Genomic DNA, 72,089 nt, shown 5'->3' with positions numbered 1-72,089 from the left:
TAGTAGAAATCCTTGGTTAACAGAAGATAAATTTAATTGATGAAAGGAGAAAATATAAAAATGCAGTAAATGAGGCAGGCAAAAAGGAATGCAAACGTCTCAAAAATGAGATCGACAGGAAGTGCAAAATGGCTAAGCAGGGGTTGAGGAAATTTGTGGTGTGGTCTTATGGGACCAAAGTACTGAGGTCATCGGTCCCTAAGCTTACACACTACTTAATCTAACTTAAACTAACTTACGCTAAGTACGACACACACACCCATGCCCGAGGGAGGAGTCGAACCTCCGACGAGGGGAGCCGCGCGGACCGTGACAAGGCGCCCGAGACCGCGCGGCTATCCCCCGCGGCTAAGGACGTGGAGGCTTATCTCACTAGGGGTAAGATAGATACTGCCTACAGGAAAATTAAAGAGATCTTTGGAGGAAAGAGAAACACTTGTATGAATATCAAGACCTCAGATGGAAACCCAGTTCTAAGAAAAGAAGGGAAAGCAGGAAGGTGGAAGGAGTATATAGAGGGTCTATACAAGCGCGATGCGCTTGAAGACAATATGGATGTAGACAAATGGAAGAGGATGTAGATGAAGATGAAATAAGAGATATGATACTGCGTGAAGAGTTTGACAGAACACTGAAAGACCTAAGTCGAAACAAGGCCCCGGGAGTCGACAACATTCCATTAGAACTACTTATAGCCTTGGGAGAGCCAGCCCTGACAAAACTCTGCCATCTGCTGAGCAAGATGTATGAGGCATGCGAAATACCCTCAAACTTCAAGAAGAATATAATAATTCCAGTCCCAAAGAAAGATGGTGTTGACAAATGTGAAAATTGCCGAACTATCAGTTTAATAAGTCACGGCTGCAAAATACTATCACGAGCTCTTTACAGACGAATGGAAAATCCGGTAGAAGCCGACTTCGTGGAAGATTAATTAGTATTTCCTAGAAATGTTGGAACACGTGAGGCAATACTGACCCTACCACTAATCTTAGAAGATAGATTAAGGAAAGGCAAACGTACGTTTCTAGTATTTGTAGACTTAGAGAAAGCTTTTGATAATGTTGACTGGAATACTCTCTTTTAAATTCTGAAGGTGGCAGGGGTAAAATACAGGGAGCGAAAGGCTATTTAAAATTTGTACAGAAACCAGATGGCAGTTGTAAGTGTCGAGGGGCATGAAAGGGAAGCAGTGGTTGGGAAGGGAATGAGACAGGTTTGTAGCCTACCCCCGATGTTATTCAATTTGTATATTGAGCAGGATTTAAAATCCATGGAGAAGAAATAAAAACTTTAAGGTTCGCCGAGGACATTGTAATTCTGTCAGAGACAGCGAAGGACCTGGAAGAGCAGTAGAAAGAAATGGACAGTGTCTTGAAAGGAGGATATAAGATGAACATCAACAAAATCAAAACGAGGATAATGGAATGTAGTCGAATTAAATCGGGTGATGCTGAGGGAATTAGATTAGGAAATGAGGCACTTAAAGTAGTAAATGAATTTTGCTATATGGGGAGCAAAATAACTGATGATGATCGAAGTAGAGAGGATATAAAATGTAGACTAGCAATGGCAGGGAAAGCGTTTCTGGAGAAGTGGAGTTTGTTAATATCGAGTATAGATTTAAATATCAGGAAGTCGTTTCTGAAAGTGAGTGTATGGAGTGTAGGGGTGTATTGAAGTGAAATACGGACGACAAATAGCTTAGACAAGAAGACAATACAACCTTTCTAAATGTAGTCATACAGAAGAATGCTGAAGATTAGATGGGTAGGTCGCATAGCTAATGGGAAGGTATTGGATAGAATTGGGGAGAAGAGAAATTGGACTAGAAGAAATGGTTCAAATGGCTCTGAGCACTATGGGAATAACTTCTAAGGCCGTCAGTCCCCTAGAACTTAGAACTACTTGAACCTAACTAACCTAAGGACATCACACACATCCATGCCCGAGGCAGGATTCGAACCTGCGACCGTAGCGGTCTCGCGGTTCCAGACTGTAGCGCCTCTAACCGCTTGGCTACCCCGGCCGGCTGACTAGAAGAAGTGATCGGTTAGTAGGACATGTTCTGAGGCATCAAGGGATCACCAATTTCGTACTGGAGGGCAGCGTGTCGGGTAAAAATCGTAGAGGGAGACCAAGAGATACACTATGCAGATTCAGAAGGATGTAGGTTGCAGTATGTACTGAGAGATGAAGAAGCTTGCACAAGATAGAGTAGCATGGAGAGCTGCATCAAACCAGTCTCTGGATTGAAGACCACAACAACAACAACCAAAGTGAATGCCACACCTGCTATGTCTGCATTTGTGGCCATTTTCACTACTGCCAAAATACTCATGAACACCAACAGCGGTGGTTAACGCTGAAACAACCGACTTTCGGATATATCGGTCATTCCATTTTAACCCGTGTATTGAAACCGGTCGAAGTTACCGGTTCCTGAAATAAAAGTTTTTCTGTTCTTTATTCTTGTTGTATCCTGTTCTTAACGGAGAAATCGAAGAAAGATTCAAAAATGTTGTCTCTGTTTGTTTCAAGGTGCATAGAATCAAAATATTAAATTAAATAGAATAAAAATAAACATGTGTTTGTCCCCATTCTCTGGTTTTCTCGAAGAGTGATAAGTGATTGCAAACTATAAAAAAAAAAAAACACAGTGTTCTCCTCTTGCTTCAAATTTTTTGGAAACTCTGCTCAAAAATCATGTTGTAATATTACCAATATTTGGATATTACGAATAGATGGTGCATAGGGTAAAACCTGAGGCTGAAGGGCACTGTTTTTTGTAATAATTTGTCCGTTTCGAAGGGCTGCGAGCACATAAGAACATGTTATGTAGACAGAGGCAGCAGATCTGCTACTTTCTGCTTTTAATGTGTACTACGAACTGTTTGTTGTTAAGTTTTTAATTTATTGCGGTTACCGTAATTTCCCTCCTCTTTCATTGTTTCATAGGAATCTTTCGAAGCAAATGAAGCATTGTACTTCATTGCCAGGTGACGACAGCGAGAAAATACTGCATAGGCCGGGTGGGAACAATTCCTGCACACTGCACGTGCACGCGTGCCTGAAGCCACCACACATGGCAATAAGGAGAATATGGTCTCAGCAAGCTGTACCAATTCTTATGCGATGCGTTCGTTGCTCGTTTCTGCTGGCATTGCTATTACAATAGCATTGATCGCTTTCCCCATATCCTTTAAAAACGTAATATTTCAAAGCTATGCAAATGTTACGAATAAAAACCGCCCCTTTTTAGAAAAGATTTTTTTTAAAAAACGAGGTTTTAGCATTGCTATTATATCTAACTGAGATTTTGATTTTCTAGTGGGTTATTAGTACAAAGTAAAAACGCCTATCGTAACCGAGACCAAACAAATAACGAAAAATACCGGTTATTCAGAACTAAAATACCGCTGGTTAAACGGACATACTTTGTTTGTACGTGTACTGCCTTGTCTCACCAATCAGAACGGCGAATTTTACAGATGTTTTCCCGTTTACGGAGACCTCTATAGTCCCAGGACAGGAGACATATAGCTGCAAACAAACAACAAATTAATTCAAAATGGTTCAAATGGCTCTGAGCACTATGGGACTTAACTTCTGAGGACATCAGTACCCCAAGAACTTAGAACTACTTAAACTTAAGTACGCTAAGGACGTCACACACAACCATGCCCGAGGCAGGATTCGAACCTGCGACCGTAACGGTCGCGCGGTTCCAGACTTTAGCGCCTAGAACCGCTCGGCCACTCCAGCCGGTAACAAATTAATTATGCAACTTTATTTTTATGACTATTCCTCGTACTTATTAGGCATCTTGTTTGTCTTTTCGGAATCAGAATTTATAAACACAGTTTCTTGGTAGCTTCTGAAGGCTTGTTTTTATCTCCTTCTTTGAGCTCTGCAGGGTGGACAGCTCAGATGGAACAAGTACGGCCTGCGAAATTCTAGGTTCCGAGTTCGAGTCACGGACAGACGCACAGTTTAAATAAACCAGGTGGATTCAGCACGACAGAAAACTGAAGGGACCGGCCAGTGTGGCCGAGCGGTTCTAGGCGCTACAGTCTGGAACCGCGCGACCGCTACGATCGTGGGTTCGAGTCCTGCCTCGGGCATGGGTGTGTGTGATGTCCTCAGGTTGGTTAGGTTTAAGTAGTTCTAAGTTCTAGGAGACTGATGACCTCAGAACTGAAGTCCCATAGTGCTCAGAGCCATTGGAACCAAAATTTGAGTGTACAAGGAAATAACAGGACTAGTAGAAACTGAAATTGGTACTTGTTTCTCTGAAGAGCTAAATGCCACATGAAATAGAGAGCACCTGTCAGCAGCCGCCGAGACAGCTACACCTGCCTCCTGTTCGCTAAGAGGACGGCCAACAAGCAGCTGTTTATGGAGAGGCGACCGTGGAGACGGCCCCACACCTCCAAGTGAGATCAGCCGGCAGCGCGCGACGTGACGGAGCGCCAGCCAGCTAGGGCCACACCCTGGCGGCAGCTGTGCCGGCAGCTGGCGGCTGGCAGCAGGTACAGGTGTCTGTCGCACCTGCTGCTGCCGTTGCTGCTGCCGCGCGGCACGTGCAGACCGGCCCGGACCGCGCTCTGCACTGCCAAACCACTCGGCGAGCTTCGGCCGCGGCAGAGCCGATTAATGGCCGCCATAAACGTGACTGCTTTATGGAACCAAGAAACCGGCAGCGGCCCAGCGCGCTGCCCGCGCGATCGCAAGTCGCTTCATTAACATCCGCTAGCCCTCCGCGTGCACCTTGCTTTTTTTGCGTCCCCCCTCGCTTGCACACCCGCCGCCGTTTTCGCAACTTACGAGTACTCGCGAGCCAATGCTTCCACCCGGGCACAGCGCACAGAGACAGGGAGGGAAAGAGGGAGGGAGTGAGCTGCGAGGAAGGAGGAGAGAAAGAGAGTATGTTGACACTCGGCACGTGGCTTTATGGGCGTTATAAATTGTCGAAAATTTAATTTAATTGAAATAAAGCCATCAGCGATATATATCTCTCTCTGCGAGCGAGCGCGAGCGCTCGCGGGCGCTGGCAGTATTTTCGGGAGTATCGTTAATAATACCCGGTCGACAATAAGTCGCTGCGGCGGTCGGTAGCGCAAAGTAATTTGGTGGGCGGCCATTGCGTCGTTTTTGCGCGGCGCGGCACAGCGGTAAGGTGATTTGTTAGCTCCGTGGCCGCCGAACAGGAAAGGGTCCATCTGTCTGCAGCTGCGAGTAACTACACGAGTTGCTCCCGCGAGGGCTGATCTGTAGCCGCTTTACTAAAAGATCAACAGTGGCTAGTGTAATGTGAACAACGAGGGATGATAGTTAAACTGGTTACAATTAGCAGAATTTGGAAATGTCACTCGTGTAACTCGTAACTGTTCAGATGTGCGTGTGAATTCCGAAGGGACCAAACTGCTGAGGTCATAGGTCGTCAGACTAACTTATGCTAAGAACAACAACACACACACACACCTATGCCCCAGGGAGGCTTCAAACCTCCGGCGGGAGCGGCCGCGCAGTCCGTGACATGGTGCCTCAAACCACGCGGATACTCGCGCGGCTAACTCGTAATTGGCACAAATGGCTCTGAGCGCCATGGAACTTAACATCTGAGGTCATCAGTCCCCTAGAACTTAGAACTACTTAAACCTAACTAACGTAAGGACATCACCCACATCCATGCCCGAGGCAGGATTCGAACCTGCGACCGTAGCAGCCGCGCGGTTCCGGACTGAAGCGCCTAGAACCGCTCGGCCACCGCGTCCGGCAGCTCGTAATTAATTCTGACCCCGGATACATATCCATTAATCAGTAACTAAGTATAAGACTCCTTAGAAATTTCCTCTTCTCAGATTTCTCGAGCATCTTGTCAAATTCTATACTCGATGAACTCAGTTGTCTACCCAGTCGTTTCCTATGCAAGGCTGCTTCCGCACTTATATCAACATGTCCAAACCTCCTTCCACCTCCACGCGGTACATATTTTATCCACCATCCATATCTGCTCTGACACTTGACCATCCTACCAGCTGTAGTCCTACTCACCATACCTTCTCTGTGGATCATGGTTGCAACACCTCCCGCAGCCTCCAAACCTCCTCTCTCCGGCCACCCTCTACATACAATTCCTCCTAGACTAACACTATCCGCTCACACAGACATAGCAGCCAATTTATCTGTTTATTTTCTTTCTTTTTTTCATTTCAATCATCCCTCCATCCAACCTGCCTTCCAAACTCAGTATCCCCTGGGAGCTGCCTCGAGGGTCTCGCCCAACGTGCTACTATCACCATCTCGATCGCCATCACGATCACCACAACTACTACCCATACCAACGTCATCCGTATTTTATGAAAAATCATCACTACGAATCATTTTATTGTATTTTATATCTGTTAGTTAAACCTTTGAAATCTGTGCGTACATCCAATGTCGGTTGACTGTGGAGCAACAACATTCTTCATCTACATCTAGATCTACATGACTACTCTGCAATTCACAGTTGAGTGCCTGGCAGTGTGTTTATCCAACCACCTTTGAGCTACTTCTTCAGCGCGCGAAAAATCGAACACTTAAATTTTTTTATCCGTGCGAGCTCTGATTTCTCTTATATTATTACAACGATCGTTCCTCCCTACGTAGGTAGGCGCCAACAAAATTTTTTCACACTCTGTGGAGAAAGTTGGTGATTCAGATTTCATGAGACGGTCCTGCAGCAGCGAAAAAGCTTTGTTTTAATGACTGCCACACCAATTCGCATATCATGTCTGTGGTATTCTCTCCTTTATTTCGCGATAATACAAAACGATCTGCCCTACTTAAAACTCTTACGAGGTCCGCCATCAATCCTATCTGACGTGAATCTCACACCGCACAGCAATACTCCAGAAGAGAATGATCAAGCGTAGTGTAAATAGTCTCTTCAGTAGACCTTTTACATTTTCGTTCTGCCACTAAATCGCAGTCTTTGGTCTGCTTTCCCGGCAATATTCTCTATGTGTTCATTCCAATTTAATTTATTCGTAATTCTAGTCTCTAAGTATTTACTTGAGTTTACAGCCTTTAGATTTGTAAGATTTATGGTGAAACTGAAATCTAGCGGGTTCCTTTTAATGTTCATGTGGCTGACTTCACATTTCTCATGATTTAGAATCAATTGCCACCTTTCGTACCATCATATATCTCGTCTAAATATTCTGCAATTCATTTTGATCATCTGATTACATGACAGCATCATCTGCAAACAACCTAAGAAGGCTACTCACATTGCCTCCTAAATCGTTTATGTAGATCAGGAACACCAGACGTAGTATAATACTTTCTTTGGGAACGCCAGATGTTACTTCTGTTTTACTCGATGACTTTTATTCAGTTATTACGAACTGTGACCTTTCTAACAGGAAATCACGAATCCAGTCACATAATTAAGACAATACCCCATAGACACGCAACTTAATTAGAAGTCGCTTATGAGGAACGTTGTTAAAAGCTTTCTAGAAATCTAAAAATATGGAATCAATTTCACGTCCCCTGTCGACAGCACTCGTTACTTCGGAGAATTGACAAGAACGATATTTTCTGAATCCGTATTGGCTAAATGTCAATAAATTGTTTTCTTCGAGGTGATTGATAATGTTCGAGCACAGTACATGTTCCAGAATCCTACTGCTAATCGACATTGCTGCTGCTAACCAGACCCCCCCCCCCATGTCGGAAAGGGTTGGAAGTGGGGGTGGGGAGCGAAATGTTCAGGAAAGAAAAAAGGAAAAAAATGAACATAAGCCATAGACAAGACGGACAGGAATAGACTAGAAACTCTTCAATTGCAAATTCTGAACAACGACATACCAACATTGCTTGGTTATCCACCACATGTGCTATCAATCCCTCCAAGCCACGTAAGGGGTTGAGATGCTAAGCTTCTTGGACTCATGGTCCAAGTGAAGTTCGCAATTGTTAGATTATTCTTTGCCATCTGGATTGTGTCCATGGCAAAATCATCCAAAATCCGTTGCCTGTAGGACATTGGGGTTGAGTAGGTTCTTATGTTTAGCATAACGTAATTCAAGTGCGTTTAAAATGAGGTCAAAGAATTAATAAATTTGACTGTACGACCACATTGCAGGCCCCTTGACTGCAGAATGCTGCAGATCTTTGTGCCTCAATATGTTCAGTTATTCGGTTGGGAAAGATGGACAACCGTTGTATTCTGTAGTGAGATAAGTTGTTTTAACTGGTCCTTACTATGCACAATATTGGCAACAGTATGGACATCTGAGCTTAGGCCACAAATGTTATAATCGTGGACAAATTGGGGACCTTGTTGATCAAGTTAGTACCTCAACGTCACGGTGACTGTTCAGACAGGCATGTTTGTGAAAGAGCATTGTTCTGTTTAAAGATGGAGTCAGCATACTGTCTCATGAGAGGTAACACATGTTCTATGTGAAGTACGGCCGTGTCGTCACAGTCCCTTGAATCGCTACCAAAGAAGGTGACCTGAAGGCATACCGATGGCTCCCCTGTTCCCCTGCCCCTGATGTAAAAGGTACCACCGGCGAGATTCCGCAAAAGAAAGGAAAGAGAGAGAGAGAGAGGGAGAGAGAGAGAGAGAGAGAGAGAGAGAGAGAGAGACAGTAAGTGTTCTCTCCCCTCGATACCGACACGCTCGTCGACAGTGGTATTCCGAAGCAGTGAGATTAATCGCCAAAAATGATGTGACACCTTTCAATAGTCCATTCTCTATTCATGTGGGATACGTAACTATCTACTATAAATGCAGCAGAGTCAACTGCCGCCATCTTGTCAGACGTCAACTCTGTAACTGAGATTCTGGTAGTTCTATTTATAGTGCAAGATTCCACAGGGGGCAAGTGCATTACTTTTACCAGGGTGGGGGTCGCAGTTGAAAGGAACATTGTGTGCACCCCAAATAAGCTTAGTAGAGCTAATGTTTGCAATAGACATAAAAGATTTCTCAGATATGCTCTTCAGCACTGTTATGCGGCTGTGCACAACAGAGTATCGTCGTTGGACGATCGTAGGTAATTTCTGAATAACTTGGACAAAATTACAATTGATGCATAGAATAGGCAGCTCTCTCTAAATGTAGGTAAGATAATGCCTATAATCAAGAGAAAATACCATATACTATCTGGGGAATATCTCGAGTACGTCACCTCCTGGAAGTATTCGGGAGTAATGACAAGAACGGATGCGAAAGGGGGTGATCGCGTAAAATCAGTATTAGGTTAGGAGAATGATTAGCTGTAAGTGTTCTAGAAAGGTTAGGTGCATTTGTAAAGGAAAGTGGATACAGAACGCTAGAGCCAACGTGTTTAGTATAGTTCAAATGGTTCAAGTGGCTCTGAGCACTATGGGACTTAACTGCTGTGGTCATCAGTCCCCTATGACTTAGAACTACTTAAACCTAAGTAACCTAAGGACATCACACACATCCATGCCCGAGGCAGGATTCGAACCTGCGACCGTAGCGGTCACGCGGCTCCAGACTGTAGCGCCTAGAATCGCTCGGCCACCGCGCCCAGCGTGTAAATTTAGATATACGTTGCAGTTGATAATGGAAGCAAGACGAAAGAAAAATCAAGACACGTTCATAGGATTAGTCGACCTGGAAAAATCGTCCGACAATGTTCAATGGTGCAAGATGTTCGAAATTCTGAGAAAAATAGGGTTAAGCTACAGGGAGAGACGGGTAATATACAATATGTACAAGAGCCACGAGGGAATAACAACAGTGGATGACCAAGATCGGAGTGCTCGGATTAAAAGGGGTGTAATAAATGGATGTAGTCTTTCGTCCCTACTGTTCAATCCGTACACCGAAGAAGCCATGATCGAAATAAAAGGAAGGTTCAGGAGTGGAATTAACATTCAAGGTAACAAGATATCAACGATATGACTCGCTGATGACATTCTGAGTGAAATGGAAGAAGAATTACACGATTTGCTGAACGGAGTATGGATTGAGAATAAATCGAAGAAAGATGAAAGTAATGAAAAGTAGGGGAAATGAGAACATCAGGATTGATGGTCACGAAGTAGATGAAATTAAGTAATTTACTACGTAGTCAGCAAAATAACCAATGACGGACGGAGCAAGGACATCAAAAGCACACTAGCACTGGCAAAAAGGGCATTCCTGGCCAGGCGAAGTCTACTAGTATCAAAAATATACCTTAATTTGAGGAAGAAGTTTCTGAAAATGTAAGTTTGGAGCATAGCATTTTATGGTAGTGAAATATGGAGTTTGAGAAAAACGGAACACGAGAATCGAAGCATTTGAGGTGTGGTGCTACAGACGAATGTTGAACATTAGGTACGGAAATAGGAGCTTCTGCGCAGAATTGGGGAGGAAAGGAATGTGTGGAAAGCACTGACAGGGAGAGGGGACATCTGTTAAGACATCAGAAAATGACTTCCACGGTACTAGAGGAAGCTGTAGGTGGTTAAAACTGTAGGGGAAGACAGAGATTGGAATTAATCCAGCAAATAATTGAGGACGTAGGTTGGAAGTTCTACTGTGGGATAAAGAGGCTGGCACAGGAGAGAAATTACTGTAGGGCCGCATCAAACCAGTCAGAAGATTGATGACTAAAAAATAATAATAATTCGTGTGGTGAGACTTGGTCGACCAGGGCTTTGAGGACTAGGGTTTTTTCTCTCTCGAGCTTCCGTTCAGTGCAACTCTGATATAACCACTGCCATATCAGAATGCTCCACACGCTTGTATATTGCATGATTCGACGGAATCGTAATTCTTTTGCAAACAGATATCATTATTTAATCTCCCTGAACTGAAAGAAATGTCATCACAATGGAAAGGGTGGAAATTATCGCAGAGCTGTGAGAAACGGCTGTCATCGGGAACACTGCGTGCGCAGTTTTCATGTCGAATGGTGGGAAGTAGACGGTTTGAATGGAGACGTTCCTAGCCTTTGGCGTTGTAATAATTGTTCTTATCACACCGCGATTATGTAGAAGGAGCAGTGAATGTTAAAACTCAAAGCTGATCTGCAAGTAGCTCATGCAGAATTACACTGAAACGTCAAAGAAACTGATATAGGCATGCGTATTCAAATACATAGATCTGTAAACAGGCAGAATATGGCGCTGCGGCCTGCTCCGCCTATGTAACACAACAAGTGTCTGGCGCAGTTTTTTAGATCGGTTACTGCTGCCTCGATGACAGGTTATCAAGATTTAAGTGAGTTTGAACGTGGTGCTACAGTCGGCGCACGAGCGATGGGACACAGCATTTCCCGTACGACCATTTCACGAGTGTATCGTGAATATCAGGAATTCGGTAAAACAACAGATCTCCGACATCGCTGCGGCCGGAAAAAGATCCTGCAAGAACGGGACCAACGACGATTGAAGAGAATCAACCCTTCCGCAAATTGCTGCAGATTTCAGTCCTGGGCCATCAACAAGTGTCAGCACGCGAGCCATATCACGAAACATCATCGATATAGGCTTTCGGAGACGAAGGCCCACTCGTGTACCCTTGGTGACTGCACGACACAAAGCCTTACGCCTCGCCTGGGCCCGTCAACATCGACATTGGATTGTTGATGATTAGAAACATGTTGCCCCGTCGGACGAGTCTCGTTTCAAATTCTATCGAGCGGATGGACGTGTAAGGATATTGAGACAACCTTAAGAATTCATGAACCCTACATGTCAGCAGGGGAATATTGAAGGAGGTGGAGGTTCGGTAATGGTTTGGGCAAGTGCTCTTGGAATCTTATGGGAACCCTGATGCGTCTAGATACGAATCTAATACGTAACACGTACGTAAGCATTCTGTCTGATCACCTGAGCCGGCCGGGATGGCCGAGCGGTTCTAGGCGCTACAGTCCGGAACCGCGCGTCCGCTACGGTCGCAGGTTCGAATCCTGCCTCGTGCATGGATGTGTGTGATGTCCTTAGGTTAGTTAGGTTTAAGTAGTTCTAAGTTCTCGGGGACTGATGACCTCAGAAGTTAAGTCCCATAGCGCTCAGAGCCATTTGAACCATTTTTTTATCACCTGTCTGTGCGTTCCGACGGAGGTGGACAATTCCAGCAAGACAATGCGACACCCCACACGTCCAGAACTGCTACAGAGTGATTCCAGGAGCACTTTTAGGAGTTTAAACACCTCCGCTGGCGACCAGACTCCCCAGAAATGAAAGTTATTGAGCATGTCTGGGATGCCTTGCAACGTGCTGTTCAAAAGAGATCTCCACCCCCTTGTACTCTTACGAATTTATGGACAGCCCCCTGTCAGTTCCCTCCAACGCTACTTCAGATATTAGTCGAGCCCATGCCACGTCGTGTTGCAGCACTTCTGCGTGTTAGCGGGGGATCTATACGATGTTAGGCGGGTGTACCAGTTTCTTTGGCTCCTCAGTGTAGGACAGATAAGAGCTGCACTTGACAGCAATACGCTTAGGAATTGGTAAGACGACTGGATTGTGGTCGAACCTGCCAAATCAGGCAATACGTTTAAGAGAGACCGGAATGCTGCTAAGTGTCCAACTGCTTCGCCGCTTTGATGATTATGAAGAAACATCTTGCAGATAACTCAAGCAGTACAGGAACAACGGTAGGGGAGACTAGTCGGAGGTTTGCTACAACAGAAGTCCAGTGGTTACTTTGCTCTACCCGTAAGTCAACCCACTCTTCCTTTCCCGTGATGGTCTGCAATCGCGAACGAGAGGGCTGTTGATGGCGACTGTGTCGCGGGGCTATCGGCCGCCCTTGGTGTTGTGCGCCGGCGACCAGTCGTCGCGAAGTGGCGCCTCGAATAACAATCGCCGCCCGTTTGGAGGTTGGCGGCGACGCGTGGCCGGCGCATGCGCAATGAGCCCAGCCAAGGCTGACACGAGGACCTGCGGTCACTTCCTACTGGTTTTTGGCGCCTCTGTACTGCAGTGGGCGGTGTGACGACGGAGCTACAATCCACTGCCAGATTTCACCAATTCACTCTAGGGCAGTAATTTGGGGAAGGAAACGACATTAGTTAGGGTACAAAGCTTGGGCTGGAGAAAAAAGTTTTGGTTGTTCGTAGAATCAATTAACATAGCTGATCTACATTCGGTTGATGCTTATTTTTTAGAATTTCGTGTTCTGGTTTCTACCCTTTTCTTTTCAGATCAATTTTGAGACCTATTTAATTGAAACTGAAGACGAGGAACCCATGCCGAGGAGCTGCGTGTTGTCACTACTTCTTTATTACTGCTTATGCGTATGCTCGTCTGCTATCGTACTGCAGCATGAAATTTTCATTGTGCAAAGGAGTGTGCCCTCATATGAAAACTTCCTGGCAGATTAAAACTGTGGGTGGAACGACTCTCGAATTCGGGACCGGCGCCTTTCGCCGGCAAATGCTCTACCAACTGAGCTACCCAAGCACGAATCACGACCCAGCCTCATAGCTTTACTTCCACCAGTACCTCATCTCCTACTTTCCAAGTTCCACAGAAGCTTTCCTGCGAAACTTGCAGAACTAGCACTCCTGGAAGAAAGGATATTGCGGTCACGTGGCTTGTCTCCAGAATGAAATTTTCACTCTGTAGTTGAGTGTGCGCTGATATGGAACTTCCTGGCAGATTAAAACTGTGTGATGGAGACTCGAAGTAGGGACTTTGGCCTTTTGCAGCGAGTTCTCTACTGACTGAGCTACCCAAGCACGACTCATGACCCTATCTCACAGCTGTACTTCCGTCAGTACATCTCCTGCCTTTCAGGCTTCACAGAAGTTCTCATGCGGAAGCTGCGGGTCTAGCATTCCTGGAAGAAAGGATACAGCAGTGACAGAGATTAGCCACAGCCTGGTATATTTTTCCAGAATGAAATTTTTACTCTGCAACCGACTGATGTTTTCATTTCAGTCATGATTGTGGACAAGTTGAAGAAGTCAAGCACAGATTTGCGTTTCTTAAATAAGGTTCCTCTTTTACTAAACAAACGCTGTTTTTATCATTGGAAATTATGAACCAATGGCACTCTAACATAAAGGTCAGCATGGAGTTTGGGGGGGGGGGGGGGGGAGAGGGTCAGCACAAATTTCCTGGACATTAGGTTAAAGACAGAAGACAGTAACCATAAATTTAAAATTTACCGAAAAGATTCCTTCACTGGCACTTTCATCTCGGCTTCCTCCATACGCCCTACAACCTACAAACATGCAGCATTCCATCACATGACCTACCTTTCCCTTTCTATCCCTATGTCCTAAGAAGACTTTGACCAGGAACTTAACACAGTAAAAACAATAACCATAAATAATGAATTTGACCCCAACACCATTGATATAATTTTGGGTAAAAAGATGAAGAAGCAAGCCAGATCTTTACCGTCGCCAATGAAAAATACAGACAAACAGGAAAAGAAATAGTGCAGATTACCTTTCATAGGGAAAACATCAAATAATATAAGTAATACCTTGAAGACAAAGGGTTTGTTTGTGTTTTTCGATATCCGTACGACAATAGGTAGTTTCTTGTTCAATGCAAAAGACAAGCAACCAGCTATCACAAAAAGTGAAGTTTATAAAATCACATGCCGTGAGTGTCAATCTTGCTACATTTGATAGACGGGAGGTCAATCTGTATCAGGCTTAAAGAACAACACAAAAGATGGTGATTGAAAAAGCCTCATTCAGCTTTTGCAGAACATTGCCTGAACAACAACCACAAATACACAATAGATGTATACGTCCTACACACAGAGGAAAACGGGACAAAACTCAACAAATTAGAAATTTTAGAAATTAAAAAACAGATTTGTATAATCCGACGCTTATTATTAAACGAGCAAAATCAATTCAATTATTCACCTCTTTTAGATGATATCACAACCCCAGGATAGAAGAAAAACTTTGTGCCCCAGTCCACCACAGTTAAAAATATCTTGGCTGACGCCTGACTCTAGTCCGGTCATTGTAGTGTAATTGGTGAATGTGTAATAATGTATGTAATTTGTTAAAAAATGGTCATTGACGAATTTGTACATTAAGCTATGGATCGATACCTTAAGGAGTTGAGATGATTATCTTTGCCTTGTCATCATGTTCATCAGTGCATTATCATCTTTGGGAATCAGTAATGTACTTGAAAATGGGCTTATGACCCGAAACCTATGTCGTGAAATAACATTAATGAGGGTATTTGAACCAAAACTAGTAATTCCGTTTCCTGTTCCATTCGCAAGTAGAGCGATGCAAAAGTGATTTCCCGTCTGCTACTGTATGGGCCTTCATCGTTTGTATTTCGTCTTTCGGTTCTTCCGAAGATGAACGTTGAAATAAAATCGTCCTGCTGTCTTTGCAAATGCTAGTTCTCTGAAATTCCTCAACACTGCTTCGCAAAAAGATCGTTTTAATCCCTCAGAGGAATCACATTTAAGCTCTCGGAGTATATCCATAATTCCTCTGTACAGACGTAATGGACCAGCAATAAATCCAGCAGGTCGCCTGTGAATGGCGAATGTTTTCTGTCTTCCTTTAATCCGATCTGATAGGGATTCAAGCACTCGAGCAGTACTGAAGATCTGGTTGCAAAAGCGTTCTGTACGTGGACTCTATACGCGGCGTTTAAAACAAATTGTCACATATAGACTGTTAGTAAAAACAAGAAAAAACTTCCTAGAATGTATCAAAAGGCAATACCTATTCTGCTATTGGCCATTGAAGATCCGTATTTGAAATTTTATTTACAGATGGAGCAGAATTCATAAGAGGTCATAGTAATTTACCACAATATGCACGATTGGTCATATACGAATCCTGGAACATTTATGGAGGTGAGGCATCAGAACCGCTTCAGTTTCTGCCTAGAATTGTCGGTGACAGTGTAATTGGCCCATACACTTCACCAAACAGATTAACGGGGGCTGTGTATCATCGATTTCTGCACGATGAATCACCAGCGGTTGTTGGAGAACGTTACTCCTGCAGAAAGGTAGACAACTGTGGTTTAGCAGGAATTGGCTCTCCTCTTACTCCTCTCCCACTTTCTATGGATCGTGCGACGTTACGACGTTACCTCACCGGATCGTATCATGGACAATGGATTGATCGAGGAGTCCGGTAGCATGGCTACCTCCTTCATCGGACCTGCATCCGTTGGATTTCTGGCTATAGGAACATTTAAAGGCTCGGCGTACGCCCAAATAATCGAACATAGGTGACTCAAGTCAAGTCCCATTTTATGCATCCACCCTACATCACTGTAAGACTATCCAAGTCGACATCAATAATGCAGGACTCGTTCATTCACTGGCTGGAAACTACTATTGTCCTTTCAGTTGATGTGGCCTGAGGACCTATGGGACGTCTGTTGACGCAGTTAAAACAAGATTAGTTATTACTAATTTTATTGTTCATGTACATCTCGTGGCTGCGGTCTCAGTGGTGGCTGGTAGGTGCATATGACGTAATGGAACTGCTGTCATCGGTGGTATACCCAAGGTTGCCCAGAGATTGCTATGTCACCCGGTTGTATACGCCTGCAACTTGAAGTCTGGCAGGTGGCCCACACGCCGATCTGTAACCGCTTCCCGCGCAGCAGATCCAGTGCGGAGGAGGTGTGGTCGCTGTACGCATGTGAATCATTCATACGGCCCCTATGATGTCCCTCTCTGGTCATTTCACGTGTTGTCCTGTCAGATAGACTGTGGAGTCGGGGACCTGATGTCCGATGTTGTTATGTACACTGATCCAGGTCCATCGGTTTGGTAGACCCTCTGGTCCGTCTGGTGCTGTAGTATCAGATTTGCTTGTGCCCTGAAATAGAACGGTGCTGGTGAATCCAAGGACTGCCTACCAGTACCAGCTGGGCTCCGGCGTCAGTTATCTGTGGTTACAAAACCGCTGCCGTTACGCCAGGAGCCGGCCGCGGTGACCGTGCGCTTCTGGCGCTGCAGTCCGGAACCGCGGGACTGCTACGGTCGCAGGTTCGAATCCTGCCTCGGGCATGGGTGTCCTTAGGTTAGTTAGGTTTAAGTAGTTCTAAGTTCTAGGGGACTTACGACCTAAGATGTTGAGTCCCATAGTGCTCAGAGCCATTTGAGCCATTTTGAATCGTTACGCCAGGAAGCGAGAGTATGACTGACACAGTGTCACAATACTGGAACAACCTTACACAAGATATTACATACAATAATCAGATAACTGAGGTTGAATGACGTGGACGCCATCGATCCTAATGGACTGCCCCTGGTTGGGGCATTTATTGCGCTGAGGAAAGCCTTTGCTGTGCTAGATCATTTGTAATGACTGAATCGGTACAATTTATTACGAATGGTCATCGTTCTCTAGATCTGCTACATTTAGTAAACGGGTTTATTTTCCATAATTACTATGTCAGGTCCCTGATAGGCGTCGTTGCGTCCTATCTAGTGCATCTTACTGACCGGGTGGTTATAACTAAACTTTCCCTATTTAACACGTTATAACACGGAAACTAATTGCCGTACGTGACCATGGCTACCCAAATTTGGTAGCATTAATTTCCAGAGTGTGGGGTGCATAATTTCGATGCGTCACAGCGCCACCGTCCAGTTCCAACTATGGCCACCAGGTGCCGTGAACAGTCATCGTGATTCTAATCTCACACATCTGACCAATCGCAGTACATTCGTTGACGTGTCAACATGAACTTGGACAAGAGGAGCAGTGGTGAAGCTCTATTAACAAAACAGCAGTAATGCTGCATCTGCATTTCAAGAATATCGCCGGCTGAACGGATTATTGGAAGGTCCTCTTTCTTTAACTGCCGTGCGGAGCGTGATGAACGAGTCTGAATCAACTGGAGAACTGGGCATCGCTCTGGGTAGGGGCCGACGACACGTTGAATCACAGGTGGTTGATGAAATCGCTGTTGCTAAGGCAGACAACGCGGTGCACAATTCCGAATCGTCAGGCAGTGCGCGTGCTGTGTCACGACAGTTGAACATCCTATAGTCCACTGTACGGAAGGTGCTGCGAACCATTCTCCAATGGTAACCATACAAAGTCCATATCGTACAGCAGGTTGCACCACAGGGCGCACAACCACGTATTGACTTCGCTCTCCACTTCCTCACAAGTTGACGAGGGCTGGCCCTGGACCATCCTAAGGACAAACGAAGCTCATTTTTCTCTGACGGGCGAGGTGAACACACAGAATCGCCGAATTTGGGGATCTGCACCTCCAATCACTGTGCACCAAGTTCCAAGGTATAGTGAATTTGCCACTGTATGGTGTGGCTTCACGGCTACTTTCACCATTGGCCCATTCTTTTTCGAACAGATTGGCACTCAGCGACCAAAGAAGTGTAATGTGACTGGCCAGCGTTACTGCGATATGCTTCGCCAGCATGTCATACCCGCCCTAATGGACAGAGACGCATTGAACTCAACAGTTTTCATGCAAGATTTGGCGCCACCGCGCATCACTCGTGAAGTTCACCTGCTTCTCTGAAACACATTTGGAAACTATCGAATTATCAGCCAATTATTTTCAAATGCTTGCCCAGTACGATCAGCCGACCTCTCTCTCTCTGATTTCTGGTTGTAGGGCTACCTGAAGGACAGGGTTTACCAGGGGGGCATTCACACATGTGCTGATCTGAAGCGCAGCATATGAGAGTGGCAGCCTGCGTACCTATGGACATGCTTCGTTCTGCTGTGCAGAATGCAATCCTGGGCTTTCAGACTCTTCTGGACAGTGACGGGCGCTACACTGAGCCCCTTTTGTAGCAGTAACGGTACCGGTATGTAATATTATGGTGTACCGTAACCGCACATTAAAAGCATTTCGACTGAACTGATTCTGCATTATTTCTCTTCCCCGTGTCCTTGATATTAATGCTATCAAGTCTGATACCCATACAGTAATTAGTTTCTGTATTATAACATGTTAAATAGGGAGAATTTAAATATAAACACCCGGTATGTTATGACAAATGTACTGTTTCTTCTGGGTGGACTGGGGTTTAAAAAAATGTAAACTAAATATTACGATAATTTTTATAAATAATCGACAAGTACGCCAAACAAGAAGAGACAGAACTACAATGGACATGTTATTCCATGGACCCTTGCGCTTCTATGCATGAACTATCTTTCCTTTGCCTTTCGCTTATCTTATCTGCTTGGATTCGGACCTAAGAGGACGTTCTTGTGTAAAGCTCATCTTGCTGTACCAGCTGATAATGTAAGTTGTACTTAAAACCCGAAAAATATAATGGTTATTTTGTCAAAAGAATTTGTGTATGTGGTCAATCTGCTGTGTGTCTGATACCTAAGCTGCCTTAAGTAGATATGGGCCTTAACAAAGAATTTTCATTGTTAGGCGCCATCTTAGAAAAAATCTTTAACATTTTTCTGTTAGCTCATCTACAAAACGTGCCGTCGGTTACAACAATTAACTTTATTTCAGATCCCACGAGACCGGAGGCAGCTACTAATAATTTAACAATTTTATTTACAGATTTTCTTTATATAACGAGGTAACGCAGAAAACATCTGGTCACAGGATTCCAGTTCCATTATAGGATTTCATTTGTAGATGCTACTCTTGTTATCTTATATTGGAGAATCGAGACGAAACCACGATAAGTTACGTATTACAGTAGTTTTCATAGAACAGACTTGACAAATATTCTCTGGTGCAATAAGCACACGACTTCTTACGAACCCGGAATATTATCCATAGTGTTGGGAAATAAGAAAACTACAATTAATTATCGACGATTACGTAACTACCCCAACGACAATTAATTATCGACGATTACGTATCTACCCCGAGAAATGAGCTATCTGCTGAGTGCTTATACACGTCGGGCTAAATTAAACAACATATTACACTGTTAATAATATTCCTACATCAGTTATTTCTCTTTTATGCTGAGCCATTGCATTAATGTGTGTTTCTTTTTTATAGAAGTCACGGCTCGTATTTTATTTTATTACATTACACTAATAGTCAACAAAGAAATAAAATGTTTATTTTATTACATTACACAACACAGAACGCAGTTCGGTGTCTACTTGTTTTACGCTTTTCCATTGACCATGCTCTCTCTTTCTCACACAGCAGTGTCGATGTCACTCTACTGGTAACCGACTAACTTGTGTCGAAATGTTTATGCCTTGCGGCTGCCTTATATTGACACATCCTTCTACTAAAGTGATGCTGGGCTGTGTCGAAATAGAAAACTTTTACTGTCCTATCACGTACTATCTGGGTGTGTAACAGTATGAAGATAACCGCAAGACACCACAAACCTGCGTCTGCTCGTATATTTGCCGACAACAAGAACCTAATTGAATACTGAAAACTAGACCAGAGTCTATAGCCAGCGCAGCTGAACACTGAATTATTATTGCCACGCACTGTCTTCATACCGTTACAAAGTTCCTGTTAACAAATTATGGTAAACTGTTGCTAATCTGTGTTCTCATCATTTTGCCAACGACGTTGCCTAATCCTAGTCAGCCCTACGACGAGGCTGTAGAGCAGCTGCGTGCAAGCAAGCCACATCAATAACAGCAACTACTTTCGGTGCTAGGGGGTTCTCTTCCTGCCATCTTGTTATGTTTCCACCAAACGTATTTAGTGAACACACAATTTTGATTGTTCTTTTGATCCAGAATGCGGCAGATAGCATAGTTCGTATTAAGACAGCATGTTGGCTTCTAGAAAGCTTTCGATACCGTTACGCACTGTTACTTATTAAATATAATACCTGCATGCATGCGAAGACATGCAATTGAAATGAAGGTTTTGTAACAGAACTTACAAGGGGACCGCGCTTACATATCATCACCGGTTTCGTCCAGATTTATTGTATACTCAGGGCTTGGGCAAAAACAACAGTGAAAGAAGTGGGATTCCAAATGGTTACGTGTGCCAAAACACCAAAATGACGGTGTCGCCTAGTAAGTCCACCTACTTACTATTGAAGGGACAATTAATACGTAACCCGACCGTACGAATCAACCGCTCGCCGGTTCTTCGGAGACGTGACGCACGATACTTGGGCATCATCATTGATGAGAAGTGGAATTTTGGGAAACACATCGAAACCGTAACCCAGAAAGCTCTCCAAACACTGAATAACCTCATATCCATAGGACACAGAAGATTTCATCTTCCACCACACCTTATAAAACTTTATCATAACAGCATATTAACATCGATAGTGGGTTACGGTTCGGGAGTCTGGGCACACAGGCTCACGAGGGTGGTGCCCGCCATGACAGTGAGAAGGGTTCAAAGGAACATGATTCTTAGATCGTTAGGTGCTTATCAAACAACACCTGGAGGAGCACTAATAGTCATAATGGGGCTTTGCCCCCTGGACATCAAAATCAGGGAGCAAGCTGCATGGTTCTGGAGTAAAAAGGGAAATATAACAAAAATAGAGGAAATCTTAGGTATTGGGGCTGGGGACAAGGGTGAGATTCGGCAAAGAGGAGTACAATTATGGTAAGAACTGTGGGATGCTGATGAAACAGGGCGCAGGACACATGAGTTGCTACCAAGCATTAGGGAACGGCTAAAAATGAAATACTTCGAACCTACCAGAGGGCTAATCCATTTTCTCACTGGACATGGACCTTACCCGGCATACTTATGCCGGTTTGGGAAAAGGGCCACACCCGCGTGTGAATCTGGTGAACCGGAGGGCACTCCCGATCATGTGATTTACGAGTGCCCTCTCTTCAATGATGTTGCCTCTACGCTACGAGACCAACTACCAGACCATGACACTTACAACCTAATAAGACAAGAAGACACCTTCCAAATAATAAATAGACTTGCCAATGAGGTATCACAGAAGGTGTTGAGAGAATACATGAGGGAACAAGACTAAATAGCACAGATTATGACTAATGTGCCCTACTCCCATTCCGCCTGTGCGTGGATAGGCCGACCCTTTAGTCTGGAATCCGCCACGCGCGGGAATAGGGGGGTGGGGAATAAGAATAACCCGGAATTGACAATACACTGGAGATGACGTAGGTTAGAACTAGTTAGCAGGAATTAGACTAGAAATCTAGATTTAGAAATCTGCAGCGATTAACATCCCAGCCTGCCCAGTGTCAGGGGCACGCCCATCGGGATTAGCTCGATGGGCAAGGCAATAAAGTAGGTTTGTACATTGCTGACACATCTGTGACGCTGCAGGAAGTAGAATGTAGGTTTAGTTAAAAACTTAGAAGTTAAAATAAACAATTAACTAATAGCTGCCCATTGAAATTAGATAGCTGTAGCTCACAACTTAACATATATTGTAATTAGCTGCTAATTGTAACTAACAGTAGTCAGTAAGACCCACTAATCAAATAAGGAGGTGGGTTGGATGTATAAATATTATTGTCGAGTAAATAAAGATTTAAAAAAAAATGGTTACGTGTTTAGAAGAAAAACAGCGTTTTTTATGCGAGTTGCGTGAGGCGTCAGCCATTTACGTTAACGTAGCTTCCTGACAACTGTTCATGTAGGGAAAGAGGGTTGTTGCGTGGAGTCCCTACGTGGAAACATTTTTTGTATGTCCAGTTTTTACGTTACACTGCAAATAAACCGAAATTTTTCTTTTATGATCAGTATATGGTATTTATTAACATAATTTTACGGTTGATTATTTACACGGGCTGGAGTGACATTCATCGTAAAAACAAACAAACAGCGTCCGAACAGGCCTTGAAGCCCCAACGATACCGACTGGCCGCCGTGTCGTCCTCAGCCCTCAGATGTCACCGGATGCGGATACGGAGGGGCATGTGGTCAGTATACCGCTTTCCCGGCCGTTGTCAGTTTTCGTGACAGGTGCCGTTGCTTCTCAATTGGAATCACAAGGGCTTAGTGCACCCAGCTTTCCAACAACACTCTGCAGACCCGCATGGTGACCCATATCGTAAAAACAAGAGAAGCAGTAATTTTCTTGGCATCTTCCATTCATTATAACCGCCGCACTTTTACGATTACATGGATGTTTTAAGGTTTCTGTAGGAAAACGAAGGTGATATTCATCGTGAAAACAGAAGAAGCAGTAATTTTGTCGGCTTATTGCACACATTATAATTTAATGTTATTTGTAATTATATTTACCACTCCGCTGCTTTGTGAAATACTGAAGTATTTCAATCTCAAAGTTCTACCAGCCTCCAAAGTAACGACACTGGTGCTAACATTAAACTGCTATTTATCTGTAACTACGTTATTGTACTTGTTCGTACATGTTTTTAGCTGACCATAACGCTAGCGGATGAATCAAAATCGGTTTTCCTCTTCTTTCTTGTCACAAACTTATCCATAATTAGAAATTATCGCGACAGCACATAGCACAAAAACAATAAAGATGGCATTTACACTAAATTCAAATGCAAGAAAAACTGAACTGATTAACAAAACAACAACTGAGCTTAAGCAAGGCCAACAATTTGTCTTGGCTAAAATACGGAAGGGCGACAGCCAATAGTGCTGTAGATGTACAGGTAATTTAAATCTATCATTGGCGTTGCTGACTATTCTTTTTCGTCGTATGATTGAAAATCACGATATCTTTCGATTTCACTACACCGCAATTAGGTTTGTAATTTCATTTAGATTTAAATAACCTGTTAATCGCCGGAACAGTCTATTCAAATCGGACAGTTTTGCGGACATGCAACTATATTATGAAACTGATAGCTGTCACTCACCAAGTGTATGAAGCTCTTTTGTTGTTTCGACGAAAGCACACCTTCCGAGTCATGTGCGTGTGAGTTGCGCGTCGTGAATGTGTGAGTGAATGCTGCATTTACCGTAGTAACCGATCGTAGTCGCCATAATATTATCAAATTGGACATGTAACAATATTATGAAACGGATAGCTGCGACTCGCTACATAGCTGCGCTTGTAAGTTTGCTGTTTATGTTTTTATGTAAGTAGGCTGTTTATGTTTTCTTTATGTAAGTTTGCTGTTTATGTTTTTTTATTGGCAACGTTACGTAGCACTCTCTATATGAAAAGTTTGAATTGTTGTCTGCCATTGTTGTCATGAACTGCTATAGCTGGATGCGAACAGCGCGTAGCGCTGGGCAGTTGGAGGTGAGCCGCCAGCAGTGGTGGACGTGGGGAGAGAGATGGCGGAGTTTTGATAATCTGTAAGACTGAATGTCAATTATGAATATTAAGGTCAATACATTGTTTGTTCTCTATTAATATCTTTCATTTGCTAACTATCCCTATCAGTAGTTAGTACCTTCAGTAGTTTGAATCTTTTATTTAGCTGGCAGTAGTGGCGCTCGCTGTTTTGCAGTAGCTTGAGTAGCGAAGATTTTTGTGAGGTAAGTGATTTGTAAAAGGTATAGGTTAAAGTTAGTCAGGGCCATTGTTTTGTAGGGGTTATTGAAAGTCAGATTGCGTTGCGCTAAATAATATTGTGTGTCAGGTTAAGCACAGGCTTGTACAATTGTTCTAAGTGGACGTTTCAGTCAGTATAAATTGTTCTAAGGGGACGTTTCATATGTCGACCCTTAGCCTAGGATACCTCACTGGAATCTTCTGATTTTTTTCTTGTTGTTTGTGTATTTAGTGTAGCTTTAGCGCGTAATTGTAGAGAGAATCTCCTTGGTAGTTGCAGTCTTTCATTGTTGTACAGTAAAACAGTTGTGGCATGCATGTAGCTTTGCGCCAAGTATTTCGCAGCTGCAATTAACTAGATATTATTTTCAGTGCTATGTTAATGTGTTCTCTTATTTTTGCTATTCAAATTGTGCTTTTCTGTGTTATCGTGTGAAATATTGTGAAAATAATGGCGTGTGAAAAACGTAACACTCGACTCCAAAGTAAACTGAGAAATGACAGTGAAGACGAAAGCAGTGTGTTGGCCCCACCATGTAATGAGTTAACTAATATTCAAAGTAGTAATTTGGTAACTGTGCATAGGGAAATGGAGCGGGCGTCAGACAATGGCGTAGGCAGTGAAACAGGTAGTGAACAGGGAAGCATTATCGATCGATCGGTCGGCAACAGCTCGCCTCAGGAATCCGAAATGACAGGACACAATTTTGCAAATACTGTAGATTCAGGTTTTGCGTCCTCACCGTTTTCTCAAATGAGTCAAGACACATTTTCTGCTTGTCAAAATGTGAATGCTGCCGGTGAAAACGCACTGCCAAAAAGCATAGAGAAACAGATTCCAGACACTAATACATTATTATTGCAATTAATGCAACAAATGGAACAAAATCAGAGACAGATGGGACAAAATCTTCAAAAGTTAGACACAATGGAACAAAATCTTCTAAAGTTAGACACAATGGAACAAAAGCTTCAAAAGTTAGACTCAGTGGAACATATGCTTGAACAAACACGTGAAGATTTAACTACTGAGTTACATAAAATAGAATCGAAATGTCAGAAAGTCTGTAATGACGTAAAAACACAAATTTGTGAGCATTTCCAACCTATTTTTTCGCGTCATGAGAATGTATTACAGAATCACGAAGCAGCCATAAAAGAGCTGCAAACCATTGTTCATGAAAATCATGAGACCTTGTGGGCTAAAATTGACTCAGTTGCATCTACCGATTCGGTTACGCAACTGGCAAAAACTCAGGAAAACTTAAAGAACACAGTAGATTCGATTTCAACACAAATGGACACTCTGAAACTTGGTTCAGAAAAACACACTGAGGAAATGTGTTCACTATCGGAGAAAGTAGCCGAACTTTCGGATCAGGTCACTAACTTATCTACAAAGGTAGATGATGATCTGAATGACACAAGACCCGTAGCCTTCACTGACACAGAAGACTATGAACAAATTAGAAAATTCAAACAAAATCAGAATCAAATTAATACGCAATACAAAAGAGAAATGCGGGAAGTACAAGATCAGCTGACACAGGTAATACAAGAATTACGTATTTCAGAGGACACTCGCGCCCCAACACGGGAAGAGGAACTTAGAAATACGGAAAAGCCACAAAATAATAGCACAGGGCATTTCGGTAATTATGAAAGAAATTGGCAAGGTACACCGAATTTTGAGATGGAACCGCCGAAACGACGTAACAATGACCGATATGTGACTCGCCGACATGATGATTTTGACTATAAGCTGTTCATTACTACACGTAAATTCAAAACATTCAAGAATTCTGCCAACGACATTCATCCACAAGCGTGGCTCCATCAATTCTCTCATTGTTTTCCTCCCAACTGGTCATTAGAACACAGATTAGAATTTATGTGTGGCTACTTAGAAAATGAACCAGCTGTAAGAATGCGATCGGTCATTCACGATTGTCACAGTGAAGGAGAATTTTACCATGCGTTCCTCTCAGCATATTGGTCACAAGCTACACAAGATCGCGTAAAACATAGCATCATGATGATGAAACACTTTGAACAATCTGAATTTTCCAGTCTTGTCAAATATTTTGAAGACATGTTGCACAAGAATCAGTACCTATCAAACCCATACAGCCCCTCAGAACTCATCCGCATTTGCTTAATCAAACTGCCTGAACATTTGAGACATATTATTTTGGCAGGACGTTGCAAAGACGACATTGAAGCTTTTCAGGGACTGTTACAAGAACTGGAAATTTACACAGACAGTCGCGGGATGCGAAAACGGGAAAACAATCACTACAGGGCACATCCGTCACAATTCCGTGACGACAGAAATAATAACTGGACACGACAAGTCTATTCTTACAACGTAAATCGTGACCAAAACAGACACCACCCATATGACAACCGTTGGCAGAGTAGTAATAATTACAGGGAAAGATCACCTTTCCGCGGTAATGACTATCACAGAGACAATCAGAGAAACAGACAATATGGGAACCAAAACAATTATTATCAAGGGAGACAGAATAACTTTAGACGCAACGGTCCAGCACGCAGTTACGACTCAGGCAGAAATTCTCCACCACATGACAGACAAGAAAGAAACTATGTAAACTACCGACAAAACGACAGACGTGAATTTCATCAGAACTGGCGAGCTTTAAACAGAGCTGGGCCCTCTCGGCAAGGCGAATTTGTGGAAGTTAGGCCTCCTAATCCCAATAACGGCGCGCGCCAACAAAGAAACAGACAATGACTTGCACCGCAGGCTGCCGCGTGCGCCGGCTGGCTCCGAGAAAAATAACATTGACGCTAACCTTGAGCAAAATTCCCGTATCCTTTACCGACGTATACCACATGATAATTGCGTTAAAGTTGAAACTCTGCGTACTAGGAAGAGTAAAGGTTTACACCACATTTCTCATGTAAAACCATTTATTGACAGATAATCTGCTTTTTAACTTAGTCTTTGCAATTTTCACTTCACGCTACTTGTACAATTTGTCAGACTTAAGAAACTGTTAACATGCAACATTTTGGTTTGCTTACGAGTGGATTCTGGATTTGGTGCTTTCTGTGAAATGCCAGATGACACAGTGGTTGGTTTGTGTGACAGCTACACGATTATATCACGACGTTACTAATGAGTGACAATTTACAATGTTGCTTTTGCGGTGTATCTGTTTGATATCTGCACAGTTTTTCTGAATTCTTCTGTAAAGTAAAACATGTTTTAGTGGTGACTTTTGTGCTATTGCTACAAGGAGACAGCCTTTTCCGTAGCACAACAATACTTTACAGCACAGTAATTTCTTCATCGCAACAATAAGCATAATAACTAAGTTATCTATACGCAAAGCATTTCACTTTTGTGTATCATGAGGTAAGTACATTGACTTCTGCAGAACTTAGCTTTCGGAGGACAATAACTACGACACTTCCCAGAGATTATCTTACAGCAAGACGCATATTTAGCGCTACTGGACACGTATTTGAGTGATTAATTTTGTACTTAAGACATTTATTTTTAGAGATTTTTGAATTACAAAGAAAGTTTTTCGTGACACATTTCATTTCATTGCTGTAAGCTGTAATACCTGAGGATAAAATTACAATAAACCTCAGGGGGGTACACGCTTACTTTGTGTACCATGTGTTTGGCAAGCACAAGGAGCCCTAGCTAATATGGTATTTGCTTATACAATTTAACACATCGGTACCATATTTCTCTAACACATAAATTACACAGCTATCTGATCATTTAACAGAGAAACAAACATTTTTTTTCTACGTCAGTGACACATGTTTACGCAATTACAGAGTTGGATTACTTCACACTTAAGAAATTGTACTTTGTCTATACTTTGTGAACTGTTCATATTTTTTCGGAACCATTGTGATACTATGAGAGCTTTGAATGATGTATTTTGGTATGAGATCATAATTTTTAAAGTACGTTTGAGGTAGATGACACTACTGAAATGAGCAGAGAATTTTCTTTAGGTTTTGAAATCATTGGAGGAAGCTACGACATTTTTGACATTTGACTGAGGTGTTATGATGTTATTTTTACGACGACGATGTGTATTATGCTGTTGAGGTATGTTTATGTCAATAAAATTCTTGACCTGTGAAATGTTTTTATATGAGACTGTCACTGTAGCGGAAACTACTGTCGTAAATATTTCCGTAAGAAAGTTAAGTGACCACCTGCACATAATGTGACGTGGGCACCCAGGTGTGTCAGACACCTGGAGAACAAGCCTTTTCAGACGCTCAGGTAGAAAAGAAAGCCATTAGGGTGTGCCAGAGGCACAGGTGGAAGAGAAGGACAAAGAGAGGCCTATACCCCCGTTTATGACAATCCTTTGTAGAGGGCATCGCTAATGCGACACGCTCGTTACTTGAAAACATATGATTTTTGTAATGCGTTGTGGGCACACAGCTGTGTCAAACACCTGGAGAACAAGCCATTAGGGCGTGCCTTTCATCGCTAATGCGACACCCTCGTTACTTAAAAACATATGATTACTCGCACTTTGTGCTAATTATTGAAATGCTTATGAATTGACAAGAAATATTTTTACATCTGCACACCTGATTATGACAAGAGTCTTTGTACGAGAGTTGAGAGCAATTAACTTATGAAATGAAATGTCACATGACTACTGAATGATATTTTTATGCTTTGCTTTTCGTAGTTGCTTATTTCATTTGATGTCTGGTTTCCAGCTGTGTTGCAGCATTGCTCTTATAAAATGAAATGCATTTGCTAATGTGAACTCTTTCTGTCAACAGATTTATTAATTAATTATTTTATGATCCACATTCTTTAAAAAGGAGCACTTGGAAAGGAAAGAACAATAAGAAGGAACTAGCAACAGTAAAACAAAATTTTCTTTTCAAGTACATGGTAATATTTTTTTTACAATAAGTTGTTATGGTGCACCACTTTAATTACATAGACATTAAGATGACCACTTTAATTACATAGACATTAAGATGTGAATATGCATTTCCCTTGTCTGCATTGTTGTTTTTACTGTAATATTTTTTCTGCTTGAGCTATGTCATGTTTAGGTATAAATTGCTGCTGTTTGCCAGGCATAGTGATACTGAATTTGACTTTGTGTTACTCTTCTAAGCTAGTTTTTCTTGTTTCCTGCATTGCCTTATATTAGTTGTAATATTGCACTTGCTTTGCTAATTTATGCTGCTTGCTTTGCCATTTCTATTTTTTGTCATTGATGTTTGTGTTAATTTTTTTTTTTGCTGCATTGCCTCGTCCCTTGGTATATATATCTGAGCTCAGTAGATTTAAGTTAGCTTAAGAGGGGGTAGACTATATAAGAAACTGACTATGGAGAATAGGTAAAGAATGCATTGCGAAGAAAGATTTGGGCCCCAATGAGTATTGTACAATCAGAAATAATTATTTTGAAAGAAATATGAATAGAATACAGGAACGAGGTATAGGTAGGATTTTCTTGTAAATAAATGATGGGGTAAGCAATATGTGAACATATAAATACAGAAAGCATGCTTGGATAGGATTTTTTTGGTGGAAGCAAAGGTTGAAATAAGACGAACGATCTATGGAATGAAGGGAGATCTCCAAGCAAAATACTGCAGTAAACCAAACCCTGTCCTTTCCTCTTTGCTGCTTTTTCCAAATATGTAATTGTGTGTTGTCCTTTCCTTTTGGTGTTATCCCACTATGTGTTTGTGTACCCTTGTGTATTTGTGTTTTTTTCCTGTCTTTATGTGTTTAGCTGATGAGAGCTATGTTGTAGAATTTTTCTAATATTCTGTTATTTTCTTTGTAAAGATGCTTAGACATTATTTATTCTGTTTTGTTTTAATGCTCATGTGTGAAATTGATGTTTCAAAAGTTATTCTGATCTTTTATGTATGTACTCATGTCATCATTCCTGTAACACTGATGTATATGTTTATTTCTATTCTTTTGTAAAGCCCCTATTACTACAAATATTATCTGTATTGTTATGTTTTTAATGATGTATTTTGTATCTTTGTAATTGTATTCTTATGTTATATAATTGTAATTGACACCAGTTCATCATATTATTAACTTGTAAGCATTCATTTCACTGCACACATTCTGTTGGTCATAGTATATGGACAATATGTGAGAAGTAGGGACTGTTAGTGTTTGCACGTGTGTTACTAATTCAGCAAGGGACTGGATAACAGCATTGCTGGTTCTAAGGACAATTCCCAAAAACTTTGTGCGTGCACAAGTGGTGGTTTATGGACTTGCTATCTTCTCTGCAAGACTCTTCGATGGTGATTGTGCACCTGCACAGTCGCAGCAGATGGCTGCTGGCCATCTCTACCAGGACTACAGTGGGTCTACACCTTTGCTGACTCACCAGTACCACAGTTTCTACAAGGACTACAGTGGGTCTACACCTTTGCTGACTCACCAGTACCACAGTTTCTACAAGGACTGCAGTGGGTCTGCACCTCTGGTGGCCCACCAATACCATACTCTCTACCAGGACTGCAGTTGGTCTGCTCTGTGATGACCTATCTACCAATATTCGTCAGAACTTCGAATGACTCTGCTGTGGGTTTGCTCCATTGTGGCCCATTACCTGTCAGCATTTCAAGAGTCAGCACTGTCTTTCCGTTGGAAGGACAACACTACTTCTTCAATACTACATGGAAATCCACTACTTCTGTGTGCAATTTCTTTTACTAATGAGAAACTGTAATTACTATTATGATGAACAATCTGGACTGTCTTTATGGACTGTGAGAAAATTTTAGCTGTTGACCAACATTGTATTAATAAGTGTGTGCATTTGATATCTTTGTGATTGTAATTATGAAAAATTTTTTCAAATCTGTATTGGCCAGTGCCCAACACCATTTGTAAAAATTTTTTGTGGGGAGCATGGGGGCTATGTAAGTTTGCTGTTTATGTTTTTATGTAAGTAGGCTGTTTATGTTTTCTTTATGTAAGTTTGCTGTTTATGTTTTTTTATTGGCAACGTTACGTAGCACTCTCTATATGAAAAGTTTGAATTGTTGTCTGCCATTGTTGTCATGAACTGCTATAGCTGGATGCGAACAGCGCGTAGCGCTGGGCAGTTGGAGGTGAGCCGCCAGCAGTGGTGGACGTGGGGAGAGAGATGGCGGAGTTTTGATAATCTGTAAGACTGAATGTCAATTATGAATATTAAGGTCAATACATTGTTTGTTCTCTATTAATATCTTTCATTTGCTAACTATCCCTATCAGTAGTTAGTACCTTCAGTAGTTTGAATCTTTTATTTAGCTGGCAGTAGTGGCGCTCGCTGTTTTGCAGTAGCTTGAGTAGCGAAGATTTTTGTGAGGTAAGTGATTTGTAAAAGGTATAGGTTAAAGTTAGTCAGGGCCATTGTTTTGTAGGGGTTATTGAAAGTCAGATTGCGTTGCGCTAAATAATATTGTGTGTCAGGTTAAGCACAGGCTTGTATAATTTGTTCAAAGTGAACGTTTCACGCTTGCGTGTGTGCATGTTCTCTATTTTCCATGAAGCCTCCGACAGTTCTTTTACTGTCTCGACGAAGGCCCTGTTGGCCGAAAGCACACCTTCCGAGTCATGTGTGTGCGAATTGCATATCCGTGCTTATGTGAGCGCGTGTCGTCTATTTTCGACGAAAGCGTTGTCGGCCGAAAGCTCACTTTCCGAGAGTCTCCTCGTACATATCTGTGATTCAGCATCTCCGCTGTATGGTGAGCAGCTATTATCCTTTTCATAATATTGTTACAATGCATCCTGGATTTTCCATTATTTAATTTTTCGGGTGTATTTTCTAATAATTCAACGTGAACTACTTCAATCGTTGTATCACCGCACTCGCGCTTGCGAGAGCTTTCGACCGCGGTTAAAAAGTGTATCCTTACATTAAAGTAACGACACACTTACTTCAATTGAGAGCATTATCTCCCCATCCACTTATCAGCATCAGGAAAACAACCATTAGATATCTTGAACCGTTCGCAAATAAAAGATGTGCAAATTTTGAACTGTTTACGGCTATGGAGGGTAGGACGCCAAACGGACCGACTTTGAGCAGGAGAGGCACTACAGGCCTCTTTAATTTCCACTGTCTATACTTTTACAAATAAATTCATAAAACTTCGTCAGCGTGACTAGGAAGGATTCAGGATTCACTCTCATTACAGTGGAAGTTCAAAAACATAGCAAAATATTTTTTTTACATGAGAAACTTCATCATTTTTGCACTTACTATTGGCTGCATTTGTTGTTGTAGGTACACTTTTCTTCATAAGTAAGAAAGATTCTTCGATGTATTTTGCACAGCACACAAACCATACTTACAGATGTAAGAAACTCTAGAATTTTCCAAATCTATTAAAACTGTTGTAAAAATTGAGATAATTTACTATAAAATTTAAGTTTTTCTAAACGTCGAATTTAAAATGTAACAGCTCGTTCGTTTTTTCATAAACTAAATAAATTCTGGAGTTTCACACACCTGTAAGTATGGTTTGTATGCTGTGCAAAATTCATCGAAGAAGCTTTCTTACTTATGAATAAAAGGATACCTACAGCAACAAATAAGCCAATAGTGAGTGAAAAAATAATGAAATTTTACACGTAAAAAAATTATTTTGTTACGTCTTGAACCTCCACTGCTATGAGTGTGAATCCTGAATCCTTCCTGGTCACGGTGACCAAGTTTTATGAATAGTACAGACAGTGGAAATTAAAAAGTCCGCCGGCCGGTGTAGACGAGCGGTTCTAGGCGCTTCAGTCTGGAACCGCGAGACCGCTACGGTCGCAGGTTCGAATCCTGCCTCGGGCATGGATGAGTGTGATGTCCTTAGGTTAGTTAGGTTTAAATAGTTCTAAGTTCTAGGGGACTGATGACCTCAGGTGTAAAGTTCCATAGTGCTCAGAGCCATTTGAACTATTTTTTAAAAAATAGTCCGTTGGTGCCTCTCCTGCTTCAAGTCGGCCTGTTTGACGTCCTACCCCGCTTAAACATACAAACACATGAGACAATATTTAGAAGGCAGAACGTAGCAACTTTCTATTTTACCATTATGTGTTGTTTTCTTTCTAAATATCAAATAGTATGCGAAGCTGATTGTCTCACTCTATAGATCTAGCTTTATCCCCAATGAAACAATTTTAATGGAGAAAAGGTTTTTCGTCGATTACGTTCTCGTTTATAGACGCCGTAAGCTTCTTCTTTGCTCAAGTTTTGTAAAACGTAATTCATTTTTTTGCTTTCTGATATTTGATGTTTGCGTGAAAACACTCGTACGAAAAATATCAAGACGTCATACAACCGTCACAGTGTGTCATGGTAAGGAAGCAAACAATAGAATAAATAGTAAAAACTCATAGAATCTGGAAGTCCACGACTCTGACGTGAGTGAGAGCGGCGAAAGTTGGCTAACGTCCGATATTACTAGAAGCTGTTGTAATCTCCCGTTGCTGCGCATGAACAGTTTTCAGCATACTTAAGATTTTGTAACACTACACTTAGCACATAACACAGATTTCCATACTCGGGGAAACAGAAGTGAGAACCCTGCATCATGGACAAGGTCCTAGTGGAAGCGGTATGACATTGTCTTCCTCTCACATGTTATGAAGTACCAGGCGTGTATCTGTGCCGTAACGATTGCTTGGACTAGAGTTTTGTTGATGATATTGTGGATGAAGGGAGGGGAAAGGGTGAGACCTGTGCCTGGCTCATAGCCTTCTCCTCTCGAATAGAACCGAGCGAGGCAGCGCAGTAGTTAGCACACTGGACATGCATTCGTCGGCAGGACGACGGTTCAAACCCGCGTCAGGCCTTCTTGGTATAGGTTTCCCGATATTTCCTTAAATCGCAAATGCCTGGATGGTGACTGAAAGTGCACGGACATTTCGTTCCCTATCGTTCCTTAATTCGAGCTTGTACTTCGTCTCTAATGATATTACTGTTGACGGCACGCTAAACAATTATCTTCGTTCTTTCCTTCTCGGGGGCAACGGCCTTGCCGCAGTGGATACACCGGTTCACGTCAGATCACCGAAGTTAAGCGCTGTCGGGCGTGGCTGGCACTTGAATAGGTGACCATCCGGGCCGCCATGCGTTATTGCCATTTTTCGGGATGCACTCAGCCTCGTGATGCCAATTGAGGAGCTACTGGACCGAATAGTAGCGGCTCCGGTCAAAGAAAACCATCATAGCGACCGTGAGAGCGGTGTACTGACCACCCGCCCCTCCTATCCGCATCCTCATCTGAGGATGACACGGCGGTCGGATGGTCCCGATGGGCCACTTATGGCCTGAAGTCGGAGTGCTTGCTTCTCGAATAACATCAAGGGGACCGTCAAGCTCAACGTCCCCCTTGCGCAGACTGGTCACCTTCAACAGCGTCAGATGCCTTACTCCATGAAACTCTGGGGAGAGTTTTAGAATTTAATCCAAGATGTCGGTGCAAAGACTGGGGATCAGCAGCTTTACACCACCACCTCTCTCTACCTTTGCCGGCCAATTTCCGCCATCAGGATGCGAACTGGCTTACCTTTGATTCGAGAGCCACTGCACAAGCGTGTGTTAGCGACCTCGAGTATCGGGGGGACCGGTACCCTCGACGCAATTCATTGATTATTGACGTCACCTACCGATTCCCGACATATCTAGTAGCTGATCTACAGCCTGGCACGTGAGAGTCGTGCAGCACGAGTAATGAGGCAGGAAAGCAGCTGGTGTTCCACAAGCTTAGCGCGAGGGTCAAGCCGCGGCGGGCGCGGGCAGTCCGCGTCCGAAAGTGGGTCAGACGGGCGCCAGCTGCTCGCCCGCACCTAACGGTCCTCCTCAAAGGCGTGAGCCGCGGCATCGTCGAACTTCTTGTCAGCTGCTCGTCAGGGGCCATAATGGGGAGTAGGGGAAACCTGCAGGAGAATGCGAGTGAACAGCGAGAGTATGAGCAATCCGACTTAATAACATTATTAAAGAAGATGCCCACCGCTAGCAATGGCAAGATTTTTCTGCTGTTTCAATGCTACGATCATCACTAGAAGGCGGACTGATTTGCCCTAACATTTACCCAAAACATGGATGCATTCATCAGCTAAACAATCTAGCAAAATCTGCTCACTAAAAAGTGGGAAATAAGTGGATGTACTAATACAGCTTCCTTACAACCTCAGTTTATAGCGTTAGAGCAATAATTTTAGCCTTATAACAATTATTTCCCGTGTCTCTTACAAAATGGTTCAAATGGATCTAAGCACTATGGGACTTAACATCTGAGGTCATCAGTCCCCTCGACTTAGAACTACTTAAACCTAACTAACCTAAGGGCATCATACACATCCATGCCCGAGGCAGGATTCGAACCTGCGACCGCAGCAGCCGCGGGATTCCGGACTCAAGCGCCTAGAACCGCTCGACTACCACGGCTGGTTTTCTCTTACAGTCGCTGTCGTCGTCTTACAAACGAGGATTAGGCATCTGCCTGTTCAGTCTTCACAAAACTAACGTCCACTTTTACCTTCCTTCTTTTCGGTCAGCAGTTCAGAAGTTTCTCCATATATTGTTTTCAACTACTTCTTTATTCCGTTACTTTCTCATTAATAAAATGTGCATTCAACTCATTTCAAATGTCTACACTCTTTTATTCAATCTGTTCTTGCGCAACTTTTCACTCTTCTCAAGAATTTCATCCCTGCTCTTCCTATTTATCCAGCTCTCAGTTACAAACAACTATAATGCCATTCCCATAGTATTATAAAATTTAGTTTTTATGTCTTTTCGGGTGTTCTGAATAAGTATTCTGTTAATTTCTACACCTATAGCTTGAAAGTTTTGGAGCTTTTCATATATTTATTGTCATAATCATAGCTCGTCTCAGATATGTGATCTTCACCTTAAGATGCCTTGTAGGAAACTCCTCGAAATGTTATGAGAAGAAGACGTCACGACCCGGCTAATAACCCGAATAGATTTCATCAATAATTATGACAATCATTAAAGTGAAATTTAAGTAAGTTGGACACGAAGTCAGGTGAATGTATAACAGAGGACACGGGGAGTTCATTGCTTGAGTACAATAAATCGGGAAAGGCCGAGACGACGACATAAGGGATGGTGACTGGATGACATTAGAGAGCATACTCTAGCTGCATGGATGCGTACCGCTGTAGACAGTAACGGATGTAAAAGTATGTAGCAGGTCTCTACCCAGCAATGGATAATGGACATCAAATGGCTGACGATGATAATGATGAAATAAATAGGTGTGGCTGAGCTCTGTTTTAATAATTTCGAAACCCAAATCATTTCCTTCAACCAATAACAGGAACCCTCTATACCGAGAGGTATAGAGGGTTATGTCCTCATCTCAAGTCTTTTATACGCATTCTGTTCGGCACGTGGACTGCTGACAGTTTTCCACCTGTCCGGAAATTTCGTCTGCCGAAGTAGCATTACGTGGTCTTTCGTTATAAACTGTTTTTACTGTTTCTGTCTGTCAAAATCGTGGCACGGGAGGTCAAGTATAACGTGCTTGCTATGGATTTTTACTGTTTTTAAAATATTAAGTGTTCGGTTTTAACTTTTTATTTGAGCAACAAACCTTTATTTCTTTTCATAAGATGTAATCTGGCTGCTGTGCAATGTTTGTGAAAGAATCTACTACATGCAAACTTTAATCCGGTTCGTGAGATTCCCGAGTGTTTTTCTTGGAATAGTATCCCGTTGCACCGACTCTCTGCTCTATGCTACGTTCAAGATATTGGTGAGTTCAGCCTAAGGGCCTCTATCTTTTCTTGATGTTGGTTGGTAGGTAAGTGATTAGTTAAATAACAGACCTACATTCATTCCTTTTGAACTATCATTTATTATTTCCAATTTCTTTTCGGCACTAGCTGGTGTAGTACAGCCTTACTACTGATTGCACCACGTTATTTCACTCTATTCATCACATACACTACTGGCCATTAAAATTGCTACACCAAGAAGAAATGCAGATGATAAACGGGTACTCATTAGACAAATATATTATACTAAAGCTGACATGTTATTACATTTTCACGCAATTTGAGTGCATAGATCCTGAGAAATCACTACCCAGAAAACCACCTCTGGCCGTAATAACGGCCTTGATACGCTTGGGCAATGAGTCACACAGAGCTTGGATGGCGTGTACGGGTACAACTGCCCATGCAGCTTCAACACGATACCACAGTTCATCAAGAGTAGTGACTGGCGTATTGTGACGAGCCAGTTGCTCGGTCACCATTGACCAGTCGTTTTCTGGTGAGAGATCTGGAGAATGTGCTGGCTAGGGCAGCAGTCGAACATTTTTTTTTTCTAGAAAGGCCCGTACAGGACTTGCAACATGCGGTCGTGCATTATCCTGCTGAAATGTAGGATTTCGCAGGGATCGAATGAAGGGTAGAGCCACGGGGCGTAACACATCTGAAATGTAACGCCCGCTGTTCAAAGTGCCGTCAATACAAAGAAGAGGGGACCAAGACGTGTAACCAGTGGCACCCCATACCATCACGCCGGGTGATACGCCAGTATGGCGATGACGAATACACGCTTCCAATGTGCGTTCAACGCGATGTCGCCAAACACGGATGCGACCATCATGACGCAGAATCTTGATTCATCCGAAAAAATGACGTTTTGCCATTCGTGCACCCACGTTCGTCGTTGAGTACACCATCGCAGGCGCTCCTGTCTGTGACGCAGCGTCAAGGGTAACCGCAGCCATGGTCTCCGAGCTGACAGTCCATGCTGCTGCAAACGTCGTCGAACTGTTGGTGCAGATGGTTGTTGTCTTGCAAACGTCCCCATCTGTTGACTCAGGGATCGAGACATGGCTGCACGATACGTTACAGCCATGTGGATAAGATGCCTATCATCTCGACTGCTAGTGATACGAGGCCGTTGGGATCCAGCATGGCGTTCCGTATTACCCTCCCGAACCCACTGATTCCATATTCTGCTAACAGTCATTGGATCTCGACCAACGTGAGCAGCAATGTCGCGATACGATAAACCGCAATCACGATAGGCTACAATCCGACCTTTATCAAAGTCGGAAACGTGATGGTACGCATTTCTCCTCCTTACACGAGGCATCCCAACAACGTTTCACCAGGCAACGCCGGTCAACTGCTGTTTGTGTATGAGAAATCGGTTGGAAACTTTCCTCATGTCAGCACGTTGTAGGTGTCGCCACCGGCGCCAACCTTGCGTGAATGCTCTGAAAAGCTAATCATTTGCATATCACAGCATCTTCTTCATGTCGGTAAAATTTCGCGTCTGTAGCACGTCATCTTCGTGGTGAAGCAATTTTAATGGCCAGTAGTGTAGTTAAATTATTACCTAATCGTTAATTTTCTTATTCAAGGGTCACACGTTAGTATTTCATATCATTCACAGTCGTCACCCTCGCGTCCACCACTCTCAGCCCCCTTTTCTGATGTGGCACCACTGACGCTGCTCTGGCGTCGTCTTCCAGTAATTTGCGACCTGGTGTCGCATAGTATGCTTATGACCGACAAGCAACATATGCCTTCATATGATGTACCAAAGAGTACGGTGTTATTCGCCACAGTTCCCTATCCTTTAAAATTCTTTTTCTTATCAAATGTTTACATAAAAATGAAGTTGGGTTCAGGGTGGATACAATGGTTTTAGTTATTCGTCGATTAATAAAATGTGGAGGGACGTCAAAGGGAGGGTCTCGTATGTCATATTTCACAGTCTAAGAAAGTAGACGCTAATAACGAACTTATTTTAATACAATATAGTCTGTCACATTGTTTAAAACGTTCCTTAAATTACAAATTTGTATCGTAATTACCGAAACCGATTACGGACAATTTTTTTGCAGAATGTTTCCTCAGCCTAAGAACTAAAATAGAGCTGTTATCATATATTTCGTGCTGTCAAATGTTATCCATATAAATGAGCAAATATATGTTAGTTCAGTATGATGTTAAACTACAGTCTGACTCCTGCAAAGAAGACGACAGCAATCAGTAACAGTTTATATCCCCATATGATGAATTTTCCTTAGAGTGATGGTGCCGTACGACCAAAACATTATGTGAGACAATGTCTGTTTAATTGAGCCACACAACAATTTTAAACGATATAAACAAATTATTAAGGTCTGCCTCAGCAATCAGAGAGCGTGGCCATGTGTGTCTTGGTTGCGTTTGCGTGAAAGTGTGTGTGTATTTTATCCATTTTCGATGAACGCCTCGTTGACCAGAAGCTCACTAGAGGCAATCTTTTTGTTGTGCCTATATGCAACTATCTCCGCTATATGGTGAGTAGCTACTATCCTGTTCATAGTAGTGTCACATTTCATTCTGAATTTTCCATTATTTAATTGCTAAAGTGAAAATAATAATCGTTTAAAATCGTTGTGAAGGACAATTATAATTAAACAGACATTGTCTGACATCATGTTTTCGTTGAGGGGCCCCACCATCCCAAGGGAATTTCATATGGGAGAATAAAAAGTGAGAGTTAATGTTGTTGTTGTTGTGGTCTTCAGTCCTGAGACTGGTTTGATGCAGCTGTCCATGCTACTCTATCCTGTGCAAGCTCCTTCATCTCCCAGTACCTACTGCAACCTACATCCTTCTGAATCTGCTTAGTGTATTCATCTCTTGGTCTCCCCCTACGATTTTTACCCTCCATGCTGCCCTCCAATACTAAATTGGTGATCCCTTGATGCCTCAGAACATGTCCTACCAACCGATCCCTTCTTCTGGTCAAGTTGTGCCACAAACTTCTCTTCTCCCCAATCCTATTCAATACTTCCTCATTGGTTATGTGATCTACCCATCTAATCTTCAGCATTCTTCTGTAGCACCACATTTCGAATGCTTCTATTCTCTTCTTGTCCAAACTATTTACCGTCCATGTTTCACTTCCATACATGGCTACACTCCATACAAATACTTTCACAAATGACTTCCTGACACTTAAATCTATACTCAATGTTAACAAATTTCTCGTCTTCAGAAACGCTTTCCTTGCCATTGCCAGTCTACATTTTATATCCTCTCTACTTCGACCATCATCAGTTATTTTGCTCCCCAAATAGCAGAACTCCTTTACTACTTTAAGTGTCTCATTTCCTAATCTAATACCCTCAACATCACCCGACTTAATTCGACTACATTCCATTAGCCTCGTTTTGCTTTTGTTGATGTTCATCTTATATCCTCCCTTCAAGACACCATCCATTCCGTTCAACTGCTCTTCCAAGTCCTTTGCTGTCTCTGACAGAATTACAATGTCATCGGCGAATCTCAAAGTTTTTATTTCTTCTCCATGGATTTTAATACCTACTCCAAATTTTTCTTTTGTTTCCTTTACTGCTTGCTCAATATACAGATTGAATAACATTGGGGAGAGGCTACAACCCTGTCTTACTCCCTTCCCAACCACTGCTTCCCTTTCATCTCCCTCGACTCTTATAGCTGCCATCTGGTTTCTGTACAAATTGTAAATAGCCTTTCGCTCCCTGTATTTTACCCCTGCCACCTTTAGAATTTGAAAGAGAGTATTCCAATCAACATTGTCAAAAGCTTTCTCTAAGTCTACAAATGCTAGAAACGTAGGTTTGCCTTTCCTTAATCTTTCTTCTAAGATAAGTCGTAAGGTCAGTATTGCCTGACGTCTTCTAGTATTTCTACGGAATCCAAACTGATATTCCCCGAGGTCGGCTTCTACTAGTTTTTCCATTCATCTGTAAAGAATTCGTGTTAGTATTTTGCAGCTGTGACTTATTAAACTGATTGTTCGGTAATTTTCACATCTGTCAACACCTGCTTTCTTTGGGATTGGAATTATTATATTCTTCTTGAAGTCTGAGGGTATTTCGCCTGTTTCATACATCTTGCTCACCAGATGGTAGAGTTTTGTCAGGACTGGCAGTAGTTCCAATGGAATGTTGTCTGCTCTGGGGGCCTTGTTTCGACTCAGGTCTTTCAGTGCTCTGTCAAACTCTTCACGCAGTATCGTATCTCCCATTTCATCTTCATCTACATCCTCTTCCATTTCCATAATATTGTCCTCAAGTACATCGCCCTTGTATAGACGCTCTATATACTCCTTCCACCTTTCTGCTTTCCCTTCTTTGCTTAGGACTGGGTTTCCATCTGAACTCTTGATGTTCACACAAGTGGTTCTCTTATCTTCAAAGGTCTCTTTAATTTTCCTGTAGGCAGTATCTATCTTACCCTTAGTGAGATAAGCCTCTACATCCTTACATTTGTCCTCTAGCCATCCCTGCTTAGCCATTTTGCACTTCTTGTCGATCTCATTTTGAGACGTTTGTATTCCTTTTTGCCTGCTTCATTTACTGCATTTTTATATTTTCTCCTTTCATCAATTAAATTCAATATTTCTTCTGTTACCCAAGGATTTCTACTAGCCCTCGTCTTTTTACCTACTTCATCCTCTGCTGCCTTCACCACTTCATCCCTCAAAAGCTACCCATTCTTCTTCTACTGTATTTCTTTCCCCCTTTCCTGTCAATTATTCCCTTATGCTCTCCCTGAAACTCTGTGCAACCTTTGGTTCTTTCAGTTTATCCAGGTCCCATCTCCTTTTTGCAGTTTCTTCAGTTTTAATCTACAGGTCATAACCAATAGATTGTGGTCAGAGTCCACATCTGCCCCTGGAAATGTCTTACAATTTAAAACCTGGTTCCTAAATCTCTGTCTTACCATTACATAATCTATCTGATACCTTTTAGTATCTCCAGGGTTCTTCCATGTATACAACCTTCTATCATGATTCTTAAACCAAGTGTCAGCTATGATTAAGTTGTGCTCTGTGCAAAATTCTACCAGGCGGCTTCCTCTTTCATTTCTTAGCCCCAATCCATATTCACCTACTATGTTTCCTTCTCTCCTTTTTCCTACACTCGAATTCCAGTCACCCATGACTATTAAATTTTCGTCTCCCTTCACTATCTGAATTATTTCTTTTATTTCATCATACATTTCTTCAATTTCTTCGTCATCTGCAGAGCTAGTTGGCATATAAACTTGTACTACTGTAGTAGGTGTGGGCTTCTTATCTATCTTGGTCACAAAAATGCGTTCACTATGCTGTTTGTAGTAGCTTTCCCGCATTCCTATTTTCCTATTCATTATTAAACCTACTCCTGCATTACCCCTATTTGACTTTGTGTTTATAACCCTGTAGTCACCTGACCAGAAGTCTTGTTCCTCCTGCCGCCGAACTTCACTAATTCCCACTATATCTAACTTTAACCTAGCCATTTCCCTTTTTAAATTTTCTAACCTACATGCTCGTTTAAGGGATATGACATTCCACGCTCCGATCCGTAGAACGCCAGTTTTCTTTCTTCTGATAACGACATCCTCTTGAGTAGTCCCCGCCCGGAGATCCGAATGGGGGACTATTTTACCTCCGGAATATTTTACCCAAGAGGACGCCATCATCATTTAATCATACAGTAAAGCTGCATGCCCTCGGGAAAGATTACGGCCGTAGTTTCCCCTTGCTTTCAGCCGTTCGCAGTACCAGCACAGCAAGGCCGTTTTGGTTATTGTTACAAGGTCAGATCAGTCAATCATCCAGACTGTTGCCCTTGCAACTACTGAAAAGGCTGCTGCCCCTCTTCAGGAACCACATGTTTGTCTGGCCTCTCAACAGATACCCCTCCGTTGTGGTTGTACCTACGGTACGGCTATCTGTATCGCTGAGGCACGCAAGCCTCCCCACCAACGGCAAGGTCCATTGTTCAAGGGGGGGGGGGGGTGGGGGGAGTTAATGTTAAGTAACGAAAATTTCTCTTAACGAGAAGAAGCCAACTGATGATGAACCTGTCGCTTCGAAATATTAAAATTAAATTAAATTAATAAATAGCGTTGTAAAAAATGAGATTTTCATTCTGCAGCGGAGTGTGCGCTGATATGAAACTTCCTGGCAGATTAAAACTGTGTTCCGGATCGAGACTCGAACTCTGGACCTTTGCCTTTCGCGGGCAACTTCTATTTATTTTTCTTTTTTTTTTCTTCATTGTATTTGGTCATAGCGGAAGCCACATGTCATCCGTTAAAGTTCCTTGTTGAACCCTTCACTCAGTTTTTTGTTACAGAGACCAGCTAGCTCTCTGGCTGAACACGCTGAGCTACCGTGCCGACACCAACTAAGCTACCCAAGCACGACCCACGACCCTCCCTCACAGCTTCAATTCTGCCAGTACTTCCTCTCCTACCTTCGAAACGTCACAGAAGCTCTTCTGCGAACCTTGCAGAATTAGCATTCCTTGGTTCAAATGGCTCTGAGCACTATGGGACCTAACATCTGAGGTCATCAGTCCCCTAAAACTTATAACTACTTAAACCTAACTAATCCAAGGACATCACACACAAGCATGCCCGAGGCAGGATTCGAACCTGCGACCGTAGCAGTTCCGGACTGAAGCGCCTAGATACGCTCGGTCACTGCGGCCGGCGTTAGCATTCCTGGAAGAAAGGATATTGAGCAGACATGGCTTAGCTACAGCACTTGCCCGCGAAAGGCAAAGGTCCCGAGTTCTACTCTGGGTCCGGCACACAGTTTTAATCTACCAGGAAGGTTAAGCATTTTAAAAAGTGGCTGATTAATGTTATCTTCTCTGTTGGAATCATCCTATATTTTGTACACAGCCACAGGCTCGGAATGTCAGTTTTCGATAAAAAAGCAATGTTAAACTATTTTAACGTCCTACACGTTTCAACAGGGCAATGTCGAAGAACATTATTTATGTCGCATTTGATACAGAAATAAGAGTCAAAGCATCAAGCGTAGATTCCTGTGGATGAAGTCTCCTAGAACAGCCTCGTAAATGACATCTGCTAATGTAAAAGAAGCAGGAATGAATCACATGTAAGGGAATTGTCGGTATGACGGAAACAGGAGGGACATGTGACTGTGTGGAAAATCTGAAATAGCACCATGTTACAATCTTTAGATCTTGTAGCTGTCAACTACACATGTGCCGCCTAAGGTGAAGCTGTCATCAACCCGAATGTTGGTCTGAACATCACAGTGCTTCACCAGACGTATTCCTGTGGAAAGTGCTACGCCGCTGCCATTCTCCAATACTGGACACCGAAACACGGTGTAACTTGCGATTTTTTTCACATTAACAAACACTGTCAGGCCTGATACAGTGTAAGTGACATGTGAAAATTATAGGACTCATCGGCAATCGAATGGGTGACCTTAGGATTTGTAGTCTGGTATTTCTACACTTTTTAATTAACTTTTTGTTTTGTTGTACAGGCCTCCCGTCTCCATTTATAAGCCAGCCATCCGCCCTCCTTTTTTGTCTTCTTTCGCTGGCTTCTTAATTTTAGTTTTTTGTCAGTTGAATAACAACTGAAAAAAATCATCTCGATATTTAACAAATGAAGTTATTTATTGGTTTTAATTTGGTCATCGTGCACCGAATGAAATTTTGACTATATCGTCCTTTTTTGTCAGTTTAATGATAAGTCAACAAAATCATGTAGCTCTTGAAGAACTCAGATTTTTTGCAAATTTAGTGAACAGTGAACGAAATCATCTATCTCTTTGGCTGTTCAATTTAATAATAATTTTTAGTTCGGTTCTTGTCAGCTGAATGAAAGTTTGAACAATTCGTCTTTTTTTGTGAATGAGCTGAAACGAGAAAATGTAAGTCATTTGATTTTTTATTTGAAAAATGAATCTCTTTTCCTTGGAATTAAATTATTATTGTTTTGGGAATAAATTAATAATGAAATACAAGTAAATCTTTTCTAACTATTCCGTTACTTCTATTTTTCTCATTCAGCAGTCAGTATTGGGCTTTAGGATTTCATTGATTTTATTTCGTGCAGCTCTTTCCAGGGTTCTGCTGAGGCCTTCACGGCTGCTGCAGCAGGGTCGGTGATCTCGCATTCCCCACTGCAGGCTACATTTCATCAGCAGTGGTCCCCTAAATGAGCATTTGCATCCTCATGAATTGTTTTGTGATTATCCTATCTCATTCCGCTGAAATAAGACGTTTAACGTAGTCTTTGTTTCTATATACTGTACTATCAAATATTCTTCCTACCCACTGAGCCACCGAGGCGGATAATACGAGGGTGATCAATAAATATGTCGCACATTAGGATAGAGACATCATAGCCGAGTGTACCATCCTCAAATTTATTTTCTTTTTGATCGTACTTCACTTGTAAACTTAAACACTTATCCTATCGTTCGATAAGGCGTTAAAAGCCTGCAGCATAGAATCCTCCTGGCAACGTTCGGATCTAACGAGTGACACCTTGGGATATACCAAGTTTATTTGGTTCCTTAAATTACTGCAGCCCACAAGACCAGTGTCCTGAGGGCAGCGAAATACCGCTACGCGGGGAGACAATGTGCCATCACTGAATAACCAGTGCAACCAAAACGCTCCTTTTTGTGACTTTTTCTTGTCCTTTGTTGAATTCTTGCATCACATTGAACGCAACTCTCCATCAAATAAATTTCTAATCACATACGGGACAAATTTCGCTATTCACAAAAATTACGTTTATTCGGGCACACACTTAGATTACAACTGCCATTTTGGTCTGACTGCAGGTTATTAAGCATTGGCAGCGAAATACTGTGTGCCGGCTACATTCCATGCGATATGTCCTGCAACCATCTGGATACGTATAGGCAAGTAATTTAAAACGATATGCGTATTCTGACGTTTGCGACTTATTTATTGATTCGTCCTCGTACAATTTCACCAATACTGCGGGTTACGTCCCGAATGGGCAATAGTGACTTAAACAATAATTATTATTGATTGCATATTACACAAAAATAGACGCAAATCATAATTCTGGTAATGTCATTTAACTTTTAATCAAAAAGTAATTATTACTGCGGATGGAAGAGATCTGGAGACACCAGAAGGTTTCAGTTTGAAAATATAATGATAATACAGAGATTTCGGAATCCGATATTAAATTGAAAGGCATTTCAACGGTTAGATGTGGACTCAGACTACAATTTATCTGTTATGAACTGTAAATTAAAACTAAAGAAACTGCAAAAAGGTAGAAAATTCAGGATGTGGGATCTGGATGAGATGAAACAACTAAAGGTTGTTGAGAGCTGCAGAGGAAGCATTAGGCAACGGTTGATAAGAACCACTTGGTACGTTTAAAAGAAGAAAAGTGAAGGCAGCAGAGGATCAAATAGGTAAAAAGACAAGGCGTAGTAGAAATCATTGGATAATACAGGAGATATCTAGTTTAACTGATGAGAACACAAAATATAAAAATGCAGCAAATGAATCAGGCGAGAGGGAATACAAAGTTTAAAAAATGGGATCGACAGGAAGTGCAAAATGGCTACACGGGAGTGGCTATAGAAAAAAATGTAAGGATTTAGAAATATATTTCAGTAGGGGAAAAATAGATATTGCCTACGAGCCTTTGGAGAAAAGGGAAGCAGCTCTATGAATATCAAGAGCTCAATTGGAAACCAGTCCTAAGCAGGCAAAGGGAAGTTGAAAGGTGGAAGGAGTATATAGATGCTTAGACAAGGAGATAAATATTAACAGAAACTTCCGTCAGTTCTTGGTGGAACAACATTATAATAAATGAAAAGCACCAGTTTGTTTTTGTTCTACAATATTACTTTTATTGCTAACCGGTTTTCGGCTTACAAGGCCATCTTCAGACATTTACTGAGTATTATCACCAAAGAAGTTAAATGTTAGCAGACAACATTGGAAAAGAAGTAACACATCTAGACTGATGTAGAAACATACAGCAAGTAACATCTTTGCAATGAACTAGTAAAAACTGAACAGTACATAAATAACAATGGAGTTGACAGGTAAACCTTTGGCACAAAATAGGAATAGCATGCCTACATAACAGTTCCTATTAATAAACAACACTAATAAAATAAGATAAAATTAGTACTAGACAAGGCTGCATCAAGAAGTATGAAACATGGACAGTGATAAACAACCAATTAAAAAAGAAGAGACAGTTGTCAATGTAAATACAGAATACATAAGGAACTTAAGCAATACCAATAAGATAAACAGAAATTAATAAATGCAGGAAAATGGAGGTGTTTGAGGGAACCTACAGTTTGAGAGTGTGGTGGTACTGCATTTTAACATTAACATTATAATCAAAGCAGTGGCTGTATACCAGTTTTCATTAAATAAATGAGCAAAGTAAAATATGAACAGTATTTGATGAGACAACTACAAGGGGAGTTAAACATGGACAGTAATACAAGTACAAGTTGAAAGGAAACCCTTAACTATTGAAACTACAGCCTATTTGGAATACAAAGACAACTGCAACAAATAAAACAACTTAATGAATACAGGAAAATGGGAATATGTAGGAAGAGAGAGTGTGAGAAGTAATGAACAACAAAGATGATTATATGAAGTTTAGGAGAGGTGAAGTGTTGAGTTGTGTCTGGTCATTTAGGATGAGATCTGGATTGTGAGCAAGATTTTTATTAATTTCCAGGGCTTCCAGCAGGTTGAGTTTATGGCCTTTGTTTGTAAGTGAAGTACATGGGACACTGGCTGATAGTTGTGACCCTCACTCAGTACATGCTCAGCAAATGCAGAGTCTGAATTCTGCAACCTCCAGCTGCGTTCATGTTGAGCCATCCTAGTTGATATGTCTCTGCCTGACTGACCAGTGTAAAATTTGTCACAATCAGAACAGGTGATTTTGTATACCCCACTGTTGGCTAATAACTGGATCTTGTCTTTGCTATTAAAAACACACTGGGTTGTCGTGTTCCTGACATAGTAGGAAACTCTATACTTGCAGGATTTCAGTGCTTTAGCTACAATCTGTGATACCTGACCTACAAATGGTAGTGTACACCATTTCTTGCAGACAGTGGATGGGGAAGCATGTGGGGCATAGAGGAGGGGTATAATTTTCCGTTTTTGTTTCGTGTGCAAGATGTGGTCAATAAGAACTGGATTGTAGCCATTGGCTGTGGCAATAAATTTTATTGTATCTAACTCTGCTTTAAAATCATCTCTGGACATGGGGATAGATATGAGATCGTGTACCATTGAGTGGAAAGCTGCATGTTTGTGAGCTATGGGGTGTTGTGAGCAAGAAGGTATTACTGTGTCTGTAGTTGTTGTTTTTCTGTAAATTTTGAAACAATGTGCGTGTGTACTGATGTCAATGGTGAGATCTAAGAAGTCTAGATGTGTTACTTCTCTTCCAATATTGTCTGCTAACATTTAACTTCTTTGGTGATAATACTCAGTAAATGTCTTAAGATGGCCTTGTAAACCCAAAACCGGTTAGCAATAAAAGTAATATTGTAGAACAAAAGCAAACTGGTGCTTTTCATTTATTAATGGAGATAAAGTTTAAAGTAGCGTTATAGAAATTGAAGTATATGTAGATGAAGTTGACATGGGAAGAATTACGAGAAAAATTTGACAGAGCACGGAAAGTTCTAAGTCGAAACAAGGCCCCAGGAGTAGATGACTTTTCATCAGAACTATTGACAGCCTCGAGAGAGCCAGCCGTGACAGAACTGTTCCATTTTGTGCGCAACATGTATTTCACAGGTGAAATACCCCCAGACTTAAAGAAGAACGTAATAATTGTAATTCCAAAGAAAGCAGTTGGTGACAGGTGTGAAATTTAATATGTCATGGATGCAAACTACACTCCTGGAAATGGAAAACAGAACACATTGACACCGGTGTGTCAGACCCACCATACTTGCTCCGGACACTGCGAGAGGGCTGTACAAGCAATGATCACACGCACGGCACAACGGACACACCAGGAACCGCGGTGTTGGCCGTCGAATGGCGCTAGCTGCGCAGCATTTGTGCACCGCCGCCGTCAGTGTCAGCCAGTTTGCCGTGGCATACGGAGCTCCATCGCAGTCTTTAACACTGGTAGCATGCCGCGACAGCGTGGACGTGAACCGTATGTGCAGTTGACGGACTTTGAGCGAGGGCGTATAGTGGGCATGCTGGAGGCCGGGTGGACGTACCGCCGAATTGCTCAACACGTGGGGCGTGAGGTCTCCACAGTCCATCGATGTTGTCGCCAGTGGTCGGCGGAAGGTGCACGTGCCCGTCGACCTGGGACCGGACCGCAGCGACGCACGGATGCACGCCAAGACCGTAGGATCCTACGCAGTGCCGTAGGGGACCGCACCGCCACTTCCCAGCAAATTAGGGACACTGTTGCTCCTGGGGTATCGGCGAGGACCATTCGCAACCGTCTCCATGAAGCTGGGCTACAGTCCCGCACACCGTTAGGCCGTCTTCCGCTCACGCCCCAACATCGTGCAGCCCGCCTCCAGTGGTGTCGCGACAGGCGTGAATGGAGGGACGAATGGAGACGTGTCGTCTTCAGCGATGAGAGTCGCTTCTGCCTTGGTGCCAATGATGGTCGTATGCGTGTTTGGCGCCGTGCAGGTGAGCGCCACAATCAGGACTGCATACGACCGAGGCACAAAGGGCCAACACCCGGCATCATGGTGTGGGAAGCGATCTCCTACACTGGCCGTACACCACTGGTGATCGTCGAGGGGACACTGAATAGTGCACGGTACATCCAAACCGTCATCGAACCCATCGTTCTACCATTCCTAGACCGGCAAGGGAACTTGCTGTTCCAACAGGACAATGCACGTCCGCATGTATCCCGTGCCACCCAACGTGCTCTAGAAGGTGTAAGTCAACTACCCTGGCCAGCAAGATCTCCGGATCTGTCCCCCATTGAGCATGTTTGGGACTGGATGAAGCGTCGTCTCACGCGGTCTGCACGTCCAGCACGAACGCTGGTCCAACTGAGGCGCCAGGTGGAAATGGCATGGCAAGGCGTTCCACAGGACTACATCCAGCATCTCTACGATCGTCTCCATGGGAGAATAGCAGCCTGCATTGCTGCTAAAGGTGGATATACACTGTACTAGTGCCGACATTGTGCATGCTCTGTTGCCTGTGTCTATGTGCCTGTGGTTCTGTCAGTGTGATCATGTGATGTATCTGACCCCAGGAATGTGTCAATAAAGTTTCCCCTTCCTGGGACAATGAATTCACGGTGTTCTTATTTCAAATTCCAGGAGTGTATTAACACGAATTCTTTACAGAAGAATGGAAAAACTGATAGAAGTCGACCTCGGGGAAGATCAGCTTGGATTTCGGAGAAATGTATGAATACAGGGGCAATACTGACCCTACGACTCTTCTTTAGAGATATATTAAGGAAAGGCAAGCCTACGTTTATAGCATTTGTAGCCTTAGAGAAAGGTTTTGACAAAGTTGACAGGAATACTTCCTTTGAAATTCTGAAGGTAGCAGGATAAAACACAGGGAAGGAAAGGCTATTTACGACTTCTACAACAACCTAACGGCAGTCATAAGAGTTAAGGGGCATAAAAGTCAAACGATGGTTGAGAAGAGAGTGAAACAGGGTTGTAGCCTATCCCCGACGTTATTCAGTCTGTACATCGAGCAAACAGTAAATGAAAACAAAGTTAAATTTGGAGTATGAAATAGTGTCCAAAGAGAAGAAATAAAAGCTGTAAGGACTGCCGATGAGGCAGTAAGGGACTTGGAAGAGTAGTTGGAAGGAATGGACAGCGTCTTCAAAGGAGAATATAAGATGAACATCAACAATAGAAAAGCAGGGATAATGGAGGTTTGTCGAGTTAAATCAGGTGATAGTGAGGAAAACAGATTACGAAACGAGACATTTAAAGTAGTACATGAGTTTTGCTATTTGGGCAGCAAAGTAACCGATGACGGCCGAAATAGAGAGTATGTAAAATATAGACCATCACTGGTAAGAAAAGCGCTTCTGAAAAACAGAAATTTGTTAACATCAATTGTAGCGTAAGTATTAGGAAGTCTTTTCTGATGGTTTGTAAGTGTACTGTCATATCGCTGGTTTAGTTGTGGAGTATCTTTGCGGGCAGCCGCGTCTAGTGAATCGAGCGCGGGACACGGAACTGTTATGTTGTGTAGTGTGTAGCTCTGCCTGTAAGAGGTATTTTTAGCATGGAAGTTGAAGTGTTACCACAAGTGCTATTACAGTAAAGTGATCAAATAAGTAAATTATTCAGAGGAAAGTGCGTCAAGAAGATATTTAAAAATGAGCAGTGCTGCAGATAACGTATTTGTGAATCATGTCGTTGCCTGTCATACCGTACAGTATCAATCATCCGCGCCGTGTTCGGTCTCCAAGAATGAACTAATGTGAATCGGTAATATTATTTACCACAAAAGAGAGCATATAAGGGCCAGTGTCTTGTAGCGAGCGTGAGGACGTGCGTTCGGTCATGGCGTTCCGCATTATCAACAATCAGCCGCGCCGCGACGGTTACGCGCACGCTCGTTCAAGTGAGAACTGAGAAATTAACTTTACGAATAGTGTTATATCATTACTAGTGTCCGCCCCTGGTAGCTGAGTGGTCAGCGTGACAGACTGCCACTCCTAAGAGCCGGGGTTCGAATCCCGGCTGGGTCGGAGATTTTCTCCGCTCAGTGACTGGGTGTTGTGTTGTCCTAATCATCATCATTTCATCCCCATCGACGCGCAGGTTGTCGAAATGGCGTCAACTCAAAAGACCTGCACCAGGCGAACGGTATACCCGACGGGAGGCCCTAGCTACACGACATTTCACTTTCATATCATTACTAGTGTCAAGGAGAACTGGTACCAAATATCTGTGTATGCGTGACGAGCATAAAAACTTTCGTGCGGTCATTCGGCTCCCGCATCATCAGCAATCACCCGCGTCATGTCAGTTACGCGTGCGCTCGTCCGAATGATATTGTGCACTGTTAATAAACCATTAATTGGGATAACACTTCTGAATTAGAATGTAAACAGTGCAACCTGCGACTTTCTTTTATCGTCTCAGAATATAGTTGCTCATACCAGACGTCGGACAGTGTTGTGTTTTAACGTTGAGTGGCTCCCCTTATTCGCTTGCATATTTCGATAGATAACTTCAGGCAAGCCAGCAGCAGTGTGGAGCAGAACAGTGCGACCGCCGTAGGATTATCAGGTACGTGGTGCGGACAGGACGCACGGTCAAGAAAAGAAGAAACGACAACCAGTTTAAAAGTACCCCACCCATTTGCACTCCAGGGCGTGTTACAGATTGTCTAGAGTTTAGCCACGTTTGGAAGTGAAACAAGAACGATTAACAGTTTAGACGAAAGGAGAATACAAGCTTTTGATGTGTGGTGCTACAGAAAAATGCTGAAGATTATATGGGTAATCAAGTAACTAATGAGGATGTGCTGAAGAGAACTGAGGAGAAAAGAAATTTGTGGTACAGTTTGAATAAAAGAGGGGATCGTTTGATAGGACACATTCTGAGACATGCGGGGAACACGAATTTAGTATTCGAGGGAATAGTGGGGGGGGGGGGGGGAGGGGAGGGGACAAAAATTGTAGAGGGAGACCAAGAGATGAAGTATGTAGGCTGCAATAGTTACTCGGAGGTGAAGAGAGACACTGTTGTTGTTGTTCTGGTCTTCAGTCCTGAGACTGGTTTGATGCAGCTGTCCATGCTACTCTATCCCGTGCAAGCTTCTTCATCTCCCAGTACCTACTGCAGCATGCATTCTTCTGAATCTCCTTACTGTATTCATCTCTTGGTCTCCCTCTACGATTTTTACCTTCCACGCTGCCCTCCAATACTAAATTGGTGATCCCTCGATGTCTCAGAACATGCCCTACCAACCGATCCCTTCTTGTAGTCAAGTTGTGACACAAGCTCCTCTTCTCCCCAATTCTATTCAATACCTCCTCATTAGTTATGTGATCTACCCATCTAATCTTCAGCATTCTTCTGTAGCGCCACATTTCGAAAGCTTCTATTCTCTTCTTGTCCAAAATATTTATCGTCCATGTTTCACTTCCATACATGGCTACACTCCATACAAATACTTTCAGAAACGACTTCCTGACACTTAAATCTATACTCGATGTTAACAAATTTCTCTTCTTCAGAAACGCTTTCCTTGCCGTTGCCAGTCTACATTTTATATCCTCTCTACTTCGACCATCATCAGCTATTTTGCTCCTTTACTACTTTAAGTATCTCATTTCCTAATCTAATTCCCTCAGCATCACCCGACTTAATTCGACTACATTCTATTATCCTCGTTTTGCTTTTGTTGAAGTTCATCTTATACACTCCTTTCAAGACACTGTCCATTCCGTTCAACTGTTCTTCCAAGTCCTTTGCTGTCTCTGACAGAATTACAATGTCATCGGCGAACCTCAAAGTTTTTATTTCTTCTCCATGGATTTTAATACCTACTCCGAACGTTTCTTTTGTTTCTTTTATTGCTTGCTCAATATACAGATTGAATAACATCGAGGATAGACTACAACCCTAATTCCCTTCCCAACTACTGCTTCCCTTTCATGCCCCTCGACTCATAACTGCCATCTGCTTTCTCTACAAATTGTAAATAGCCTTTCGCTTACTGTATTTTACCCCTGCCACCTTCAGAATGTGAAAGAGAGTGTTCCAATCAACTTTGTCGAAAGGTTTCTCTAAGTCTACAAATGCTAGAAACGTAGGTTTGGCTTTCCTTAACCTTTCTTCTAAGATAAGTCGTAAGGTCATAATGCCTCACGTGTTCCAACATTTCTACGGAATCCAAACTGATCTTCCCCAAGGTCGGCTTCTATCAGTTTTTCCATTCGTCGGTAAAGAATTCGCGTTAGTATTTTGCAGCTGTGACTTATTAAACTGGTAGTTCGGTAATTTTCACATCTGTCAACACCCGCTATCTTTGGGTTGGAATTATTATATTCTTCTTGAAGTCTGAGGGTATTTCGCCTGTCTCAACATTTTGCTCACCAGATGGTAGAGTTTTGTCAGGACTGGCTCTCCCAAGGCTGTCAGTAGTTCTAATGGAATATTGTCTACTTCGGGGGCCTTGTTTCGACTCAGGTCTTTCAGTGCTCTGTCAAACTCTTCACGCAGTATCATATCTCCCATTTCATCTTCATCTACATCGACTTCCATTTCCATAATACAGATACACTACAGGTATCCAATTCATTCGCAACTGCACCTGCAGCTGCATTAATGAACTTGTTATGTATTCTGCAGAAGGCACCATGGTGTAAAGCCCGTATGGCGCCTTGTGCCGAGACCTTTAAAGGTCCCATAATTGACTTTTTCGAGGCGCCTCCGCCGTCGCTGTCGCCGGCGCCGCCGCCACCACTGACTGCTGCCGTAGAGCCGTCATTGTTCAGCAGACGGGCGGACAGGACAGGACAGGAGAGGACAGAACACAGTGCCGAAGGACGGCCGCTTTTTCCCCGCCGCGTCAGCCGCTCAAACAAAAGCCGAACGTGCGCCGCAGTCACATCCGTTCATTATTCGCAGGTCCCGCGGGCCGCCACGGCTGGAGTGGAACGCGCTGACCGCGCCGTCGAAGTCCGGCCTGTCTCCACGCGCCGCTCTTCTTTTTCTTCCCTTTCCTTACCGTTACAACTATTTTCGGCCTTTTTCTCCGCTAGGTCTCGTCCGTTCCTTAAACCCGCTGTAATTTGCATTGAATGGCAATTTCACAGGTGCAGAAGTATATATCACTCGTTTTTGCACACTTTAGGGCAGAGTCTTTGGAAGATAATCGTGAGACACCTTGAGCAGCCCGTAAGATGACGGAGATACATTAATGTGCAGCCATTCAGTAGCATATGTAAGGCCTGTCAGAAATATTTTTAAAAACTTGCAACTTTCGTGGTTGATTCCTCACACCACAACAAAAAAGAATAACTTCTCATGGTTGGGATTCACAGCCATATAATATTTCTTAAAAGACATCATAGGCGCCGTTGAATGTATAAAATATTTATTGTTACTATTGCAATTTCGGCCTTATGGCCATTTTCAAGATACACTGCAAAGTTACATTCCGTCACAATATAAAACCATTATTAAATATATACTGAACTGTCGATGTTATCATCGTTCTAATAATCTATCACATATACAAGTTGAGATGCACTGACAACATATGGTGCTAAGCTAAGCGACATGTACGACAGTTTTATATTGTGACGGAATGTAACTTTGCAGTGTTATTTGAAAATGGCCATAAGGCCGAAATTGCAATAGGAACACTAAATTTTTATACAGTCAACGGCGACTATGATGTCTTTTAAGAAAAAAAAGAATAAGTTACTATGCTTGCAAGAAAGCTTCGTTTCTGAGTGACAAATGAGAGTTCATGTTAAACGCGGAAGTTTGTAACAAGTAGTTACCATCAGCAAGGATGATAATGACGATTATGGTTTATGGGGTGCTCAACAGCGCGGTTATCAACGCCCGCGCAAAATCCCAATAATTTCACTTTCCAGTCTCGCCATTTTCCTGAATGATGATGAAATGATGAGGGCAACACAAACACCCAGCCCCCGAGCGGAGGTAATCCTCGACCGGGAATAGAACCGGGGACCGTGTGATCCAGAGGCAGCAGCGCCAACCACTAGGCCATGAGCTGCGGACTTAAGCAAGGAGATACTGATGTGTAAAACCAATGGAGTAACGTTAGAACAGATGTAGTAAATTCAGCACAAGAACTACTTGCTTTGAAAAGTACAGAAAAGAGGCATACATATACATGATGTAACAAGTATAAGTGCTGATATTTCTGTTGGTAACCGACTAATAACCATAGCTTTTAGGAGTAGTATGTTTTTAGGTGGGGTAACACCTCCAAGCACATGGCAAGAGCAAGCCATTAATGTTTATAATCCCTCGGAGACAGCAGGTCAGACGTTGAAGCGTGCAAGCGCGTGCACAACACGCTTAATCTCTACTGCCAGGGGCTGGCCGGAGTGGCCGTGCGGTTCTAGGCGCTACAGTCTGGAACCGAGCGACCGCTACGGTCGCAGGTTCGAATCCTGCCTCGGGCATGGATGTGTGTGATGTCCTTAGGTTAGTTAGGTTTAATTAGTTCTAAGTTCTAGCCAACTGATGACCTCAGAAGTTAAGTTGCATAGCGCTCAGAGCCATTTGAACTCTACTGCCAGGGTCATCCACTTCGCAGCCCAGGTATGTCAATGCAGAAAACAACAGGTTAAAGTCAGTGAAATGTTTGTGGGAAGACTTCGACGCAGAGAACAAACAACCAACACAATTGGTGTGTACATACAGGGTGGAGAAAATAAAAGTAGTCCAGACGAGTGAATACGATTGAAAGTGAATGTACGCATATAACCACAAACAGCCCGCTTTCACGTACGGTACGCGGCCAGTCTTCTGACATTGCATAGACACGAACGTATGTTTCTCCGAGTCAAATAGGGCTACTTTACGACTTTGCGGCCTTGTCAAACCGATCTCTGAACACAGTCATTACTTCTGCCGCTGTCTGGGGACGCTTTAGCACCCACGAACACACAGCACTAATCGCTCCTCAACAACGTAACTTTATCCATGCGCACCAACAATGGGTTCACTAACTGAAGCAATGCAATACTGAAACAAAACAATACAGTGTAGACAACAATGTTTTTCGCCAGCAACAAAGCAAAGATTTCTATAAAACAATAACTTATTTCCTTAGCTGCATGAAGTGAAGGGGGATACCACTGAGTATATACGCTATGTGATCAAAAGTCTCCAGAATTGGCTGAAAATGACTTTCAAGTTTGTGGCGCCCTCCATCGGTAAAGCTGGAATTCAGTATGGTGTTGACCCACCCGTAGCCTTGATGACAGCTTCCACTCTCGCAGGCATTCGTTCAATCAGGTCCCGTTAGGTTTCTTGGGGAATGGCAGCCCATTCTTCACTCAGTACTGCACTGAGGAGAGATATCGATGACGGTCCATGAGGCCCGGCACAAAGTCGGCGTTCCAAAATATCTCAAAGGTGTTCTACAGGATACAGGTCAGGACTCGGCGCAGGCCAGTCCATTACAGGGATGCTATTGTCGTGTAACCACTCCGTCACAGGTTGTGCATTATGAACAGGTGCTAGATCATGTTGAAAGATGCAATCACCATCGCCGAATTGCTCTTCAACAGTAGGAAGCAAGAAGGTGCGTAAAACATCCGTGTAGGCCTGTGCTGTGATAGTGACACGCAAAACATCAATAGAAGCAAACTCTGTCCATGAAAAACACGACCACACCATAACACTACCGCCTCCGAATTTTAGTGTTGGCACTACACAAGCTGGCAGATGACGTCCACCGGGCATTCGCTATACCCACACTCCGCCATCGGATCACCACATTGTGTACCGTGATTGGTCGCTCCACAAAACGTTTTTCCACTGTTCAATCGTTCAGTGCTTACGCTCGTTCCACCAAGCGAGATGTCGTTTGGCATTTACCGGCGTGTTGTGTGTCATATGAGCAGCCGCTCGACCATGAAATTCAAGTTTCCTCACCTCCCGCCTAACTGTCACAGTACTTGTAGTGGATCCTGATTCAGTTTGTGTGAAGGTCTGGATAGATGTCTGCTGTTACACATTAGACTAGGGTTACCAAATTATTTTCGGTGAAAACCGGGACACATTCACCCAGGTGCCAATGGACACCTCATTCCACATGTACCCAGGTTTCTTAATTTTAAATATTAATGTTTTGTTGATACATTTTGTTAACCCGATTATTATAACTAATAAGAGGATACAAAATATTGATATAATCTAGATTATCTGTATAATTAATGACAGTTAATAAACGTATACAGTAATAAAGAAATGTATTACGATTTTACAAAATTTTACAGCCATTCAACTTTTAAACAATTAATATTAATATGAGCTTTAATATTACTGAGCACTTGTAGATGGAATTGACTTTCCTTGGAGAAAAGGGTATTTTTCACTGCCTCCAGCCTTTTTGATCATGTCTTTGTTCTTTTTGACACAGTGATAAAACTCGGCACAATCCATTTTGTAGTTGTACAGGATCTGCAGGATTGCTTCAAGAGAGTCCACCTCCATTCTGTTTCTTTTATCAGTCCACTGGATATTCATGAACGAAAATATTATTTCCGCATTGGCATTATGGGCTGGGATTACAAATAAATACCTTGCAATTATTACCAACTCAGAGTAATGCTTAAGACAGTCACAGCTTTTAAAAAAACTCACCCACTTCTCATGACATTCCAATGGTGTTTTTTTTTCATCATTCCACTTGTGAAGACTTCCTTCAGCAAAATTTGTCAGTATGCCGAACTGATCAAAGAGAATGTAATCATCGATTTCAATCTCTTTACTCTTCAAATAAGAAACTGTCTCTTCAACACTTCCCCATTTTGGCACTCTCTTCAGTAACATCCAATCAAACACCGGCGATGAGGGTAAATATGAGGCGCTCCACTTGCTGAGATATTCTACACAAGTGTCATAAAACTTGTTAACTTCTTCTCTAAAACTCCTTTCCACTGCTTCTGATACTTCTGCTCTTTTAAGGACAGATTTAACATTAAAAGAAATGAACTGCTGTTCTCTCCTCTTAGTAACAGTTTCCAGAGTATTTTTCAAAACATCATTTACCTCTATTCCACTTTTCGTGCTTCCCTCAATTTCCTTTATCCCGTGCTGCACAGTGCTAAGCTGACTGTGAATGAACCATAAGTAGGCTTCACTTAAAGGGTTACTGAAAAACTGAACCAATATTTTGGGGGCTTTATATTGATTTAGGAAAAAATCTTTTAACAGTTCAAACAGGCGGATTACTCTTTCAACTGCTGGAAACAGTGATAACCAGCGAGTTTTCGAGTGACACATTACATTCATATATTCAGTTCCCACATAATCACAGAACTCCATAAGCCTCTCTGTTCTAACAGTGTATGTGTAAAAGTGTGAGTATACCTTCATGACGATAGTTTCAACATCACAGCTTAAACTGTCCGCAGATGTCTGCACGCTATTGTGTAAAACATGTGCAGGGCACCCTATGCCTTCAATGTTTTCATGAAATGTTGCCTTTAATTTGGTAAATACGTTGCATTTGCCATGTCTTTTGAAACCACCAAAGTTTGTGTTGGTGCTGTCTCCACAAAATGCCACACATTTATTTTTCTCAAGATGAAACATTTCGATAGTATTCATACAAAATCTTGAAATTTCGTCAGATGTTTCATTAGGTAGGGAACTCACCTTCAAAAGTTTGATCTGAATTCCCTGATTAATATCGAAAAACTGAACAACAAACGGAAATATTTTAGTGGCCTTATGATTGCTGGCATCAGTGGATATCCCGTAGAAAGAGGACTTTTTGGTGTATTCAAGGCTTTCCTTTACACTCTGGGGAGCAATAACTCCTTTCACTAAGGCTGGCACTTTAGTTCTTGCTGAACTAAACTTTTTTGCAATGGAAGAACCATCAAACATAATGCTGTTAAGCTTATTAGTACAATCACTAGCTCTATAAGTTTGGTGATGTTTTACCTTGTGGTAGGCTAGTGTAAGCTCGGCTGCTCGAACTTTCGTCTCTTCACTTGACTGATGCTTCACAAAATAATTTTGTACAGTTTTACTGCAGCTCGGTGCACTGTATCTGTTAATGTGTTTCTTTGACCTGATGTGATCAACTCTGTCGGAACGTCCACCATGACTTATACTAATAAAACAGTTACATACGGAACACTCTGCTAAGTAATCAAAACGACCTTTCTTAATGAAATTCCATTCCTTGGAATAACAGTCACTGAACTTACAGGCACGTTTCGGCATTGCGTTTCACAGTACTGCAGCAATAATACCACTAATATGAGAAAAAACTATCGCAGTTTGTCTGACAAAACATTAACTACTACACTGTTCTGACAATGAGTGTGTGAGTAAGTGGCGCAACAATCGGACGGTTTCATAGCTCTGTTACAATAATGCAACTTACTACTTGTTGGCCAAAGTACCGCTCAAAGTAAATTATTGCCTGAGTGTATCAATACTGATACTGTGATTACTAGTATGTGACAATGGAGGTTTTAGACAAATAAACTAAAATATATTAATTTCTTGTGTTGTATTTCCTTTAATATGGCGAAATCCCAAAAATTTGAGAAAGTTTCACGAAATGTATTTAAAAACTGAATTCCGGGACTTTTGAGCGTCCCGAAACAAATTTTCGGGACACCGGAACACAGGGATGAAAACTGGGACAATCCCGGTTTGCCGGGACGTTTGGTCACCCTACATTAGACGCTCTTCAACTGTCGGCGATTTCTGTCAGTCAACGGACGAGGACGGCCTCTTCACTTTAGTGCTGTACGTGTCCCTTCACGTTTCCATTTCCCTATCGCATAGGGAATAGTGGAGCTAGGTGTTTAGCAGTGTGAAAATCTCGCGTACAGACGTATTACACAAGTGACACCCAATCACCTGACCACGTTCGAAGTCCGTGAGTTCCGCAGAGCGCCCCATTCTGATCTTTCACGGTGTCTAATGACTACTGAGGTCGCTGACATGAAGTACCTGAAAGTAGGTGGCAGCACAGTGCACCTCATATGAGAAACGTATGTTTTCGGTGGTGTCCGGATACTTTTGACGACACAGTGTATATCTAAGGAATGAGCATAGCCTACTCCGCATGTCCTCAACATCAAACTAGGCTAGTCACGTGGTTTTTGGACGCTGCTTGTCTAAAATTTGCGGTAATAGGAAAAATTGAATACTGTAAGTATGTATCTAGGGAATGAGCATAGCCTACTCCGCATGTCCTCAACATCAAACTAGGCTAGTCACGTGGTTTTTGGACGCTGCTTGTCTAAAATTTGCGGTAATAGGAAAAATTGACTACTGTACGTATGTACCTTGTTTCATATACATTTCTGCACGTTTGAGTTTTAGTAACAGCTATTGCGCAGAATTGTCATTGGTACTGATGTAAAGAGAAGAATGTGAAAGGATGGTCAGTTACTTTTCATAGATATGTGCAATAAGTGTATAACCGTAAATGTCATACTGACATGAGGAACTTGATATGCTGAAAAATATCGAGACACGGTATAACAAAGCCTTGTACTGTGGAGATAATTCCTTCGATTTTATGGCCGTGTATTTATAAGACAAGTGCTAGATAAATTTGTAAGAGTCTCTGAGTGAACTGCCAATCAGGATATACATATTGGCGCTTAGTAGTGACCTTCCCTCTCTTAGTGCATATTTTTGATTTTGAAGCTTTTTTTGTGTATGCCTCTTAAGAATGTGTGATCGTACTGATCTTAACTTGGTCGGTGGTTGCGCGACCGGAATTATCTGTAATGATTTACATGCGCCGCAGTTGTTCTGCGTGTGAACTCTGGGACAATGCACTGCAAATTGCCTAGCATTTATCACTGTTAATGATTTGAAATTACGTGAGCAAAAGGTTTTAAGATGCTGTTAAATTTAATCTTGCGAACCAATATGTCTCATAAAGCTTCGTGTATATGACGTCAACAGTATGAAGTTGTTTAGGTTTGCCCGACATACAAAGTACACTGTCGTGAGGGATTGCCATTACAAACATTCATGTAACGAAAAATTATTTTAATGAAGTAAGTCTTATTTTTGAGCATCCAGCACGAAAAAAGTTCGTCTTCGGTTATCTGTTCAGTATTTGTCTTCATGTTAATTCTTTGATAAAACATTCACTGTTATCAGATATTCCACTGAAGTCTATTCCTGTAATATTATTCAAGAAAACAGGTGAAGCCTGCAGATTATTACATAAATATAAAGGTATTAGTGGCCGTTAGAAAAGTATAGTATTTTCTTAATAATTCAAGGAGAGGAGCTATTCAGAAAAGAACAAAGCAGGTTAATATTATAAGGGCTGAATTATATTCTGAGATTAAGAGCAAAGTAATACATTTACAATACATACATTTTCGTTTTACAAGCAGTAAGCGTCAGAGGTGCTGTTACGCAACGACGTTCTCCTTGTACAGCGGGACAAAAGAGAGGTACTCAATTTTCTCTCTACCTGCGTTTTATAGGTTTATTACGCTAGAGAGGTTGACGAGTTTATCCAAAGCAAACATTCATCATCGTCGTCCTTTTCCTACTCCATTTTCGCGTGTGTGATGCAAAGCGAACATTGTGATCTGCTATTCTGTATAGATTTTATATATTGTGGACACTCTGTAATGCCTTTCATTCCACACTTCACCGTATTTTCACAACACGACACTGTTTACAATTTTTTCGCGGCGGCACATATATGACTTAAACAGAAATGGCACATTACGTAGTTTCTCAAATCGTTACATGTATCCATTACAGCATGAAACAGTTTCGTATACAGTGTCACCGTAACGTAAGCAATTAGAACAGATTCGACAGTACGATTCAGTGCAATAGAAAACCTAAAAAATGTATTGTTGGCTGTCTTCTGTTACACCAAAATTCAGCCTCTGATCTTGTATTTTTTTACTTTTTGTGAGTGGGTTGGTTTTAGTTTTCTGTTGCGATAACGAAAAAATGTTATAGTTATTTTACTCGTCTGTAAAAACCAGATAAATAAATAAAGGAAAATTGAAAATAATAATAAAGGGCAAACAGTTCGGGCAAATCGCTTACCGTATTTACTATAACAGTTTCATGGTTCCACATGTGCTCTTTCTTCGTGACACTTTATTGTCGTCTACAGTGTGACTGTCATATTAAATAGAACAGAGATTCGAAAATATGAATAAGTACAACAGAATACGTAAAAAAATATTGTTGGCTGTCACTTCCTAACCCGTTACAGAAAAAAAACGTTCATAATGCGAAGTCTAAGCTACGATACTGTGGCGCGAAAGCACAATAACATTGCTCTTGCATCTTTCAGCCAACGCCAGTTGCTGGTATCAAATTGTTGAGATGACAGTCAAAAGCGTATACACAAAGTTTCACATACTTCTGAAGTATACAGTTTGTGCAGCAGCGAAATAATAATACTAAACATGCGCTAAGGGCTATACAGGCTAAAATGAGCAGTCCCAAAATCACGTGACATGAGCAGAAAGAGATGGTCTGGACAGAATTCTCGTTTTGAGCATCCGATAGCTCACTCCATAGATATTTATACTCTGTGGGAGATGTGACGACTTCTCGGGCAGCCTGTAGAGCCGCTTCAATGAATTCATTTTTTCTTTTCCGTTGGTGTACCTGTTATTCTCTGTGTAGATTGGTTCAAATGGCTCTGAGCACTATGGGACTTAACTTCTGAAGTCATCAGTCCCCTAGAACTAAGAACTATTTAAACCTAACTAACCTAAGGACATCGCACACATCCATGCCCGAAGCAGGATTCGACCCTGCGACCGTAGCGGTCGCGCGGTTCCAAACTGTAGCGCCTAGAACCGCTCGGCCACCCCGGCCGGCTCTCTGTGTAGAAAATCACAGAGGTGCAACTGCGATGTCTGTGTCTTGACACTTTGTAATGAAGGCAGCGATTTCCATATCCATCGCTATAGCTGTAAATAGATATTTCATCCAGTGTCTGCTGTACCGCAGTGGCTTACACAGGAGAGACTTTCAGAAATTAGAACACTGTGTTTAACATGCGCGGTTTCACATCACACACGTGTAGCTGTCTACGTAAGCTTTCCCGTGACAACAGTAGGCGAGCGGCGGTTGAAGTTGTGCCGTGCGCTGTCTGCCTGTCTCATTATTTGTCAATTAATTCGGACACAGCGCAGCCAATTTCTGCGCGACCGGTTGTGTGCGGGAGCGCGGGTGGGGTCGCCTGGCGGCACGTGCTCCGCCGCACCGCCAATCACGGCTCAAACAAGTGCCGGTCGCCACATCAAACGGACGCGCCGCCTCGCCTGTTTATGCTCCGCGCAACAAAACGGCCCGTAATTGCATTCCGTGTACACTGCAAACCGGTTAAATAAACTGAAGAGTGGGGCGCCGAACTGTCGACCTAGCCGCGTAAATTTCCTTTGTAGATGGACCACCGGCAGTTTGAATTTTACATGGGCGCCGGTGATTAATGTTTAGCTTTGAACTAAATTCGGCCGATAAGCCTAATTATCGAGAGACCGAAACAGTAAAGTACCGGGTCCTGGCACAATTGGGTGACCAATTAGTAGCGTACTGTTAGTGCGGTGGGAATCTGCCACTTGAGATGACTCGCGTATCCAGACGACCATCCAGTCGTTCTCAGTCATCTTTGACTGTAGGAATAATGAGATAGAACAATTCTGTAGCTGAGGTAGCATCTAATTATTTATTGTTCACAGCGACCAGTGGTTGTAATGGTAGGTGATTTAACTTAAGCTGTAGTGGCGTCCGGCGAGGATGGTCAGGAGCACCGAGCCGTCAACGGCAGACAGAGCGACACACGGGAACAGATGCCCCAGTTGTCTGTGCGCTGAGAGATGGCAGGCGAAGCGAGTTGCTCTAAAAGCAGACCTTCAGCGCCAACGACTGTTGTTGGTGTGCTAAATGTGTACTGTTCCGAAAACACGAAACCATTTGACCTAAATACCAAGCTGTCAACATAAGAAAATTGCCATTTAATATAAAATTGGTCAGCGGCTAGTGGAATTCGGGCTCCGAGGGTGGTCCATTGATCGTGGACGGGCCAAATATTTCAGGAAATAAGCGTCAAAGGAAAAAACTACAAAGATCGAGACTTGTCGAGCTTGAAGGGGGAAACCAGATGGCGCTATGGTTGGCCCGCTAGATGGCGCTGCCATAGGTCAAACGGATATCAACTGCGTTTTTTTAAAAATAGAAACCCCTATTTTTATTACATATTCGTGTAGTACGTAAAGAAATATGAATGTTTTAGTTAGTTCACTTTTTTCGCTTTGTGATAGATGGCGCTGTAATAGTCACAAACATACGGCTCACTGTGATACATGTACCTTTGTGAACTTATCATTTCTGAGAACGCATGCTGTTACAGCGTGATTACCTGTAAATACCACATTAATGCAATAAATGCTCAAAATGATGTCCGTCAACCTAATGCATTTGGCAATAGGTGTAATGACATTCCTCTCAACAGCGAGTAGTTCGCCTTCCGTAATGTTCGCACATACATTGGCAATGTGCTGACGCATGTTGTCAGGCGTTGTCGGTGGATCACGATAGCAAGTATCTTCAACTATCCCCACAGAAAGAAATCCGGGGACGTCAGATCCGGTGAACGTGCGAGCCATGGTGTGGTGCTTCGACTACCAATCCACTGCCATGAAATATCCTATTCAATACCGCTTCAACAGTACGCGAGCTATGTGCCGGACATCCATCATGTTGGAAGTACATCGCCATTCTGTCATGCAGTGATACATCTTGTAGTAACATCGGTAGTTCATTACGTAGTAAATCAGCATACATTGCACCATTTAGATTGCCATCGATGAAATGGGGGCCAATTATCCTTCCTCCCATAATGCTGCACCATACATTAACCCGCCATGGTCTGTGATGTTCCACCAGCCATCGTAGATTTTCCGTTGCCCAATAGTGCATATTATGCCGGTTTACGTTTCCGCTGTTGGTGAATGACGCTTAAATAGAAAGCGTGCAAAAAATCTGTCATGTCAGGTAATTTCTCATGTGCCCAGGGGCAGAACTGTACACGACGTTCAAAGTCGTCGCCATGCAATTCCTGGTGCATAGAAATATGGTACGGGTGCAATCGATGTTGATGTAACATTCTCAACGCCGACGTTTTTGAGATTCCCGATTCTCGCCCAATTTGTCTGCTACTGATGTACGGATTAGCCGCGACATCAGCAAGACACCTACTTGGGCATCATCATTTGTTGCAGGTCGTGGTTGACGTTTCACATGTGGCTGAACACTTCCTGTTTCCTTAAATAACGTATCTATCCGGCGAACGGTCAGGACACTTCGATGATGTCCAGGATACCGAGCAGCATACATAGCACACGCACGTTGGGCATTTTGATCACAATAGCCATACATCAGCACGATATCGACCTTTTCCGCAATTAGTAAAAGGTCCATTTTAACACGGGTAATGGTTCGCGAAGCAAATACCGTACGCACTAGCGGAATGTTACGTGATACCACGTACTTATACTTTTGTGACTATTACAGCGCCATCTGTCACAAAGCGAAAAAAATGGTCCAACTAAAACATTGATATTTCTTTACGTACTACACGAATATGTAATAAAAATGGGGGTTCTTATTTTTAAAAATGCAGTTGATATCCGTTTAACCTATGGCAGCGCCATCTAGCGGGCCAGCCATAGCGCCATCTGGTTTCCCCCTTCAAGCTCGACAAGTCTCGATCTTTGTAGTTTTTTCGTTTGATGCTAATTTCGTGAGATATTTTTCCCGGTCACTATCAATGGACCACCCTGTAGACAGTCCATCCACACTGGGAATAGTGAACCTCGACGATTTTCGCCTGTTTTCGACATTGATACTGGCAAGGCATTAGTCTCAGGCATGCCAAGTCTTTGGACAACGTCTGAAGTCAGATAACAAATGACAAAAGAAATAATTTTTCGGTAGATGAAGTTACAAATTAACAGATTTCGGACTTTTTCCCTTACATGTACTGTATAACCCTGTTTCTTGCAGAGTACCATGATTCTAGGTCAAATGGAAGCACCTTATAGATTTCGATGAGTGTGTTTTTATCAAAATATGTGACATAAATATCTTTTCACTGCATTGACTTAAAAGCTAACGTTTTTTACACTGTTAAGGGACTATAAGCCTTAGTGTGACATAAATGTCAATTTGATGCGTCTGCCTATTGCTGATCAATAAGAATCTTAACAGACGAACACACAGTCGGATAGCAATTGACAAAATTTTTTTCGTGTGAGATAGTTACAAATTAACAGTTTTCGGATTTTTTCCCCAACATATACTGCGGAAACCTACTCCTTGCCGAATTCCGCGATTCTAGGCCAACTGGAAGTACCATACAGGTTTTGAAGAGTGAGTTTGTATCAAAACATGTGTCATAAACAGCCGTATCTTTTGACTGCATTGACTTCGAAGCTAACCGTTTTTACACTGACTATAGACCTTAATATGTGACATAGATGTCAAGTTGATACGCTTGCCCTTTGCTGAAAAATAAGGGTCTTAACAGGCGGACAGTCGGGTAACAAATGACAACTTTTTTGTATATGACATAATTACAAATTACAAATTTTCCGGAATTTTTCCTATTGCTGTAATGAAAAACCTTTCTTTTTGCCAAATTTCATGATTTTGGGTCAACGGGAAGTACCATATGGTTTCTGATGAGTGAGTTTGCGAGTATCAAAGTTGTTGTTATTGTTGTGGTCTTCAGTCCCGAGACTGATTTGACGCAGCTCTCCATGCTAATCTATCCTGTGCAAACTTCTTCATTTCCAAATAACTACTGTACCCTACATCCTACTGAATCTGCTTAGTGTATTCACCTCTTGGCCTCACTTAACGATTTTTGCCCTCCACGCTGCCCTCCAACCTAAATTGGTGATCCCTTGATGCCTCGGAACATGTCCTACCAACCGATCCCTTCTGCTAGACAAGTTGTGCCACAAATCTCTCTTCTCACCATTTCTTTTCAGTACCTCCTCATTAGTTGCGTGATATACTCATCTAATATTCAGCATTCTTCTGTAGCACCACATTTCGAAAGCTTCTATATATGACTTAAATGACCGTATCTTTTGATTACATTCACTGAGCAGCTAACGTTTAAAATTGGTTCAAATGACTCTGAGCACTATGGGACTTAACGTCTGAGGTCATCAGCCGCCTAGAACTTAGAACTAATTAAACCTAACTAACCTAAGGACATCACACACATCCATGCCCGAGGCAGGATTCGAACCTGCGACCGTAGCGGTCGCTCGGTTCCAGACTGTAGTACCTAGAACCGCACGGCCACTCAAGCCGGCACCTAACGTTTATTACACTACCAAGGGACCACAGACATAAATTTCAGTTTGGTACATCTAACCGTTACAGAGAAAAAAGGCGGCTTAACAGACGGACTGGCAGACACACAGTCAGTCAGATAACAAGTGACGATATTTTTTTCATGTGATATGACTATAAATTCACAGTTTTTGGATTTTTTTCCTTTGGTTGTACTGTGATACCTTACTTCTTGCCAAATGTAATGAGACTGGATCAACGGCAAGTACCTAATAGTTTTTCTTGAGTGCGTTTCGAGTATCAATATAGTTTGCGAGTACCAAAACGAGTGACATAAAAGGCCGTATCTTTTGACTGCACTGACGTAGATCTGGTGGACCGCCAAGGGGCAGTAGATAAGAACCATAAAGAGGCGAAAAGATACTGCTACTCGTTCCTGAGAATAATGGTTTTTAACAGATGGACAACAAATTGATCCTGGTCCATGGTCATTCGAAAATAGCTTTTGCGAAAAGTCCACTATGCTCTTGCATTCGAAAAACACAAAGTCGTCACATACGATCGGTTTCGGAGCAGATGCAATCGTTACAACATTTGAATATAAGGAAATTTTATTCTCAGAAAAGTATAATGAAGCCTGTGAGGAAAAAATTACACAGAAATGCAGAAAAAGATTCAGTTTTCGCGGAGGATCGAGAAAGCATGTAGGCACATGATCTGATCAAATTACATTATTCATAACAAAATTAATTTTATTCAAAACAACAATTTACAAATTCAGTTACAGCTTCCATTCCCTTGCTAAAGAGTAAAAAGTATTCAAAAAAGCGGGGCTCGAACCACGTGCACTGGAAATGCCCTGAGATCTGACAGCAGATCTTCTCCGAGTACCTCAGTCTAAAATCGTCAAAATCGTTAATTCTTCTATTTCTTGGAAAAGTGACCTAATTCTTTTCGCAGAAGTTGCTAGTAAGCCAGGGCTAATCAAAATGGCACAAATGGCTCTGAGCACTATGGGACTTAACTGCTGTGGTCATCAGTCCCCTAGAACTTAGAACTACTTAAACCTAGCTAACCTAAAGATATCACGCACATCTGCCCGAGGCAGGATTCGAACCTGCGACCGTAGCGGTCGCGCGGTTCCAGACTGTAGCGCCTAGAGGCTAAAAGTCGACTGGGGCACACGTACGGCCGTACATGCAGAAAATCCTATTAGCGGAAGTCTACGCAATTAAGAAAAATGCTATCCGTATCTGTCAGTCCTGTATCTGTATCTGTGGATGTAGAACTGTGATGAACCATTTTAACCCACTGGGAACGCTGGAATAATGGCGCTAGGCTATCGCCTGGCCTGATTTTCTGTTTGCCGAATTTGGACCTCGTAGTTCATGTTTCATAGATTAACAGTGCCGAGGCCGATCATGACCTTATTTTAATGCATCATATTCTGCTACATACTTGACACATTCTATAATACAGCTTTCTGTCGTAATTACTGAAACGAATGTTGTGGAAGACTTTCCGCCGCGCGGAGTGGTCACATGGTTTGAGGAGCCATTCACGGATTGCGCGGCCCCTCCAGCCGGAGGTTCGAGTCCTCCCTCGGGCATGGGTCTGTATATTGTTGTTAGCATCAGTTAGTTTAAGCAGTGTGTAAGTGTAGGGACCGATGACTTCAGCACATTGGTCCCTTATGAATTCACACACATTTCTGAAGATTCTCCGGAATATTTCTGCATTACTGAAAAATTAATGGAAGGAAGTCGTGTTACAGGCTGTGGACATATTTTTTACACTGTTAAATAATAGCCTTATAGTTCGCTTGTTAAAAATTAAATCACCATACTGTTAGAAGATGCTAACGTGCTATGCTTATCAAGGGAATATAAGTTGCAATGAGTGAGAAGTCCGTAGGACCACTGATTGTATGTCGAACCTATGTCATGTGTGATACGCAGAAAGCATGAGTAACAGAAGAAATAAGTCAGCTGACATACGAAAGAAGGAAATACAAAACTGTTCACGGAAATTGAGGAATACAGAAATAGAAGTCACTTGGGAATGAAATAAATAGGAAGTGCAAGGATGCTAAGGCGAAAAGGCTACATGGAGCATGTGAAGAATTCGAAAAATAAATGATTGGTGGAAGAACTGACTCAGAATATAGAAAAGTGTAAACAACCTTCAGTGGAATTAAAAGCTAAAGAGGGGACATTAAGAATGCAATGGGAATTCCACTGTTAAATGCAGAGGAGAGAGCAGAAATGTGGAAAGAGTACACTGAGAACGTCTAGGACGGGAACAACTTATGTGATGTGATAGAAGACGAAACAGGAGTCGAAACAGAAGAGATAGGGAATCCAGATTAGAATCATAATGCAGAAGAGCTTTCGGAGACTTAAATGAAATAGGGCAGAAGGGATAGATATCATTCCATTGGAATTTCTAAAATCATCGGGGGAAGTGGCAACAACACGCTTATTCACGTCGGTGTGTAGAATATGTGAGACTGGTGATATACCATCTGACTTTCGGAAAAAACATCATCCATACAATTACCAGGACTGCAAGAACCGACAAGTATGAGAATTATCACACAATGAGATTAACAGCTCATGCATCCAGGGAGGCTGTTCTCACGTTACGGTTGATAATGGAAGCAAGACACGTTCATAGAATTTGTAGAGCTGGAAAAGACGTTCTACAAGGTAAAATGGTGCAAGATACTCGAAATCTTGAGAAAAATAATGGTAAGCTATAGGGAAAGATGTAATATACAGCGTGTACAAGAACCGAGAGGGAACAGTAAGAATTAAGACCACGAGCGAAGTGCATGGATTGAAAAGGGTGTAAGACAGGGATGTACTTTTTGGACCCTGCTGTTCTGCATGTCTAAGACGAGAAGGCAGAAATAAAAGTAAGGTTCAAGAATGGGATTTTAATTCAAGGTCAAAGGCTATCAGCATTAAAATTCGCTGAAGACATTGTTAACCTGAGTGAAAGAAGAAGAATTAAGGATCTTTGAAAGAAATGTTCTAGTGAGTGCAGAATATGGACTGAGAGTAGATAGAAGATAGCCGAAAGTAATTAGAAGTAGCATAAATAAGAACAGCGACAAACATAACGTGACAACTGTTGATCACGAAGTAGATGAAGTTACGGAATTCTGATACCTAGGCAGCAAAATAGCCCATGACAGATGAAGCAAGGAGGACATAAAAAGCAGACTAGCTTTAGAAAAAAAAGTCATTCCTGGTCCAGAGAAGTCTACTACACTGAAGAACCAAAGAAACTGGTACACCTGCCTAATTTCTTATAGTGCACCCGCGAGCACGCATAAGTGCCGCAGCACGACGTGGCATAGACTCTGCTAATGTCTAAAGTTGTGCTCGAGGGAACTGATACCATGAATCCTGTAGAGCTGTCCATAAATCCATGAGAGTACCAGGGGGTGGATATCTCTTCTGAAAAGCATTTAGGACAGCATCCAAGATATGCTCAAAAATGCTCATGTCTGGGGAGTTTAGTGGCCAACGGTAGTGTTTAAACTCAGAAGAGCGTTCCTGGAGCCACTCTGGACGTGCGGGGTGTCGCATTATCCTGTTGGAATTGCCCAAGTCCATCGGAATGCACAACGGACATCAAGTGATCAGACAGGATACTTACATATGTGTCACCTGTCAGAGTCGTATCTAGAGGTATGAGGGGTTCCATATCATTCCAACTGCATACGCCCCACACCATTACGGGAGCCTCCACCAGCTTGAACAGTCCCCTGCTGATACGCAGGATTCGTGGATTCATGAGGTTGTCCCCATACCCGTACACGTCCAGACGCTCGATACAATTTGAAACGAGAC

Source organism: Schistocerca cancellata, chromosome 6 (assembly GCF_023864275.1).
Source record: "Schistocerca cancellata isolate TAMUIC-IGC-003103 chromosome 6, iqSchCanc2.1, whole genome shotgun sequence".
NCBI lineage: Eukaryota > Metazoa > Arthropoda > Insecta > Orthoptera > Acrididae > Schistocerca > Schistocerca cancellata.
Note: the sequence above shows the minus strand (reverse complement) of the source record.